We start from the raw sequence: 71,140 nt of genomic DNA, 5'->3' as shown, positions 1-71,140 counted from the left end.
TCTTATTTAGGTCTTCATCACATGTGTTTGAGTAAATTCAGAATGATAAAGGTGGATAAGAATTACAAGGAAACATTTGGTATATTCTGCCTCAAGATTTGTATTTAATTAGATATTCCTCAGCTGCCCATTACTTCTGGGCATGTTAAGAGTTTAAAGCACTCTTACTTATCTTTATGGTGCATACCAGGACTCATGGTGCCATTTCTGGACTTAAGCCAGGCTGAATTTTCAATCTTAAACCATAACTCTGTCTCAGGCCTGTCTCTCTCTAGTGGGAATTCTGTACCTGGCATCTGGAGGTTTACAGAGGTTTTTATTGCAACTTTAACATCTCTATCAACCATCCAACTTCTCAACTTTCAAAATTTATTTGAATCAAATCAAGGATTCTATAAAATCATGAATTCAGTGAACAGCCATATGTCTTCATGAAGATTTGTAGGGGAACTGCAAAAACCAGAGTGAGTAAAAGCCCAGGAAACAAGGAACAGTGAGGGCCTCTTTCACATCATGTCAGCTTTTTGAGAAGTACAGTAGTAATAACACACAAAGAAAGGATGTCACCAGTAGGAAGCAATTCTGGGCCACAGTCTCCGAGAAGTTCAGATTTACCTGTACTGCAACCCTGCAAAACTACTAGGTTGCCTTCCAAAAGCCCACAAGTCTACTGAAGCCCCTTTTTCTTTTTGTATTTTTAACTTTATTTTCTGTGCATCAGTGTGAAGGTGTCAGATCCCTTGGAACTGGAGTTACAGACAGCTGTGAGCTGCCATGTGGGTGCTGGGAATTGAACCCAGGTCCTTTGGAAAAGCAGACAGTGCTCTTAACCACTGAGCCGTCTCTCCAGCCCTGAAGCCCCTTTTTCTTATGGGCACTGAAATCAGGTGATGAGGCTTTGAGACCTCTGGCACCATTTTCAACCTTGTCTTTCTGATTACTTCAGCCTCCATAAACACCATTGTATATTTCAGCAACACAAAAACCTGGAGCTTGTCCCGAGGTACAGGGAAACACTGCTGTCAAGTGTGCTGATCACTGCTCAGGAGATGACACGTGCCCCGAGGAAATGAAGTGCTGCAGATTTGGGTGTGGTCATATCTGCATGTCTCCTGACTTGGAAGTGAGTACAGTCCTTTGTGTCTTCCTTCCTTTTCTATTGTTGGGATAAGACACCATGACCAGGGCAACTTATAGAAGTGCATTCATTGGGGTCTTACAGTTTCCCAGAGTGACTCCATGAGCATCACAACAGGGAGGATGGCAGCAGGCAGGTAGGCATGGCACTGCAGGAGTAAGTGAAAGATTGGATCTTCACAATCAATCATGGGACAGAGAGTCAGCTAAATGGGAAGAGTACTGGCCTTGGAAGCCTGCAAGCCACTCCTTAGAAATGGATGTCCACTAACCAAGCCCCCCTCCTAATCCTTTCCCACAAAGGTCCAACAACTGGGGACCAAATATTCAAATACATAAACCAATGAGGGTTATTGTCACCCAGACCACAGCATCCTGGAAAGGTATGTCCAAGAGAGTGAGTAAGTTTCCAGGGGCCTTTGTTAGAACAGTCTCATGTTGCTTTCTCCACTGAGCAACAAAAGAGTCTGGTTGTGTCCAAGAGAAAGGCTCTGGAAGGAAATGGCAGCAGGACACTGAGTGACACAATCTGGGGCCCTCTACTCTGCACAGCCAGTCCCACAGTGACTCAAGCCACCATGACTTAGATCCATATGGTCATACCTGGGGCCATCTGACTCTTCTCCCCAGCCAAAAAAGGTTTGCTTCTCTCAGGATAACACACGTTCCTGGGAGGGGGAAGACAATGAAGCTAATGGGAACATTCATTTGCTGAATACTTACATGTCAGGCAGGCATGCACTGGAATACAGATTAAAAGGTAAATTAAGTAGGCTGGAGAAACAGACCTGTGGACCATGTAACATGAGCTCTGTACCAGTTTTTGCTAAGTTCTACAAGTAGTGAAAGGCTTTGCCTAGGCAGAGGTAGGAAAGATGTCAGAGTGGAGAGTAACCAGCAGAAAGCTTAAGGTAGGATTAACAAAGCCCGCCAGACAGGAAAGGCAAAGTCACATGTGGGGGAAGTTTGGGCCTTCAGCTTCAGTGTCTAGGGGGGAGACACTCCAGCAAGCCCATGTCCCAACACCAATGAGCTGCCAAGCACAGACTGAGGGCTGAACAACTGAAGGTTCCAAAACACAGGAAGTCATTATCAAATTTGTATTGGCTACTCCCTGCTCTAGAACTGCATCCTTGGAAGATGAAGAGCTATCACGTGGCCACCACTTCCTCACATGCTTGTGTCCAAAATAAACTCTCCTTAGCATTCTTTTGGCTGTGAGTTCTTATTTGCTCATCCCATAGCCTATTCTGATTAGCAGAGCAATCCCTGGAGCCTCCAGAGAGTCCCATGAACACAGACAGAGTCCTCAGGATCCCAGCAGATGGGAGACAGGCTCCTCCTAAGTAATCCCTTTCTCCTGCCATGTGTTTATCTACACATAAGACCAAGGACTTGAGAGTATTTCCTGGGGGAGTTCTGTGACAATAAGCTTGGTCAAGCAAACAAAACCAACTGAGCATGTCCCACTGAGCAAGCCAGCTGGAGCTTTGTTCATTTACTGGTGATGGCACAGGAGGAGCTGGAAGAGCTCTGGAATTCCAGTTTTTAGGACAATACAACATCTTCCCGGACTGGACAGCTAGTTCAGGATCTCGAACATGACCTTCAGGGCATGAGTTCTTCTTAGCATGAGTTCAGAGGCTGGGGAGCTGGCTCCGTTGTTAATAGCACATGCTGCTCTTCCAGAGGACCTTCACCAGTTTCTAGCCTCTGTATCAGCTGGCTCAGACCTTCCTGTAACTCCATCTCCAGGAAGATCTGACTCCTCTATGTTCCCACGTCACCTGCTCTTAAGTGCTCCTATATCTCCTCAGTACAATACACATAATTTAAAGTAATTTTTGAGATCTTTAAAAGGCATGAATTAGAAGTACCAGTTTTAACAAACAAACAAAACAAATGAAGCAGCAGTTTCTCTCTCTATTTGCAGTTAGAACCTGACTGAGATACCACTAAGAATTTTGGGCCCACTCCTGCCCTTCAGAATCCCTAGCAAGAGCACCTTCACCAAGGGAGCCACTCTTCAAAATGTGTGGGAGGTAATTCTGCCCTCCCCTTGGCCTTAGCTAGATGAGGTACAAGCTATGTCCAGGTTTAATCACCTGGTTGTCTCTTCATTGTTTAGTGTTTATGAGGATCAGTGCAAAGGATCAGGGACAAAAACGTAAACCCTTCCTTTCCAGGGGAGAATCTACCCAGAAAGCATTCAGTGTCTGTTAACTTTCCTAGATCCATCAACTTTGTCTGCCGAAGTTTGGCCTCAGCTGTCTGACTCTGTCACCGTTCTCCTGTGCCTCACATGGCATCCCTTATAACTGATGACCTATGTCTCCTTCTGTGTAGTTCCCTCAGAAAGTTTGTTCTCTGTCCTTGTCCTCTATGATTCACTAGGCCCTCTAGAAGCCTTATTAAATGTATCTCTTATTTTATCTCAGTTCTGATTCGTAATTGTCTTGTTTTCCACCCTTCCCGAGTTCACAATTCCTCCTGAGAGCTCGCCTCCTGTGCCTCTTTGCATGCTAACCAGGTTCCTTGCTTGTGACTTCCTAGTGATTTTTTTTTCATGGGGTTGGATCAGACATCCCACCAAACAGAGCAGGGCACCCATCCCATCATAGGGATCTTCGTCAGTCAATCACAGTTAGTCCAGCTGGTGACTCTATCTCAGTTTGCCTCTCTTAACCTCTTGGGTCAGTTGGGGTTCAACCAGACAAACAAGTAAGATAAACACTAAGAAAGCTTGGAGTTGGCTCATGTGATTGGGGCTCACCTTACCAGCTGCACACCCAGGCAGACTGCCAGGAGGATGGTTCAGAATCCCTAGGGGAACACCTTCACCAGGGGAGCCTCAGCTCCACCCTTTAAGCATCTCCACTGACTCAGTCTCCCCACCTCAGCTTGCCTAAGCTGATTTCTCTTAAGGTTATTGATTTTGGACCTAAATGACAGTTACAAGATAGGGTCCCAGCAACATCTAGACAAGCATGTGAATGCTAGCCTGTAACATAACTGAGTTAGCATAACAAAATTGACCACAATAGTGAGTGCCCCTGACTGAGTGCTTCCCTTCTTCAATAGCTGTCTCGCTTGGATGCTGTATCAGCCAAACCTCAATGTTAGGGAGCAGGGAGGTGGGGAATGGACGAATAAACTCCTTAGAGATGGTAGCCCAGACTCCATCTACTGTATGTCTCTCTAGTTAGCTGTAGTCTTCCCTCATTCTGACACCAGACAGGACTGGCTTTGCTGGAGTCTTCCTTCCAGCAACAATCTTCCTGGGACAAGGGGAGGCAAGAGAAAGCAGAGCGTAACCCAAAAGCCTTCCTCTATTCTAGCTTCTCTCTGTGGTCCCCTTCTCCAACAAGTTGAACACATACCCTCTTGCCAGCACAATGCACTAGAGTTTCTCCTCAAGGGTCTCAGTGTCTTTCTGTTTGCTACAAAAGGTTCCAGGGATACCCAAAGAAGCTATGAGTCACCCCATGGAGGGGGAACAGTGTTTCTTTGCTGAGTCATGACTTTTCAAGAACTCACTTATTTGTTTGTGCTCGTGCCTGTGTAAGCGCGTGCCACAGTGTTCATGGGGCTTTCAGAAGACAACGCACAGGAATCGGCTCTCTCCTTCCACCATGTGGGTCCCAGGGATGGAACTCAGGTCATCAGGCTTGGCTTAAGGTGCCTTTTGTTGCTGAGCCGTCTCGCCAGCCCTGACTGCTGATTTTCTGAAACCCAAAAAAGTCTTCAAAGTGGTCTTTTATTACTATTACTATTACTATTACATTTATCCTGAAATTATATGTTACTTTGAGAGTCTTTATTGCTTTAAGAGATTATAAATGAGAAAGGTGTTTTGTTTGTTTGTTTGTTTGTTGTTGTTGTTGTTGTTTTCTGTATCCCAATTCTACTTGAAAATGGACCAGCTCTTTCCTCTGTCATCGCCTTCTGCCTGAGTCCTTTCAGACTTCTGTAGCGGACTCCTACAAACCGAGCAGCTTACAAGCAGTTTCCATCTACATGCCCATGACTGAGACTGTGCTGTGTGGTGCATTACTCCCAGGACCTGTTTAGGTTTGAGTGAGCTTTGGCTGTAACAAACTACCCCAAACCTGGAGGATTTAAAAACAAAACAACAAAACAGTCAACCATTTACTTATCTCAAAAGTCTGTAGGTAGGTGGGGCAGTCTGGTTTGTCCCAAGTCAGTGGTGCCAGCAGGCAGCATGTCTTTCTGATGGTAAGTAGAAGATCAAAGTGAACCTCATTTACATGTCTTGGGTCTGACAGGCTGGACTGACCGACCCTAAAGATGCCTGGGTCACGTGTTTTATCACTGAGTAAGCCACATCAGGCTCCTTTCATGTCAGGTGGCAGAATTCCGGGATCATTAAAAAAAAAAAAAATGCTGTAATGCTTCCTCACACCTCACTTGCTTTGACCGTCTCACGGCTCATTAACCAAACAAATCATTTTCAAACCATGCTTAAAATATTGGCTGGCTGTATAAATCAGTTCTCAGGTGATATCAACAGGAGATTAAGAGTCTGGTAAAGAAGTGAGTTTTATAGAGACACACAGTTCTCAGTGGTATTTGGTTTTCCCTATTAGGGCGGAAGGACCCTTGTCTATGTATGTGTGATGGATAACCGCAGTGTGGAAGCGTGATGGGGTTGAGACTGCTGGCATTTTAGAAGCGACTGCGTTTCATCTACTGTCTACACAGATTTCTTCATATTTAAAAAATTTAAAAATCAGGATAATTCTTGCAATAAATGGTAGCTTGATTGACAAGGTTTCGTTTCTCTTAATTGCATAGGAAATACTGGTGCTTCTTGAAAGTGGATTGTTTCTTAGACCCAGTGAAATCCAGTCACTGTGACTGGTTAGTTGACTGTAGGGTAGGCCATTACAGAGTTCCCACCTCAGCATCAGGCCAACTTTGGGTGAGCTCTCCGCTGGTTCCCAGGGAAGGGCTCTGGCATCCAAAATCTCTCAAAAGGCCTAAGACAAGGTCTCTCTATGTAGCCCTAGCTTTCCTGGAACTCAACATATAAACAAGGCGAGCCTCGAACTCACGGACAAATCCTGTCTCTACCTCCCAAATGCTGGGATTAAAGGTGTGCACCACTATGCCCGGGTCCTAAAACCTTTTATAAGCCATTTTTGGCATTTGTCTAAGGTTTTGAAGGTTGCAGAGAAAGACAAGGCCATCAATAGGGCTTTCAGGAAGACCCCAAAATGCTCAATATTAGCTCAAGAATGAAAAGAGCAGTTCCACGGTGGCCAGAGAGTTTGTTTCTGCTCTAGAACCCCTCCTATGGAGGTTGTGTTTATGGCTTTGCTTGTGTTTAGCAGGCTTGCCTCAGGCATTGATTGGACAACAAATGTTGCGTCCAAGAATGTTGCTTGATGGGCCCTGCAGTCCTAGTGTGTGGGAGGCTCAAGGACTGTAAGTCTGGGTACGTAGCAAAATCTCAACTCAAAAAATAAACAGTAGGCAGGTGTGGTGGTGCACACCTGTAATCCCAACACTCAGGGAGGCAGAAGCAGGCAGATCCCTGTGAATTTAAGATCAGCCTGGTCTACAGAGTAAGTTCTAGGACAGCCAAGGCCTCACAGAGAAACCCTGTCTCAGAAAACCTAAATAGATAGATAGATAGAGAGAAATGTAGTAAACAAATAATTAATTTGTAAGTGAAGTAAACAAATAGTGCTACTTGTTTTACTGCATTCTCTTTTCTTGCTATTTCCTTTTCCATTTCTAGTTCTCATGTATAGTTGTTAGGACTTTAATTTTCTCATGAAGACTCATATGCAAGTCTGTATAAACCCAATATCCTCTCGCCCAGTAGACTGAGGAAAGAGCAGGTGGCATTCTATTTGCTCATCCTTTCATTTTTCTGTTAGCAATTATCATCCCACACTGCTGAGTCCACCCCCGTCCTTATTCTTACATGCATGTTTTGAGCATCTCTAAGAATAAGGCCTCTCATGTCATTCCAGCATGGCCTCTCAGGGAGCGTCTGCTCACTGCCAAACCATTTGTGGCTTGAGCCTATTGCTTTCTTTCCAGATGGTCTCCAACATGCCAGACTCTCCCAAAGACCACAATGGCACTCATTTTACCAAGCCTCACTCTATTTGTCACCGTGTTCCGGGAAGAAAGGTCATGAGAGACAATACTACTATATCTCCAAGAGAGTTCCAAAACCCTGGGGTGTAATGGGCTAGAGAACTTAGTGAACTGCTTCCTCAATCTCTCTTTTGTCTGTCTCTAATCTGGACAGGTTGTACTTTTCCCTGACAGCCTCACTCTATTCATGCAAAGCTGGCGGCCAGGTGGCTCTGCCAGGTATTGTATGGACTTGAGTGAGTCCAGAGCAACAGAGGACAGACTCGCCACGAAAGGAAGAAGAAAGTCTTCAAGGTGAGAGGAGCCCAGCAATGACACCTTGCTGAAACGGGGGAGGGGACGAATCAGGCATTGAGTTTTCACCCTGGGTTGTCCTGGCCTCCATGGATTGATTAAGTCTGTAAGGCCATGGATTAAAACAACAACAAGAAAAACAAAACAAAACCTGAAAGTAACTTTTTAAATTTATTTTTATATCAATTACAGTTTATTCACTTTGTATCCCAGCTGTATCCCCTGAAGAGCTTAAGATAGCCTGAATATAACTCCATTTTGAAATAAAGATCTTGACTGGGAACTGAATTCAGGTACCAGGAAATATCACAGAATGTACACCTGGCAGAAAACAAAGTTAACTCTCCTAGCAACAGCCTCCAGGAAATATAACAGAATAAATGCTTCATAGAAAATAGAGACAAACTCCCTGGCAATAATCAATGGGGATCGGTTGAGAATTGGGTGGGAAAATTCTCCCCAATGTTTCAGATGTGGTTTAGAAAAATAGCCATTGTGAGTATATGCCTTAGCCATTGTGATTATGTGCCTCAGAAAAGGTCACCCGCCCTGCTAAACTTCCCCCAATTCTGTAATGCCAAGGCTTGTGCCCCCCTGCTTGCTGCCATGGAAACCCCTGGTTCACAGACTTTCCCTTTAAAAATCCTGTTCACTCAGAGCTCGGGGTCCCACTTCTCTACTGCTGCACCAGTGAGACTTGGGTCCTGAGTTCGATCGCTCTCGTAATAAAGCTCTCTTGCAATTGCATCGAGTCGTCTCCTGGTGGTCTCTGATGGTCCCGTGAACCTGGCATAACATTTGGGGGCTTGTCCATCCGGGATGCCTCAAGACCTCTAGGACTCCTGGCCCGGAGAGCTTAATCCCGCGGGTAAATGTCTTCTATGTTGTCCATCTTCTTTAAATGTTTGTTTGCCTTTATTCTTTGTTTCTTATCCTGAAAAGCCTTGAGGTGCTTACGGGAGCAGCCAGATTAGGTATGACAGACGTGTCGGAGCCTAGGCTGTGGGGGCTTCAAAAGATGTTTTGTTGCCCTGGAATTTCTGCCTCCTCGGGACCCCTGGGATAGGGGGACTGGAGTGAGGATCTGTTTCTGCCTCCGGAGTGATGATCGGTTTCCTGGGACTTCTGTGACAGAGAAGTCCAGGTTTTCAGTGTTACTTGGTTTCTGTGTGTTGTTTTTTTTTTTTTTTTTTTCCCTTGGTGTTGTGCCCGGAGTTACTGTTTAATTTTTGTGACTAATTGTTTGTGGTTTTGCGTCTACTTGAGAGTGCTTGATTTTACTTTTGTTTAAAACTGCGGCTGTTTTCGTTTCTATGATTTCAGTTTTGTCCTGTGATGTTAGCCCGGGTATAGGCTGTAAGTTGTTGCCTTTGGTTTCATTTTTGTCTGAGACAGCCGGTCCTTTTTGTGCATGAGTGATTTACTATTTGTTGAAATTGTTCTCTTTACTTGTTTTGCGTTCTCCTGAATTCTCTTGACGAATAGACTGACTGACAATATGGGACGGAATACCTCCAAACCTCTTGACTTGATTCTGACTCATTTTGGAGAAGTTAAAACTAGAGCTCATGGTGTTTCAGTTGATGTAAGAAAAGAAAAAAATGACTTTTTTTGCAGCTCAGAACGGCCCACCTTCAATGTGGGCTGGCCACCAGAAGGAACCTTCCACCTTCCCACCGTCTTAGCAGTAGAAGATAAAGTTTTTCAGAAAGCATGCAGGCACCCAGATCATGTGCCATATATTGTAGTTTGGAAGAACCTGGTGACTCATCCACCTCCATGGATTAAGCCCTTTCTGATTCCCACTAACAATTCTCCTTCCATAGAATCTCCGGAACCAGAGGCCACTGCCCTGGCTCCATAGACCCCCACCCCTTAATCTGTTTTACAGCATTGGACTCCCATGGAAATAATTTTTCTACCTCCTCCTCCTCCCACTCCTCAACCAACTCCTGCTCCTTTATCCAGGTTGGAACCACCATCTGGCCAAGCGCCAAGGACCCAGAGCCTCCATGCAGCTTCTCCCTCTGGGGAACCAGAGGCAGATTCTACAGTCCTTCCCTTACAGGCCACGGAGCCCTCCAGATGCTAATGGCAATCAGTCTCTTTACTGGCCTTTTGCTACATCACAGGTTTAACTGGAGAACTCAGAATGCCAAGTTCTCTGCTTTTTACCCACCAGCCCACCTGGGACGATTGCCAGCAGCTTTTACAGGTCTTGTTTACCAAGAGGAGTGGGGATGTATTATTTCAGAGGCGCACAAAAATGTCCCAGACACTACAGGAGTTCCAACTACAGATCCCACATTGATGATTACTTTCCCTATAAGAAGCCCAATTGGGATTACAACATGACTACAGGTAGGGAACGTCTCCTAGTCTACTACCAGGCTCTGTTGGCAGGTCTCAAGGCAGTCACAAGACGGCCCAGTAATTTGGCCAAGATGTACAGAAACAGGAAAGAATAGGCCAGCATTTGTGTCCAAGGTAAGTCAGAATGTAGCTAAGTTTATTGGAGCAGATTGGAGATTGCATTGTGCATATAGGCCCCAAAATTCAGGACAGGTAGAAAGGATGAACAGAACATTAAAAGAAACCTTAACAAAATTGACCTTGGAGACTGGCACTGACTGGGTGATGCTCCTCTCCATTTCCCTTTATAGGGTTAGGAATTCCCTTTACCAGCTAGGTTTAATTCCCTTTGAGATTATATATGGGATGCCAGCCCCTATAGTACCCAACCTTAAGATTGATCCTACTGCTGAAATCAATTAAAAGAGGTTTTGAGAAATGTTTAAGGCTTCTGTGCAAACAGGCAGCTCTTAAAGGGACAACAGCAGCTTCTCAGGTAAAAAAAAAAAAAAAAGCTGCAAGCCTCTATGGTCATAAAATTTGGATTTAATCAGTAACAAGATGTTCCTCCCTTGAAATTACAGCTAAAGGGAATAAAAATAAGTTTTGTAATTTTGCTTGTTTGTTTTGAATATATAAGTTAACTATGTTCTATATAGCTTGATATATGTTATTGATTATTAAATATGTTAATAATCAATAATACACATAATTTCTGTCCTGTTTTAAAAACCAGGATTATAAAAATAATAAAGTTTAAAACTATGTTTATATAAAACATTAAAAATGCACCTTCATGTGTTTATATATAGGAACTTCTTTTGCTGGCAGCCAACATCAAAATAATATACTTTGGGACTTCATTCCTAAAAAGGGTACCTTATTTTGATGCAAAATGTTTTCTTATGCTTTTTAGCCCAGATTTATATGGGGTTATATTCAACTCATTTTCAATTATTATAAAAATATATGCCTGGTTGCCAGTTCCTATGTAAATTATTTAATGCTGTCTCTAAATAAAATTTTTGTCCTTTATGCTTTTTTTGCTGTTCAGTTTTAATGCAATATGATAGGATGACAATATTTTCTGGCCCTTCTATGTATTGTATTTGATTGAAAGTTTTGCTTTAATTTTAGTTCAGAAAGATATTTGAAGTTTTGCTAATAAACATAAATAACTATATATTTATATAGTTATATAAATAACTGCTAATAAATGCAGTTAGTTATAAGAATGGATTTTATCTGGTATTTTGTTTATGGGTAATTATAAAGTTGGCCTACATAGATCTATTGAAGATGAATATGGGTTTAAAAATATTTATTTAAGAAATATGCCAGAATTGGAGATTATGGCTTTTAAAATATGTAATTAAAATAAATAATTTAAAGAGAGATAAAAAATAATTCAGATATGCTGGCCCTCAAGCTTGTCAGAGATCTGATGAATATGGCATTTTAACATGTGTGAGTTTATTATGACAGAGAGTCCCAAAATCCTGGCAGTAGCTCCCCCAAGGTCTCCGAGAAGATTTGGGCACAATGTGACTCTGGATTATGGTATGCTAGCCACTGGGCAAGACTGCCCCAACTGGCCCACTGCCTGGGCCCAGCCTAAACTGTGGACAAAACTGTGGACACCTGGAGAGTCAATGTTTCACGTTGTTAAGGGCGAGGCGAGGTCATTCTCTCGTTTCTTTCTCCACAGAAACAGTCTCTCATCTTCTGTGCATGGTTGCTGAACCACCCTGTTCATGATGCCATGAGACCACAAGAGCCAAGGACAGCTGCCTAGAGTGATGTACTGACTAGTTGTCACTGTCATTTTGATTGGTACATACTTATCCTTCTCAGGCCTCTGATTACATTGATGGCTAAGTTAAGATAATGGTAACCTTGCAGCTAAAGAGCAGATAGTTAGATCCATTGTTAGTGTATTGATTAATTTATTAGTTAGTTAAAATTACCAGGTACAAGGTTTTCTATTTAAGAAGGCAAGCAGGTTTGCCTAGCCTACAGGCTTCATGTTAATTAACTATGTCTTATGATGGATGGCTAGATAGAAAGATAATGGAGTTTATGTAGGGTCTGAGGATATAAGAGTTTACGTTTTGAGAATCTAGAAAATGTTGTTTGGTTTGGGAAAATGTTTTAGTGTTTATAAATGCAAGAAAGATTGGAGGATATAAGTAGATGTTTTAAAATATATGAATACAGATATATGATACATGATATATGATATATGATACAGAAAAATGATTTGAGGCATATTAAAAATGGGAGATATTTTAGACTTCTCTCCTCTCTCTGCTATTGTTGTGCTTGTGTTGTTATAAGATTTCAGGAGTCCAGAGTTATGACATTGACTAATAGAGTTCTGAGAAGCTGATTGCTTTATATCCAGTCACAAGTTTAAGATTTTAATTGCCTTTTGATGGTTTTCTGGAGATAAATATAAAAATGCATTTCATCATGCTAAACACATATACACAATGTATATATTTGACCCAAAAGCCAGAGCTTTTACTATGATATCTTTAATATTTGCCATTTTTGAGGTAGACTTTGATACAGAAGTTAGAAATATTTTAAATCTATTTTTTTCTAGTTGCTTTGTTAAGGGAAGTCCAAGCATCCACAGTTCAGCACTAAAGCCACTAATGTATTTCTGCCTAACTTTCCAGTGTAACATGGAGATGGGAACTAAAAATAAATGCTAAGAAGATCTGACAAAAAGTGGCCCAGCTCTATTGGTGGCTGATTACCAACAGCTGTATCCACAGTTAAAATGTTAGTTTCAGATCATGGATACACTTAAATTGTTGCTCATTCCATTGAATGCAGTTTTACCTGTTATTCACAAAATGTTTTTAAAAAAATCAAAAAAGTCATGAGATTAGACAAATTTTAATTTCTGTTTCTAGTTTAAACTTGTCTCAGCAGATTTTCATCTGGTTGAAACTGCAAGCTGAGATCTGAACTTCTTGGAAGCTGTCATGATTATTCACTGCCACCTTGGGTGGACCACCTAACCAGACGTTTCTGAGGACTGCCCCATTGCCCAGCCTTTGACTGGCATTTCAGCCTTCCTAGCCCCTGATGGCAACAGTCCTACTGTCAGCGTTGAAGTAATTTCAGAAGATGAGACCACCGGTCTAAAATCCCACCTACAGGTTGAAATGCTAAGTCAAAGGTGGCTCCCTGATATTAGCTATTATCTTGGGGATTACTTAGCTGGAGTAGAAACTAGTATTGCAATACAATACTGGATGTACAAAGCCAGAGTTATAGCAGCTCAAGGGCAGAATTTTTTGCTTTTGGCCATTTTTGGATCAGGCTTACTTAACAAGTTGTTAAAATATTAAAAAAAAAAAAGACTAGGAACTATACAGTTAATGGTAATAAAAACCCAATACAGTCAGCTTGGAGATGACCTTAAAGACCTTAAACTGTAAGAGCCCAAGATTGGCCTCTTCAGTTACATGGAAAGGGGGAAATGAAGAGCTTAAGATAGCCTGAATATAACTCCATTTTGAAATAAAGATCTTGACTGGGAACTGAATTCAGGTACCAGGAAATATCACAGAATGTGAAAACAAAGTTAACTCTCCTAGCAACAGCCTCCAGGAAATATAACAGAATAAATGCTTCATAGAAAATAGAGACAAACTCCCTGGCAATAATCAATGGGAATCAGTTGAGAATCAGGTGGGAAAATTCTCCCCAATGTTTCAGATATGGTTTAGAAAAATAGCCATTGTGGTTATATGCCTTAACCATTGTGATTATGTGCCTCAGAAAAGGTCACCCGCCCTGCTAAACTTCACCCAATTCTGTAATGCCAAGGCTTGTGCCCCCCTGCTTGCTGCCATGGAAACCCCTGGTTCACAGACTTTCCCTTTAAAAATCCTGTTCACTCAGAGCTCGGGGTCCCACTTCTCTACTGCTGCACCAGTGAGACTTGGGTCCCGAGTTCGATTGCTCTCGTAATAAAGCTCTCTTGCAATTGCATCGAGTCGTCTCCTGGTGGTCTCTGAGGGTCCTGTGAACCTGGCATAACACCCCCTCCCTCATTCCTTCCCAATCCCACTCTCCCTCCCTCATCTTCTCCCATGCCCCTCTCCAAGTCCATGGATAGGGGAGGTCCTCCCTCCCTTCCATCTGACCCTAGCTAATCAGGTATCATCAGGACTGGCTGCATTGTCCTCCTCTGTGGCCTGGCAAAGCTGCTTCCCCCTCAGGAGGAGGTGGTCAAAGAGCCAGCCACTGAGTTCATGTCAGAGACAGTCCCCGTTCCCATTATTAGGGAACTCATTTGGATGCAGAGCTGCCACAGGCTACATCTGAGCAGGGGTTCTAGGTAATATCCATGAATGGTCATTGGTTAGAGTATCAGTCTCAGAAAAGACCCCTGTGCCCGGATATTTTGGAACTGTTGGTCTCCTTGTGGAATTCCTGTCCTCTTCAGGTCTTACTATCTCCCCCTTCTTTCCTAAGATTCTCTGCATTCTGCCCAAAGTTTGGTTATGAGTCTCAGCATCTGCTTTGATAGATGAAAGTAACTTTTTTCTTCAACACTTTGAACTTTCTGGAAAGTTCGGGAACTCATGCTACCATTGAGTTCTCTGCCCACAACACTTGCAAGCTCCTGGCTTAATTAGAAACAATGGATGCGCCACTGGGAACTTTGATTTATTATAAATTATTCACAATCGAAATTACCTGAGCCACTCTGTAGAGACTTCCCTCTGTCAAAAATCTGTGAGTGGAGTTAGGGAAGAAAGATCATAAGAGACTTCTTTGTATTGTATTCAAGTATCTTTTCTGTAAATCTAAAAATTGTTACAAATAAAAACTTTCCCCAAACATAGCTAGGAGGTGTGGGTGTTTCCCAGGCGTGCTCCCCAGTGGCAAGAGAGCCAAGTCCCATCGATTAGGTAGCTACACAAGTAAGACCTGACTCTTCCTCTCCCATTTTGATCTTGGGTATCCCCATCAAGTTGAATGTATTACCCAAAGTTCAAACCTCATAACAGATAGGCATGTGGCTTGGTGCTAGAGTACTTATCTGCTATACATAAGGCCCTGGGCTCAACCCCAAGCATTGGGCGGGGAGTGGGGGTGGTGGTGAGGGACATTGTTTCTCCCTTAGGAGCTTGCTATCTGCTAAGTGGAAATACTAAGAATGCTCAATTAAATGGCCATGGATTACTGCCAGCCAGGGACGCTCACCCTAACAGACTCCATTCTAAGCAGGATGCCATCTCTACCTCTCCCTTAGAATCACCTGTAAGTTTTTAAGGTACACTAATGCCAGTGCCCTTGAGTCACATTCGTTACATCAGACTCTGTGGACATCTCCGGCTGTGTGATACGCTTAATGAAATACAGTTCAACGTAATTACAAAGTATACAGGTTAGTGTGTATTCACAGTTTGGGGCAGCCTCCAGCACTAATATGGAACAGTTCCTGAACTCCAAAAACCTCCTTAAGTATTTAGGGAGACAGGGGTACTCTGCTCTTTCCTTCCTTTGCCCCTGGCAAAGAACATGATTTCCATCCTGAAGCATTTTCCTACTCTGGAAGTTTCACATAAATGGAATCAAATAATTTCTGGTTGTTTTAAGTCTGGTGTTTCCCAGTATTTTCACAGCTCATCTGTGTCCACTACATCTACCAAAACTTAAGTCTTTGTAAGGGATGAACATCGTCCATTGTAAGCTATGGTGTCTGCACATCCTTTGGTCGGTGGGCACTTGGGCTGTTTCCACCTTGTAAGTTTCTCAAAATGCTCTCACCGACACTCATGCAGCAGATTTTGTCTGGATGTATTTTCACTTCAGTCGCTTCATTATGTGATAGCTCTGTCTGCCAGCCTGGTACCTGACCCCAGGGCCTAAAGCAAGCACTCCACTGCCGATCTGTAGCCCTGGCCTCTTGTTCGAAACAAAGTCTCACTAAATTGCTTAGGCTGGCCTTGAACTTGCACTCCTTCTGCCTCAGCCTCCAAGTGCTGGGCTCATAGACATGTTCCATATACCTGGCAAAGTCAGGCATCTATCTTTTCATATGAGTATGTGGTTATTAACTATTTAAATAGATATCTTCTTTGGGGAAATATCTTTCTCACCTCTTTGCTCTTTTAAAATTGGGTTTTCTTTTTGTTGTTGAGTCACAGGAATTCTTTACCTATTCTGGATTCTAGTTTTGTTTTTGTTGTTGTTGTTTTGTTTGTTTGTTTCAAAGTCACAAAGATCCACCTACCTCTGTCTCCTGAGTGCTGGGATTAAAGATGTACAACACCAAACTCAGCCTAGTCCATTTTTAAGTATATGGTTTGTAAAGATTTTCTCTCATTCTATGAACAACCTCTCATTTTCTTGGTAGTGTTCTTTGATGCATGAAAGTCTTTAATTTTTATGAAATCCAGTTTATTTTTTTTTTATTCTATCTACTCTTTACACCACATTTTGAAAACGATTATTTAATCCAAGGTCACAAAGATCTGTATCTATATGTTCTTTTAAAAGTCAATTTTGAGTGGTGTTTTTGTTTTGTTATTGCTTATGTAGTGTGTCTGTGCACGCACACACATGGGGGTCAGAGGATAACTTTCCAGAGCTGGTTCTTTCCTTCCACTTGGGGTGAACTCGGGTTGTCAGGGCTGCCCAGCCAGCACCTCACTCACTCAGCCAGCTCACTGGCTCACTGAGTGAAGTTTTCGTAGGATGAGAATAGAAGATCCAAGTTTACCCTTTCACATGTAGAAGTCCAAGGAATTTTCCAGCACCATTTATTTGAAAACCCATCGTTCCCCCTTGATTGATCCTGGTGTCCTTGTTGTGTATGCAGCTCATGTTTAAAAGCACCAAATCAAAATGTAGAGTGTGTCATTGTGCCAGATCATTTGTACAATCTGTATTTGCTGAAGCCGAGAGTTTAAACCGAATCTTTTTAATGATTTCTTCATCCCGGTGAAAAGATACACCTGATCTTGCTCAACCATTCAAAGCACGTACTCAAGAGTAATTGATGTTCCCATGGGAGACACAGGCCACCCAACGAAGGGCCTTTATTTACCACGCGTCTAGAGCAGGCGCCTGCCAGAAAGAACTTTCAAGGCAGGCTAGGGCTGATGAAGACAAAACCCACCCTAACACCATACCCAAGGCAGGCAGAGGGGCAGATATTTCTAAAATGTTTAGTTTAATTGCTTAAAACAACTTGGTTTATGTTGTGAAACAATGGGCCTCCCAAAGGTGAGGCTTCATGGGGATGTTCTGTTCAGGAGGACATGCTTGAGGGGTGGGGGCAGCTGGGGAGCGCTTGGGTGAAGCATAATAGCTGAAACTAGGACAAACTGGAGTCACTTTTGGGTTTCAGTAAGGAACTTTTGCTTTCTTTTCATTTTTCTAAGACACTGTCTTCCTGTGTAGACCAGGCTAGCTCTAAATTCTTAATCTTCCTGCTTTAGTCTCCTAAAAGTGCTCAGATTACAAATGGATGCCACCACACCACAGCTCAGTGATAAGCTCTTTTCTGTCCTTCTTTCTTTTTATTTTATTTTATTTTTTAATTAAGGACAGGATCACCCATGTAAGTTCATGCCGGCCTTAAACCTGTAGCGATCCTCCTGCCTAGGTCTCCCAAGTACTGAGGTCATGGGCTGGTGCCGCCTCACCCTGCTCTGTCATAAACAGTACTTTGAATCATAAAATTTAAATAATATGTGGTTGTTTTATCATTAAAATCCTTTCTCCTCCCTTGTCACTAGTCCTACTGCGTTTTGATCATTCTTGACTTTCTTCAGTGTGGGGACTTCTTTTTAAAAATATCAATCCCTGTTTTCACCTCCCCCAAATACATATTTACGGGTGAAAGCAAGACCATAACCCAAAACATCTACAACTGACTGCGTGAGTAGCCCCTGCTATCTCACCAGCTTCGTCACCCTGAGAAACAGCACTGCTCATCTTCCAGTGCATATTTTCCCAAACTTGTACGTTTGTTGGGTATGTAGCCCAGGTTGTCCTTGAACTCATGATCCTCTTGCCTCTGCCTCCTGAGAGCTGGGCTGTAGGTGTACGCCTTACCCACCAGTCTAGGAAAGTGCCCTAACATGAAACTGTTCTCATGTTTTCCCCTTCTCTCTCTCCCATTCCCTCTGCCTTGAAAAAAAAACAAAAACAAAAAAAAATCAGATTGCAGTGCAGAGAACCCAGGGGTGTAGGGGAAGAGTGAGGACCCATCAGGATGGACTGTGGCCAGCTCAGTTGCCCTGGTCAGCCTTCCTTAGCTGTGACTGTCTCCATAGTTCCATCCCTTCCCCAAAGGCCTTGCGTCATTGTTGTCTCCAGCGACATACCCTTAGACACTTAAACTTCTCTGATTCAGCCACAAAATGATTCTCACAAGCTACATGTTTCCATGCCCCCTTGATTGGTCCTTTGGGAATGTTGCTTGTAGTGTTTCTGGTTCAAACACTGTGCGAGTTTTTAAACCCAAAAAATAGATTACCAAATACCTTTATGAGGATGTATTTTTTTTATGTCAAAAGTTTTGATGAATCTCTAAATATGGGATATTGATTAATTTATCAATACGTGGCAATAATGGTAACTTCATATATATTACCTGTTTTAAGTGATTTGCTTTTTAAAACTTCAGCTGTGTTTATGAAATATGCACTTCTTTTTATGTTCTTCACAGCAGTGGACCATCCCCAGAATAGAAAGGTAAGGGGGAAAACATATTTGGCAGCCTCTTTGTGCTAGGTCTTTTCAAACACATTATTTTGTTTCATCTTGAAGACTTTTTATGATGCAGATATAACACCCCAGTTCACACGTGGGTAACCAGAAACAGACCAAATGATGTTTAGAGAACACTGTCAGTACAAAAACAATCTTAAACTATTTTGTTCAGAGTCTGAGCAATTATATACGAAACAAAACAAAGAAAAAAAAGAAAACAATTCACAAACCTCTTAACCAAAGCGGGCTCCGAGGACACCAGCCAATACAACATTAGGTGGCAGTATTTATAAGAAGCAGAAGGGCCTGAGAGAAACAATGCTACTGCTTACAGCTTAACTGGTTAATTGGTTACAGAGCCTCCTGCAGGTGCTAGAGTTAAACCACACATCAGTAGACTGCAGTTTCCAATAGGCTTAGCACAGAAGCTTGGGCCAAATTAACGGTTTCTTCCAAATTGCACTTAACCTTAAAGGTGACTGTGTCTCCCAATTTGCACTAAAGATTAGTGTTGTGGCCCTTAATCTGGAGGAAGCCAAGCCTGGCTTTTGGACCAAGAGCAAAGGCAGAAATGGCAGTGGTGGGACCCATTGCGCCATCTGCTGCTTGTTACTGAACAGTGCAGAACGAAGGAACACCTGTAAATCTCAACTTTCTTCCCTTAATCTTCACAGCACCTTTTCTAAAGAAACACTACCCTGATTTCAAATGCAAAGACTTTGGGTCTCAGATATACGACACATGTGTCTTAAATCAAAAAGTTTATGAATGGCCTAGCTGATTTCTTTGCTTTCAAAGCTGAAAACTCATTTCCTAGGCCACCTCCCCACATGCAGTAATCATGTCTACCTCTTTCTGGACTTTCCTCTAAGGCGCACAGGACAAAGGAAAATGAAAAGCACCCCGCATCTCTGAGCGGTGCCCGCAAATATGACTGGCAGTGGCTGCCCCTGCTGACTCACTCACAGCAAAACCCCCACACTCAGGACCGTCTCTATGGCTCACATTCACCTTCTGCTCTGTGCAAAGGCTGGCCAGGGCAGAGAAATTCTTCCAGTGTATCATCCTTCTGGATAGTTGGGCTTTCTCTGCAACCCCCCTCTACCCCTTAATCAGAGCCCCAAAGCTACGATATCCATGCACCTCCTGACGTGGCCAGCAGTGCAGCCGTTCCTGGGATAGCTGTTGTCATTATTCTGGTTTGTGGCAATCATGACTCACTAGCCTCACGGGCTAGGCAAGTATGAGGTTTCTTTTTGAATCTCCATTTGGAAGCCTTTATTCACAAGCTCTGCCCACTCTTTTATAGCTCTTTGCTTTCATGTATGTTGAACCTAGGTTTCCATACATGTGAGTCAAGAATAACTCTCGGGGCTGGAGAGAGGAGGCCTCTCCTCAGAGCAGGAACGGAGTGGTTAGGGAACCCGAGTTCTGTTCCCAGCACCCACCTAAGGCAGTTAGTTCATATTCACCTGTATCCAGCTACAGGGGATCTGATGCTCTCTACTGGCCTCTCTGAGTGTCAACACTCATATTGCATATACACGCACACAGACACATGCACAATTGCATTTTTTTTAAACAAGGATACTCATTTCATAGGGATCTCATGACAAATGGATGAACCTTGATGTGAACCATTTATCTGGAAATGGCAAGTAATGTCTTGGAAAATGGCAGGGAGAACCCATGGGAAAATGAAAGTGAGCATTGCCTGTCTCTGCAGACATCCTACATCAAGAGAGACACTCATTTATGAAGGAAACTCACCATGGTAAGTGTGCTGTAAATATCAGATGAAAGCCCACAGCCCTCTAGTCTTTTTCCTTGGGCTTCTTGCTACAGGTTGGAGAGCATCTGTCCCCCCATAGATTCATGTGCTTCTAGCTTGGTCCCCAGTGTGATGACGGTATTGGCATGGAAAAGGCAATCAGTGGACTTCAGCTAGGTCATTGGAGAACCACCTGTATTATGGCTGTCTCATGGATGGGTTGAATCTCACAGGAGTGGTTAGAATCATCTGCAGAACGGGTTTTTAGAAATGTGTGTTCCTGGGTTTTCCTGACCTCTCCCTTCCTGAATTACCATGTTATCCCTCTCTCTTCCACATGTGCTCCCCACCAGGTACCATCTACTCTGTTTTGATGTAATGAGAAAGTGCTCGCCAGGAGATAATTAGACAAGGACATACCCAAGCTTAGACCTTCTGCTTCTAAAAATATAAGCCAAGTAAACCTTTTTAAAAATATCATCCTGAGTGAGGTATCCCAGAAGCAGAAAGACACACATGGTATACACACTTATAAGTGGATATTAGACATATAATATAGGATAAACATACTAAAATCTGTACACCTAAAAAAGCTAAGCAAGAAGGAGGACCCTGGATAAGATGTTCAATCCTCATTCAGAAAAGCAAACAAGATAGACATTGGAAGAGGGAGAAGACAGGGAACAGGACAGGAGCATACCACAGAGGGCCTCTGAAAGACTCTACCCAGCAGTGTATCAAAGCAGATGCTGAGACTCATAGCCAAACTTTGGACAGAATGCAGGGAATCTTATGAAAGAAGAGGGAGACAGAAAGACCTGGGAGGGGACAGGCGCTCCAAAAGGAGACCAACAGAGCCAAAAAATCTGAGCCCAGGAATCTTTTCTGAGACTGATGCTCCAACCAAGGACCATGCATGGAGATCACCTAGACCCTTTGTACAGATGTAGCCCATGGCAGCTCAGTATCCAAATGGGTACCCTAGTAAGGGGAACAGGGACTGTCTCTGACATAAACTCAGTGGCTGGCTCTTTGATCACCTCCCCCTGAGAGGGGAACAGCCTTACCGGGCCATAGAGGAAGACAATACAGCCAGTCCTGATGAGACCTGATAGGCAAGGGTCAGATGGAAGGGGAGGAGGACCTCCCTTATCAGTGGACTAGGGGAGGGGCATGGCAGGAGAAGAGGGAGCGAGGGGATGCGGGAGGGGGCTACAGCTGGGATACAAAGTGAATAAACTGTAATAAATAAAAAAAATAAATTAAAAAAGAGACTCTCTCAGCTTCAGGTGTTTTGATGTAGCAATAGAAAACAGACTAATACAAGGCTTATTGACAATCCATGCCACTGTGACTCTGCTCACATTTGAGAGTTTTAATACCTTTAAAAACTGCCTCGCAGGACCTTTTTTTTAAAAAAAAAAAAAAATAAGGTAAGAAACGTTAGAAAACACACAGTACTCTATCACAATGACCCAGTGATACTATTAAAAGGAAAATAATTTTACTAGCGACAAGAGAAACAGACGTGTGAAGTTGCTCTGCACTATTTGGTGTTTTTAAGGGATGCACAACCTCAAGCAATAAACTGCTTACCCCAAAAGACACTTGGTCATCGTGAGAAGAAGACTCAGCAAGATTGCTTATTTATTGAGACGGGGTCTCATTTTGTAGCTCAGGCTGGCCCAGAACTCACTAAGCAGCCCAGGCTGGCCTAAGAGTCACAACAATCCTCCTTCCTCCAGCTCCCACGTGCTGGGATTACTGGCTTGAGCCACCACATGAGGCTGACCACCAAGTTCTAAGATTATACTTCTGCTAGGCATTTTCTGATTATTACTTTTAAATCTCAGTTTCCCTGCAGTGTTGCTGATGCCATTATTTTACAGGTGAAGGGAGGGACTGAGGCAGTAGACAATGAATAGAAAAGGCAAGATTTGCCCGTGAGGCTTAAAGAAATCAACACCAGCCCTCCATCATTGTCCCCACCCGCATAAATTAATGTGTACTCTGTAATATGATATAGTCTATTATGTGTAACATTTTATATTGCCGCTATTGAGCATTGGTGATAAGCATATTTTGTGCCAACTCTAAATAAATCTTTTTTGTTGTTTCTGTTTTTTTTTTTTGTTTTGTTTTGTTTTGTTTTGTTAAACAGGGGTCTCCCTGTGGACTCCTGGCTGTCCTGGAACTCACTTTGTAGACCAGACTGGCCTTTAACTCATAGAAATCCACTCGCCTCTGCTTCCTGAGTCTTAAAGGAATGCACCACTGTGCTCAGCCTATGAGGAAACCTTATTTTTGGAGGCTATGTGGGTTTAGTGAATGGATTTACTGTATTCACTTAACCAATAGGCTTCTATGACCGTGGCATTTGCTCGGCATTGTGCTATTGTGTTAATTGCTGTCGTGAATGTGATGTGACACTAATATTTTGAATATCTGGGGAGATGATTTGTGCAAACTCCTAGGAATGAAATTGTAAGGCTAACCATTGTAAATATTCATTTGATCAATATGATCAGAGTAGGAAGCAAATGTTAGGTCACAGGTGGTTTCCTGCCCTTGTATTTAGGAGTAAAAACTTTATCGGGTGTACTTTTACAAAGGAGACACTTCCTCCCAGGTTCTAGTCTAAGCGTTTTTGCAAGAGTTGTTTCCTTGCTCTTTAATACAGAAAACAAAACAAAACAAAAAACAACATGTGTGTCTATCAGTGTTGATAATACTCTGACACATAAAGAGTAGAGCTTTCCCATAGTGCTTTGGGGGTGAGAATATACACTTCCTAGTGGGGAATTAGAAGGTGTGGGTCTGGGGCAGGTGGGGAACAGTGGTGCTCTTTAGAGGCATGCTCCACAATGCCTGTAACCCTCACAGGTAAACATTTCTTTGGGGGAGGGGGATGTCAAATTAAGCCTTTCAACAGAGAATAAGTCATTAGCTGAAGTCGTGGTTGCAGGCCATTCATTTTTCCCCCATGGTGCCCACAAAATAACTTATTAAGGATATCTTCTTCTATTTCTTTGGGGGGGGAGTGTGAAGCAGTTTCACGCAGTCCAGGCCCACCTCAAACTTATTTCTTTATTATATAGCTGAGGATGACTTTGAATTCTTGATCCTCTTGCTTCCACCTCCCAAGCCTGGTCTTATGCCTCACCCACCTGCATCACTCATTTAAAACAATGTATCTAAATTCAGGCCTTAAGGAAGGATTCTGATTACTCCTTAGACATCTGCTCCTTCTTATACTTTTTATTTTTCCCACAAGAATAATCTGACCATAATACAGTAACCACATACTATAGTATAATGTATACTTATGTTATAACATGTGTAAGTTTTATCCAAATCAAAGACATTGTAATGTAAGGTACACTTCTGTTAAGGTAAATACATTGGATATAGTAAAATGAACTACAACCTATTTAAACATTACAGAACTACCACCTGGGGATTGGCCAAAACTGGTGTTTCCCAATCATGTGGTTAATAAAAAAGGCATCAGAAATCTAACCGAATCCTTGTGACTTCCCCTCCCCTTCTCAAAGCAAAGATCTGCCTCAGAGCCATCATTTTCAAGTATGAGAACATTTGGAGGTGGTTAACATTTGAATTTCTCAGTGAATAGATGTCTGTCCATACTTATTACAAAAAAAGTCAGAATCTGCAGAAAAACAAGATCTTAAAAAAAAACTATAATGCCACCATCAAAAGAGATCCATCCTTATTATGTTGGGCCATGTGCTTCTTACGTTCTTTCCTGTTGCACAGAATGATCACGTGTGGTTTGTGATTTTCCTGGATTTTTTTTTCACTAGTGTATGTTGAACCATCTCTTCAGACCTGCAACATGCATTAATAGTACTTTCAAACAAAATATTTGTAAGTGTACACACACACACACAACCATAGAAATGTTTAATATTTTCTATTACTCACACCCGAACCAGTGAATGTCAGAGAGTTAAAATGTTAAGTTGTGTAAACCACAGGTTTCTTTTGCAACCGCTCAGCCCTGCCACTGCAGGGAGATGTCAGAGGATTTATAAATGAACCACTAGGGTGACTTTGCTCCAGTAACTCCGCCCTCTTCCTCACTAGCGGGAAGCTTTTCCCCATTCCCTGGGATGAAGGCTTGCTCACATCCTGCATCCTTCCTGTGCCTTCACTCAGCTAAGTCTTGTGCTTCCCAAGTTTAAAAAAAAAAAAAAAAAACTTTCTTTCTCAATAAGTCCTACTGATCAATAAGTCCTACTGATGTCTAACCCAACCAAGTGTAATCTGGAATTCCCTGCCGATCCCTGGCCCCTTTATTCCAGGCTATGGCACCCTTTAGTTACTGCCACTGGACAGGGGATGCATAAGACAGCTAAAGTGTGGAAGGATAAGAACAAAAAGCCTACTGGACTTAAACGTCAGAATAGTCTCCCCAGTGAGTCATGTGCCCTGTGAATGTGTTACCAAACTGGGCTCACTTTGCCCCAATACACAAGCCATTGAAATGAAGGGAAAAAAGAGAAATAAGGGATTTACAAAAGAGATGGCCAAGGATGGAGGCAGGAGAGCAAATCTCTTCTCCTCAATGATTAGAGTTTAGGAATGGCTGGTGGGTGGGAAAAGCTGCTTAGTGGTTAGGACGTCATCGGAACGTTTATCATCAAACTCCATCATGACCTATGTCAGGTGTCCTCTATCCCTGTAAAATAGCAACTGTCCTCATGGGAGCTGGGATGTAAGGAAAGCCATGGTATATCCTTCCCACCTCCACCTCTGTTTGGTTTTGGTTTGGGTTGGGTTGGGTTGAGTTTCTTTTTCGAGACAGGGTTTCTCTGTGTAGCTCTGGCTGTCCTGAACTTAAGTAGCAGACCAGACTGGCCTTGAACTCACAGAGACCTAGCTGCCTCTGCCTCCCGGAGTGCTGGGATTGAAGGAGTGCGCCACCACGCCCAGCCCCCTCTCTTCTCTTTAGTTGTATTCTTTCTTTTTTCTTTTTTAATTTTTTTATTGATTTATTATTTATTACAATGTATTCACTTTGTATCCCAGCTGTAGCCCCCTCACTGATCTCCTCCCAGTCCCACTTCCCTCCCCTTCTCTCCTCATGCCCCTCTCCTAGTCCACTGATAGGGGAGCAGGACCTCCCCTTCTATCTGACCCTAGCCTATGAGGTCTCATCAGGACTGGCTGCATCCTTTAGTTGTATTCTTGTCACCTAAAGGAGGAGCTGAATCTGAAATTGGAAAGCCAATCAAACTGCGCACCTACTGTGGTCTGGCTTCTACTCCCAGGTCTCTTTAGCTGTGTAAAGAACTTCATATTTCCAACATGGGAACTGGAACAATCGCAGACACCCTGCGAAGGCCGCACCTGAGCACTACACGCTCGCAAGCACAGCAGAGCAGTCGCAGCCGAAAGCGCCTCTCTTCGGACTCACATTTTCTCTTCCTCCGTGGTCAGGAAAGCTCCAGAATTGTAGACGACAAGTCCATTCCCCAAGCGTCTTGTCAGTCTAAAGTAGCAGGGTGAAGCCATCATTAAGTCATAAGCGTAAATTCAGAAAACCTGGGCCTCACCCCAATAGATATGGGAGCCTCATGGCCACGCCATGGTGGGTGGGTGTGGCGGGGACACACGTGTGCCCTCTGTCCTGGTTTCCCAATACCATGGGGACGCCAGTGTCTCTGCTGATAGACGAAGTGTTTACCTCCGCAGACCACCGGGGTAATACTTCCTGGGCTTGCCTTATGATCCTGGGGTGTGAAAAGGTTTTCTTACTGTGCGCCCCCGAAGGACTGGTTGGCACATCCTCTTAAATTTGGCTCTCTCTCTCCTGCACCCATCTCCCTAGCAACTTTTCTCCTCCATTCTCTGAACACCAGAATCTTAACAATATCTGGGACATCTATGTAAGCTACAACCCAAACTGTCACTCTCCAGTGCCTTGGGTTTTCTTTCCTGCCCCACATAGTTTCTTCATATCAAAATCGATGGCGAAATCTTTATCTTTATCTTTTTTTTTTTTTGGTAGGGCTTCCGCTAACTATCTGAGTGGGTGATGAGAGGCTCATTCCTGATATTTGACTCTCCAAGTGTAAGTGACAGATGCAGCCAAATACTAAAGCAAGGGAAACCTTGAAGAGGGCAGAGGTGTGGCCAAAGGGCCACTCCTTGCTCCCCTACCCCTGTTTCTCAGTACAGCCCTGAGTACTTGCTGTCAAGAAGAGACTCAGGTGCTTCTACCGTTTTGATGACATAGGGACAGAGGCCTTACCACCGAAACTTAAGTGTCTTCACTTGCCTCGGGTTTATAGCTGTGTTGACACAAAGCAGTTTTTGCCTTTAGTCAGCCCTTTGTGACAAACTGACAGACACAAGAAAAATCCGTGCTCGGTGCCAGTCAACATGGTCATGCAAATCAAAACCCTGAGAGACATCATCTCACCCCAGTTAGAATGACTTCTATAGAAAGCCCCAAAATAGCAAGGACTCGTGAGGCTGTGGAGAAAGGGGAACTCCCGTCGGGGAACTCTCGGTAGGAATGTAAATTAGTACAGCTATTACAAAAAAACAGCACAAGAGTTCCTCAAAAACATGAAACAAGACCGCCGTCTGATTCAGCAATCTCACTGTTGGGTATATACTCAAAGGAAATGAAATCACTATATCAAAATAGCGTTGTAGCACTACTCACAATGACCAGGATGTGGAATCAACCAAGGTGTCCACTAATAGATGAACAGATAAATAAAATAACATACATATTTGGTGGTAGCATTGTATCTAGTCATGAGAAGAATGAAGTACTATTATTTGCGACCACATGGATGAAGATAAAAGACATTGTGTTAAGTGAAGTAAGCCAGGCTTAGAAAGACAAATATGGTGTATTCTTACTTATTTATATGTATATATAAAAGTTGTTATCACAGAAATAGAGAATAGAACAGCGGTTATCAGAGACTATCTAGAAAACTGCAGAGGAGAAGGAATTTGGATAATTAGTAGCAAATGGACAATGGAAGAATGAGTCCTTGGTTCCATCGCACCCTAGCTCACTCTGCAGTCTACATCTTATCTTTTTCAAACAACTAGAAAAGACTGAAGGCTCCCAAAACATAGATCAGTTTTTGAGGTGACACAAATGGTGATCATCCTGATTTGATATCTACACACTGTATATGTGAACCAAACTATTGCGCAGCACCTATAAACATGTACACATGATAAGTGTTAATCTATAACTTTAAATTTAATGCAGAAGTTAAAGTGTTACAGAAATATAAATCAAAATATAAGCTGTGTCCATACATTTATCTTTTTGAAATAATCACCAATAATAATTTGGTAGACACTGTTCCTGTTTCTTCTATGGTATGCCACTAATCATGTACCTTTATATTACATCCAATTTCAGGTTCCATTGCAACACATAAAACACACTGTCTAGGAGTAGGCCGTTCCTAATTGCCTCCATGTTTCCACAGACATGTCTCTGAAGCTTGTGTGCATGGAGTATTGCAGGCTGCTGCCGAGGGAGCCAGGACTGTGGATTCCAAGAAGGGGCATGGTTCTGTCTGCTCTCCAGCTGGAAACCAGGCAGAAGCACCAACCCCCACCCCAGGGTCCCCATCCCACCTAACCCAGTCAGACTGTGCCTGGCTCTGCCCAGCCTTCCTTACTTCCATGGTTAATACCCGGATGCTCTGCTCTCAAGCCTGTCCACCTAGGGCGAGGAGCAGATCACAGGATCTTCTCACAGACTTCTCTGAGCACTGAAGGTGTAACCCAAGCACAGCCTGCAAACACACGTTCTTCATCTCGGGCTCATGGTCCAAGCTCAGATATGTGGGTGAGAGTATGCGAGTGGGAGAGAGAGAGCATGCAAGAGAATCCTGCTGATGAGGGAGGTGTCCTGAAACAAAAAACAAGATCCACCCAACATATTCACTCAAAGTGTGAGTGTAACATCCAGTATTCATCTTCCCTCAGCCCCAGCGTTTCTGCTTCAGTAGGCCTGGTGTGGAAACCCAGAACTTCATTTCTTCTAAGGGACCTGTCTGTGCAATGGACAGAGGTTGGTGGTCCATGAGTGTACACTTATTTCAGGCTAATAACAAGATGTTTGTCAGTCCTACCCTTCTCTTTGAACTTCATGGTCTCATTCTTGTGCTGAAATCCTGGAGGGCCACAAAAATTCCCTCTTTTGTGTGACAAAATATATATAACGACACAGCCCCCATCCCACTCCATTCCCCTCCACCATACCTCACTAAAATTACTATGGATTTTGACAAATGTCCACTCAAAGACCCATGTGATAAAGGCATGGCCTTTGACCTCTGGCACCGTTCAAAGATGGTGGAGCATTTTGGCGGTAGGTTATAATTGAAGGAAGGTCATTGGAGGCATGAACTTGAAGCAGATATGGGGACCACTCGGTGCTCCTCCCTCTTTTCCTCCCTGCTGCCTGCCCTGAGGTAGGCAGTTTTCTCTGCCACAGGGTCTAATCATGAGGCACAGTTTTACTACAGGCCCCCAAAACAATGGAGCTGACCAACTGTAAGATGGATACCTGTGAAACTATGACCCAGAGTAAACCTTCCTCTTTGTAATTTGTTTACCTCAGATAAGTGCCATCAAAATCACAGAAAAGTATCTAACGGGCAGGCAGGAGTTGACAGAATTACAGAAAAGATGTGGAGAGATGTCTCAGAGGTTAAGAGCACTAGCTACTCTTCCGGAGGACCCAGGTTCAATTCCCAGCAGCCACACAGCGGCTCATGACTGTCTATAACTCCAGTTCCAGGGGATTTGGCACCCAAACACAGACAGACATGCAGATAAAACACCAGTGAACATAAAAATAAGTGAATAAATAAAGAGTTTTTGAAGAGAATTACAGAATAATTTGTGCTATTTAAATGTGGTGCTCCTCCACGGCTGTCCCGCCTCTATCTTTCAGCAATGAACTCTCCAAGACACAGTGTAGGGCAAAGTTAGCCCTACAAGTGAGGAATTCTAGACAACTTGGACATTGAAACAAAGAGGATGCCACTTCCTGTCCCCAGGCTAAGCTCCGAGGTTTGGATGCCCAGTGAAATCAAAAGGGAGCTATGGCAGGTACACAGAGGTGAGCCATGGGTATACCAGTTCACAGAAGGAAAGTGTGGAGGAGAGAGCTTGGAGACAGAAAGACAGGTGATTAAGCTGAATCTTGACTAGGGAAACGACTCAGTGGGCAAAAGCTCCTGCTGTACAACTATGATGGTGTGAGTTCGAATCCCCCCATCCACACTAAAAGGCAGGTCTGGCCATCCTTGTGCTTATAAATTTAGGGTACTATGTATGGTATGGAGACAGGAAGATCATGGGGGTTTGTTGGCTGGCAGCATAGCTCCAATTCAGTGAGAGACCCTGTCTCAAGGGAATAAGGTAGAGAGTGATGGAGTGGGACACCTGATGTCCTTTTTTAGCTTGTTTACATGAGCACATAGGTATGTTTACTGCATATAGACATATGTATACAGCAATACACACATAGCCCGGGAACGTGAAGAAGAGGAGAAGGAGGCAGAAAAGAAGGATGAAACATTAGTATAAAATTGGGCTAGGTATGGCCATGTGTGAAATAAAGTTAGCCCTTGAGAATTTTTGTAACAACATGGATAGAACTTGGAGAAATATACATGCATGGGGTGTGTGTGTGTGTGTGTGTGTGTGTGTGTATGTGTGTAATGCAGCACGTACAAGTGCCCAGTGTGTGCCAATTCCCTTTCTCCCCACCCCATTTCTGTCACTCAAAGTGGCCTCCATTCTTTAGTAGGTCCCAATTATAAGGCAGAAGGGCTATTTTCTTCCACTTGGCACAATGGTATGAAAGCATGCCATTACTTAACACTCAGAAAAGATCTCTCATTTAGAAACATCAGATACCTATCAGGGCTAGGCTTCCAAATGCCAGTCTTGACCAAGGTTGCATATGCCATCTTGGCTCAGTGGGAGGGAGTGTGTCATCTTCTCTCTGTCTTGGCCCATCCATGCTGTACCAAAGGAGACCACTCAGTGACACGATGCTGGAGTTAAAGGACGCATCCTCAACTGCACAGATGTCTGCTAGGCTGGGGTCAAGGGTAGATGGTCCGGCTCTGGTGCTCATCAGATTCTTACCATCTAGATCTGGTTCAGATGAAAGACACAGGTGGGAGGAGACGTACTTCTCATTTTTCTGGGGTGCGGACCTTACCCTGTGGTCCCCGCCAAGTCTCACGTTCTAGTTTCAGAGCCTAAGAGGCAGGACGACTGGTATTTGGAACAATTCAGTTCCCGTTAATCAATGTTGGCAACAACCCCTTTGCCTTGCAAATGTTCTTATCAAGATCGGGAGCCTTTTGGGTGGTGACATTCCCCACCCCCAGACAGCACTGTGTTCTTTATTGCCTATAACTTTTTTTTTTTTTTGTCTTGCCCCAACTAATGGCTCTTTATCAGAAACTGTTCACATGCTATGCTTCTTGACCTCTGTATGGGACCCATGAACCCATGTCTGATCACTGAGCTAATAGCTATGCTGCTAGATTAAGTTCTGGAGTTTCTTCATGGCTCAGTTATAATGTCTGGTGGAATAAAACGTGCACGGGTCCTGACTCCTTCTAATTTATTTACTTTGTGGTGTTGCTTTGGTATCCCACACACCTTTGCACAAGTTGTCCAAAAGTGGCCTGTTCCAGAACAGAAATACAAAATAGCAATCCCTTTGGTAAACACTCATAGTACTGAAAGCTGACAGCTTAAAGGATGTTGTGCCAAGAATATGAATACATACTACTATATTTTTTTTCTCATCTCATATACCCAGGAAAGCATGACCTCTGCAGCAGAGAAAGCAGCCCAGAAATGCCATCAGCAACCTGAGGAGTTGCCTTTCCACTGAGCGGAAAGGTAAAGCCAGATCTTTGACTATACCACAGAAAACTTCAGGGTGACCCAGAAGAGAGCAAGGTTATGAGTGAAAGTATTAGACAGGGAGATAAACAGGAAAAGGATAGTACAGGTTAAAGACATGACAGCATGACGGTAGACTTCTCTCTCTCTCTCTTTTCTTGTTTTTTCTTTGTTTGCTTGTTTTTCAAGACAAGGTTTTTCTCCAGCTTCCTGGAACTCACCCTGTAGACCAGGCTGGCCTCAAACTCAGAGTTCTGCCTGCTTCTGCCTCCTCAGTGCTGGGATTAAAGGCACGCCAACACTGCCTTGATAAGTTGAGTGTGGACTTATCAAGGTGAGAGTCACACATAGGTGCCCTTGCAAAACACACACACACACACACACACGTATATACACTGTATATGTATCTACACTTAGGTGCCCCACGATGAGGTTCTCCTTTCCATTCCCAGGACCTTCTCCTCTCTCTCCTCTTTCTATCCTGTTTCATCCCCACTTCACAGATGGGACCATTGAGGCCCCGGGACCTCATCTGTACTATTACTTGGACAGATGCCTGTCTGAAACTATGCTGATCAAATTCTCGCCTTCAGTCTCTTGGTGATCACTCTTCCCTACATGGTTTGAGACAGAGGAAGGGATTAGTGGAGAGTGAAAGGCAGAGCTGAAGTGACAGCGGAGCCACTTCCTCACATAAATTCTTCTTTGGGGCAATCAGCGCTGTAACTGACAAGCCACCTTACTGCCTGTCAGAGCACTAAACACAGGAATGTCTGCAAGGAAGTTGGTGGAGAGCTTAGCCTGGGAGAATGCAGACGCCCAGTGAAGGCGGTGAAGAGTCACTCCCTCGGCTCACGTCTGGATCAGCCTGGCTGATTTCTCGGCCTACATGAGAGAGAATGAAATTTCTTGAAGTATTACACACTCTCAAAGTTTAACTATCTGTTTAGGTGGCAGCATAAAATGATCCAGCACAAACTAAATATGGCGAGGGCATGTGTGCACCGAGAGCTGAGAGCTGATGGAGAACCCTGTCAGCCATGCAAAATGCAAATGAAGTCATTCTTGGTAGCCCTGGGCAAGCAAGATGACTTTTGGTTTCCACTTTTTATTTCTGTAAATAAAACAGTATCTGTCTTAGTTGGGTTTTCTGTCGCTGTGATGAAACACCATGACCATAAATAACTTGGGGAAGAAAGGGGCTTATTTCAGCTTACAGCTCTCAGGTCATGCTTCATGGCTGTCAGGGCAGGGACCTGGAGGCGGAGCTGATGCAGAGGCCCTGGAGGGGTGCTGCTTACTGGCTGGATCCTCATGGCTTACTCAGCCTGCTTCCTTACAGCACCTGGGACCACCAGCCCAGGGATGGCATCCCCTACAATGGGTTGGACCCTTCCCCATGAATCACTAGTTTTAAAAATGTCCTACAGACTTTTTTTTTTTTAAAGGCCAATCTGGTGGGGGGTGTTTTTCTCAGTTGCAGTTTCTCAATTGGGGTCGACTCTTCCAAAACGACTCAAGCCTGACACTGTCAGGCTGACCCTGTCTTTGTTCTCAGCCAGCAGGGTTTCTATGAGCTGTTCGTTTGTCTCTAGCTCCCTCCTTTAAAGTGGAAGCTCCTAAAGAATAATCCCCATTCCTGTTGCTTCATAACCCCTGCACTGAACACCAGCTGTGCCACACAGCAGGATCGTAAGCAGTGTTCAAAACAAACGTAGCTACAATGAACTCTTCTCTACACTCACGCTTTTAGGGTCAACAGGGTGGGACCCCAACGGGGAGTTACTGAGTTCCAGTGCTGTCATCTTAGAGTGTGTATCTTTACACAACATCCAGTCTGGCCGCTTCAAGACCCCAGGATGGGTTCTAGGTAGGCCCACCTTCAACTTCTTGTCCTCCCCTCAACCCCTCCCATTCTCATTCTTCTCTCTACCTTCATCATTTGGTCAGAAAAATAAGATAAAATCTGCACCACCCCACAATAGTCACTGAGGACAATGAGCACCATCGTGGAACACTGAAGACAAACCCTTTCCTAACTGTCAGGATCCTCCCAGGAGAGAAATGCAAGGCAGAGACAGCAGTAACTAAGTATTTAGTGCCATCAGAGCTCAATAGGATCTGCTATAGTGCAAAATTCAAGGGCCTGGGGATGTTCTAGAGCTGATGTCTGAGCTAGGATGACTGAGAGATAAGAAGTTGACTTTTGACAACAGGAATGCCCACATTCATAGAAGGGAAAGGAATTCCATATTCCAGGCACAGCCTGAGCTGGGCAAGTTAAAGGCTCCTATACTCAGCAATGTGCAAGGAGCAGAGTGGCCAGGAAGTGCCTGGATGGTGGAGACAAGTGGGGCCCAGGAGAAGAGATGAGGGGCAAGATGGAATATATCACTCAAAGTCAGTCCCCACTCAGCTCTGAGTATTCCTCGGGACCCAGTAAGCACGTACTTAGGGCACCAAAAATAAGATCTGAAATGAGGCTACCTGGAAAGAAATGAGGGTAGTTTCAATATGCTTTTGACTTTTGTGCAATTTCAGAAAATAGTTTTATTTCAGGTCAGCATTGGGAAAACATGGAACTGCATGGAAACATACTCTGTAGCCCCTCCAGTGTTTACCATCTCTAAAATATTTTCTGGGTGCTATGGATCAAGCACAAAATGTCTCCGCCATGGGCTTAGGTGTTTGAACACTTGGACTCTAGCTGGTGATGCCCTCTGGAGGGTGTCAGAAACTTGAGGAGCTAGAGCTTGGTTTGGGGAAGCAGGGTACTGGGGATGGGACATAGGGATTTTGACCTAGTGTGTGTGTGTGTGTGTGTGTGTGTGTGTGTGTGAAAGAGAGAGAGAGATTCTGTTTCTCTCTGACTCTGTTTTTTTCTTTGCCTGTTTTTCTCTGTTCCTGTCTGTCTCTGTGTGTCTCTGTGTGTCTATCTCTCAGTCTGTTTCTGTCCCTTTATCTGTCTGTATATCTGTCTCTCTCTCATCTATAAATCTGTAAGAAGTCCTAGCTGCGCACTCTGCCTTCCCCATCATGATAGCAATACCCTCAAACAATGAACCATGAGACAGAATAAATCCTTCCTTCCTCCAGTTGCATTAGCCAGGTATTTCATCACAGTGACTAAAGGGTAGTGATAGGCCAGGCTTTAGAGTATTGCAGAAATTGTATACCAGTGGATCTCCCTTTGGGCTAGGCAGAGTTAAAGCAGCTAGCAAAAATATTTTCTGCATGGCCCATAACTCTACCTTTCAACCCCCTTGGAAGAGCTGGCAGTGTGTATGGAGTCATTTGTTTGTTAGGACTTCCAACTTGTGGCTTTTAAGAGCTGTGACAAATGACTAATGCTGTACCTTCAGAATTAGGAACCAGCATCCTTGTGAACATCAAGTTTTCTTTCCTTTCCTCTCCTGAGCGCTCAACTCTCTAAAATGAAATTAACCATCTTCCCAGGGATCTACAAAGAGACAGCTAGTTCTACTACCCCTCACTCCCCCTCCTACCTCCTGCTTCCACCTTAATTCACGTTCTGGTATTTTATGAGACACGGTGTTTGTCTTAGTTAGGGTTTCTATTGCTGCAATAAACTACCATGACCAAAAATCAAGTTGGGGAGGAAAGGGTTTACTTGGCTTATGCTTTCAAATCATAGTCCATCATTGGAAGAAGTCGGGACAGAAACTCTCAGTGCTGGAACCTTGAGACAGGAGCTGGTACAAGCCATGGGGGAGAGCTGCTTACACTTGCTCAGTCTGCTTTCTTATAGAACCCAAAACCACCAGCCCAGGGTTGGTACCACTCACATTGGGCTAGCTTCACCTATTGATCACCAATTGGGAAAATGCTTTATAGCTAGAACCATAGGGACACTGCCTTAACTGAGGCTCCTTTCTCTCTGATAACTCTAGCTTGTGTCAAATTGACACACAAAACCAGACACTATAGTGTATTCATGGCCAAATATTATGTGTGCCCCTCCCCTGCCACCAGGGAAAGAAAAGGTTATATGCCCTGGCACCAAACCGAAGGTAGTCTGAGGGAGTTGATCTGGTCCTCTGTGTATTCAAATGAATTCTGGGCCCTAAGATCTGATTGCAGTCCAGAAGAGAACATTATCACGTACATTGATGAATGTTGTGTAAACATTGATCCCTGATTGGTTAATAAAGAAGCTAAACAGTCTGTAGCTAGGCAGAAGAGAGGTAGGTGGAGCTTTCATTCCTGGTCCTGGGGTCTCAGGTAGAGGCCATGAGAGAGAAGAAGAAAGAAGAGGGAGAAAAAGGATGTGACAATTAACTGACCTGATGAAACAGAAACAGCCAAGACAGGACCAATATGGCAAGTAACTCAAGGTGTGTGGCTGGGAAGCAGCTAGACTAGCTTAGAGGATTAAGATGGATCATATCTGCCCAGTCATTGAGCCTAAAGCTTATTAATAAATCTTATAAGTCTCTGTCACATTTATTTGGGAGCTAAAGTGGGTGATTAGAAAAGCCCCCCCCCATAACATATCTTTTAGTACACAACCACTCATCTAGATAGTAGATATTATAACATGTCTTGTTCACAATCACTCATCTAGATTAGTGGGCATATCTACAAGAAGAAGGAAATGAAAGGTCACAGCTAGGCTGCTTGTCACTATCACCCCATTCCAAGTTCCACAGTACAGTGGTGCAGTCTGAGAGGCATCCTGGGACACTTTAACATAGATGCCACAGAGGGTTTCCCAAACTAAAGGTTCCCAGCAGCAAAGAGAATCATATCAAGGCAGAGGAAAACTAGTGTCACATCAACTGGTGCCTACACCCAACTAGCTCTCCCATTACCTCTCCCTGTCCTCAGTTACAAGAACAATTGTCCTAGAGCAGGGAGAGGGTGAAAAGGCAGACGGCGACCTTCTTGCTGACACGCAGCTCCTGGACTGTAATTCCCTGAGTATATGTTCCTTATCCTGGCCCAGAGTAGATCTTTCATACTTTGATGAAAATGAATGAGAACCCCTCGCCCACCCAGCTTTCCACCTTTAAGAAGACTATTTGTGGGAAAGTGGAGGGTGTTCTTTGGCTGGCTTAGCTAGTTTCCGGGTGGGGCTTTGGCTTCTGTGTGTGACCCGCCCTTAGCCTTGCGTAGTAGCTCGGTGGGTGGAATCATTTAAATTCTAGGCAGCTCTCAGCCCCTGCTGCCTGTTGGCTAAAATCCTCCAGCAGCAGCATGAAGCTCGGAGCCTTGTTTCTCTTGGTGTCCCTTATTGCCCTCAGCCTAGAGGTACAGGAGCTACAGGCTGCAGTGAGACCACTGCAACTTTTAGGTAAGTCTGGACAAATGGTTGCATTTTTTTTCCTTGAGTGAAGGTGCCTCTGGAGTAGGATCTCCAGAACCAGTGCAAGCAGGAATTGGGGGGAAGGGGAGGGGAGAAAAACAAAAAGAAAGTTCTCTTTAGGATCCTCCTTTGTGATCACCTCTTTGTTCCCCAGAACAGAATCCCTCTTCAGCTTTCTCTCTCTCCATATGTTGGGTCACCTAACTGGACACTCCTTGCTCATCACAGCCATCTTCCATCTTCCTGGCATCTCCCAGTCTACCAGCTTCTTCCTTGGAACTATCTACAGAAAATGTTTTTTTTAAATTATGTTAAACTAAACGCAGGACAATCTCAATCTCCTTTGCCAACAATATTCTCAAAAAGGGTTTTGCTTCCATAGGGTTTTTATTGTTGCTGGGTTTTGTTTTGTTTTTGTCTGAGACAGTCTCATACTGTAGCCCAAGCTGGCCAGGAACTTGCTGTGTAGCCTAGGCTGACCTCAAATTCATGGCAATCTTCCTGCTTCATCCTGCTGTGTTGGGATTACAAACGCAATCCAACTCACCTCATTTGGCCTCAAAGAAGTATTCTTAAATCTCTGCTCATTCTTCCCTTAAATCTTTGGTGTCCACAGCTTCGTTAGACTCCTGACACATTCCTCTCAGGTCCCCTGGATGAGTCTCCTGACTCTTCTCAGTAGTGCAGTCTCACCTTTGCAGCACTGATACTGTCTGCCCTCCCCCCACCCCTCCCCCATCCTGCTTCTTTCCTGGTTTATCTTTTACTAAATAGTACCACTCCTGAATGTCTTTAGATGGAGCTTAGGCCTCTCCTCTTCACTCTCTCCTGCTCTAGCAACTGCCTGTTTTTGAAACATTGTTTGCATCTCTTCTGTCCTGTTGCCTCAGTGTGTCCAGCCCTGATTGCTCCACCACCCTGCCATTGCAACTGCTTCCCAAAAGCTCTCCCCACCCCTCTCTTCTTTCTTCTTCCATGTGATTACTAGTTGACTCCTGGTTCTGTCTATGCTTTTGCAGCAGATAATCCTCCCGGGTGACCTTCTTCTCTCAGCCTGTTAAGTGGAATCCCAAATCCACAGGTCCTGGTGACTTTGCCCTTGGCAGCATTTACTTCTCCAGCTCCCAAACTTTGCCAGAACCAACTCTGCTTGCCATTCTTCCTGGCTCCTCTGTCCTGTCTCCTACGTAACACAGGGGCTTCCCCGAGCCCTGCCCTACTACGTTTTCCCCCTGTGAATATCTGCATCTTTCCTCACAGCACTCCACCTGCTTCCCCCACTACTCTTCCTTGAGAATATTCCTGCTGCACTTCCAGGCTTACTTTTTCTGATGAACAAGAAATACTTTCTTCCCTCCTTTGAACCCTTTGAGTCCTCTGGATGCACCTTGCAGGACACTTGTGAAACACTACTTGGTTTCCAACGCCTTAAATATAAGTCTCACTTGCATTGGAAGGCTCCTCTAATGTCATCGCTCTTCCCAAGTGCTTTATAAATAGCAAAGGCTATTTATATAAGTTTTTATATAGCAGAAATACTTAATGATTGACCAAACTATTGTGAATAGGGACAAAGGGTCTTCAACTTCCTCACCTCAAAGCAACAACAGCACCAAAACCACTTAGGGATCATGCTATAAAGCAAAGAGCTAGGGAGACTAACCTCACAGTGAGACTGCAAGACAACCAACAAGTCTGGATAGCCCCTTCTCTGCTCCATGTCCTGTGGTGGAGGGAAGTGTCTTCATTTATGCAACCTTCTTCCTTCCTTTCCACAAATGCAATCTGTCTCTAAAGTAGGCTTGCTTTAATAAGATTGTGTGTGGGCCTTGTTTTTAACAGAAACAAACAGTTACAAATGGCACTGTGTATTGAGCTAAAAGAAGCCGGTGAAATTCACTGCTGGATCGAGGACTGTCATGCCCAGCACTTGAACCTCTAGCACAGCGGCTTTCACCGGTCTATTTGTCTGTCTGTGGGAGGGTAGACTCATTGTGCAGTCCAGGTTGGCCTTTTGCTGATGATCTGCCTGCCTCCGCCTACCAGTGCTAGGATTGTAGGTTCATCCCACCATGCCTGCTTTCAGCTGATCTTTTCTGACGTAGGCACCTGCGCTGAGCTCTGCAGAGGTGACTGGGACTGTGGACCTGGGGAGCAATGTGTCAGCACTGGGTGCAGTCATGTGTGTACTACAAACTAAGAACAGGTAAAATAAATAAATAAATAAATAAATAAATAAATAAATACATCTAGCCCTTGCTGTGACCCCCAAATCTTGTCCAGAGCAGGCAGGCTGTACATTTGGACCTCTATGGGACTTTCCAGAAATTGGTAGGATGGAATCCTATGTGTTTCCCTATAGCTCCTCCCTTTTTTCTCCATGAAGAAGCATCTACCACAAGATGGTGCTTTCCAAACCTTTAGAATAATTTCCCAACCCAGTCTACCCAGGAGAAAAATCAGACCATATTTGAGCAAGAAGATAAAAATGACCCGTTATTCATCATGCCAAAATGATGTCTGTATGCTACTGTGACTATGCACAAATATATATTTTAAAATAAAACCCTGTACCTATTTTATTTCTTAGCTATTTCATTTAAAAAATAGTTAAGTAACAACTGTAGTCTCAGTACTTATACTCAGTTCCGTCCAGCCATCTTTGCTTTCTCTATGGTCCATCGTATATGCTCTCCTACCAAACATCCCTGCAAATGTACATTTAAGGCATTTATTCTATAATACTAACATGGCTGTAATGAATATCAAAATGTGCACACCATTACTAATTCCATTGGGATATAACCCAGCATAATAAATGACCAAAGAATACTGATAGTCTTTTGATGCGCATTGCCATATGCGCATAAGCACATTTGTTTTCTGTAAAAATATTTAATGAGATTCATATTGTTGTTTTAATTTTCAGTACCCATTAATTTTAAAAAAGAATAAAAGCTACCATCGTTAAGTTGTGTTAATATGGTTAAATTGTATTAGCAGATTTAGCATGTTCTCTAAACACCAAACTGTTCAGGCCAAAAAGATTAATGTATGGGTAAAGGCTCCTGTTGCCAAGCCTGGTGACCTGAGTTTGATCACTAGAATCCACAAAGTGGAAGGAAAGAACTAGCTCTCAAAAGCTGTCCTCTGCATTCTACATGTGTGCCATGGCATGCACATGACTTCACATACACAAATAATACTAACATACTAAATTAAAGCAAACTCACACAGTCATGTTCAGAACATTTTATTTACCCAGTGCACCTTTAATGCTATGAATTTCCAGAATCAAGAACTATTGTTTCTCATTGCATTCTGGATAGCCAGATACCCCAAATAGCAGGCCTCATGTATAAATTTTACATCTATTTCTCCAACAAAGAATTGTCTCAAAGGCCATCTTCTCTAATAACTGCTCATCTCTTTCTACAGCTTCTACCTGGAAAAAAATAAGTGCCTGTTTGGAGCTCTGTGACCAAGAAAGCAGTTGAAAATGGAAGCCATAAATGGGGATTACAAGAAGCACGGTGGGGAGGGACAAGGAGGTGTTTCTTTTAATAAATCATCATCATAAAAGTCTCTACACTATTTACATTATTTGGTTGGAGGTTGCTATGGTTTGAATATGACATGTCTCCACAGACTCATATGTGGAGGGCAATTGGTCCATAACTGATGGCACTGTTTAGGAAGCAGGGGCCTTGATGGAGGAGGGGTATTTCTTGCTGCTTCCTGGTTGTTTTAGGTGAACGGCTGCAATCAAACACTCCTGTTATCATGAAAATTCTGCTTTACTACAGAGCAAAGCCACCCAGGCATAGCCTTAAACCTCTAAAATAGTGCACCAAAAAATAAACCCTCCTTCCTTTAAACTATTTCTCTAGTTAGCTAATTCTAATAGTGGAAGGCAATGTGGGTCCACAAAAAAACAAAACATTTATTCTGTGGTCATCACCAACTGAAGGGAAAAAAATATACAGAGTTCCCAGTGAGACCTTTAAGGACTTCCTGCATTAGCTTGAGTTACAGCTTAGCAGCCCCTACACACCCACCTCCAACCTTGAGACCTGAAGGTCACAATTTAGCATCCGTATACTCCAAAATACCAAAGCCATGCAGTCTTGAATAATACTTTATGTGGGTCATCATGTTATTAAACCCAGACTGTTGACACAGTCTCTTCATACCTCTGTTGTGGTAAGTACCAGGCCCTACAACCTTCTAGCTCAGCGTAATATTTGAACACATCTTAAGTACAGCTTCAGTTACTCTTGGTGATAAGCAAGAAGAACCATTCCTATAGCAACCAGTTTAATCTCTGTAGGGGTTAGTACTTTTGTGGCTGGGGATAAGGAGGAAATCAAGGACTGGTAAGAAAGAACAGTAGAAGGGTGGGTGTCACAGCTAGCATTTCTGTCACTGCCATCTGCAAAAGTGTTCTCCAACTCCAGCCAGAATCTTAGACTCTGGCAAATGCCAGCCCTGCAAACTTTCTCAGAGTGAAGGGGTGGGGGAGGGGGGAGGGCGAGGCTACCATGCCTTATTTCTGCCACCTTTTACAAGATACCAGGCTGAAGGGTAACTACTCACACCACCGCTTACAACCTGTAGCGCTAATAAAGGCTTTCCGGAACTAGAGCACACAGCAAGGCCCTGCCCCAAGCGGTGCCCCGGAAGTATTTCCGAGCTATCTCACGTAGGAAAAATGGCGGCCGTGCAGGTCGCCGCCTCGCTTTCTTGTGGGCAGCCTCGAGAGGCCCCGCGGGAGCTATCTCCGGAGCAGGACGATGGGTTCCGCCGCTTGTCTGCCAGGCTCCGCGCGCTGCAGCCCGAGGACAGCGCCGTGTCCCGCATGGAGATCCACCTGCTCTTCGACCAGCTCATCTCCGAGAACTACAGCGAGGATGGCGGCGTGGCTCCGGAGGTAGGCGGCGCGGCGGGTCCTTCCTCCGGCCCCTCCGGGTCTCACCGTGCCCCGGATGCCTTAGTTCCAGGCTGGCTTTCTCCCTCCTTCCGTGCCGTATTCTCTGCCTTCCATCTGAAAGCTTGAAAGCTAGCGTCTTTCAAAGGCTTCTGCTCCAACGCCCTCGGCTGCCATCCCTGGAAAACGATTCCAGGAATGTCGGGACGAGGATAGTTTTAGCTGATGAAAACGCTGAAGCTCGCAAAGATCCAGCGTCACGGGGTTGGCAAAGCTAGAATTGGAGCCCGAGTTTGCTGTGGGGCCTGTATTTTATGTTTTGTTTCCGTACTAGCTCCCGTTTGCCTCCACTCTACTGTCAGAGTAATCTCACTCATACACATCAGACCTTGTATGTCAATAATTCCCAGAATCCTTGAGTCAGTCCTACTGACAAGCACCTCAAACTTGATGGCTCTCAAAGAGGAATTCATTGTTTCCCACACTCCCACCCCCCCAGTTCACTCTACCCTGCCCCACCTTAAATACACGCAAGGCGCGCACACTGCTTCTTTCCTTTCTGCTGGAGCCTGTCGGATTAAAATTCTTCAGAGTCTGTCCCAAACGGGTTGTTCGGTTCGCTCTCCTCTATTCCCATTGTCAGTGTTTGAGGCAAAGTAATTCTTGCCTGGACAATTCCCCAGGTCTCTCACTGGTCTTCCTCCAGTCTAGCTCCTTTCCAGACTATTTTGCTGTGTTGCCAGAATCTACTATTTGGTTAAAAAACAAACAAACAAACAAACAAAAACCATAAAAGTGTAAACCTAATCAGAGATTTTTTTTTTTAATGTATATTGGGAAATGGCAGAAGCAAGCTGCCTAATGAAATAAACCACACAGTAAGAGACAAATACGGGGCTCAAGGAGGGAGGAGACTTTAAAAATAAATGTATATTTATATGCTAAGAGGAAAAAAATCCAGAAGAGCTCACCACAGATAAGGGAGGGAAGTGGAATTCAAACAAACAAAAAAACAAAAAAAGCGTGCCTTTCTGGTTTTCTCTCCTGTTTCTCCTCTGTACCTTGGGTGTAGTCATTTGGAACTTGTTGTTGTTCAGGCACCAGAAGACTTTTCACATCCCCAAGACTCCCCACTCTCATGTCGCTTGTTTTTGATTACTTGTCTGACTGGCAAAGTTCTATTCATTCTTCAAATCTTCAGAAAGATCTGTGTATCTTTCTGTCTCCCTCATTAGGTTGTAAATTTTTTTGTGATTCAGGGAAAATTTGTTTGTTTCACCTGTGGAGTCAAAAGACCTAGCCTACTCCCTGGCACATACTAGGTGCTCAGAGCCCTTTATTCAGTAGGCATCAGTAGATAGTGTGATCTGTGGACAGCATGGTCCTTTCTAAGTTTATGTAAGAGTCCTGTGAGTGTTGTTTCTGATTTGCTCAATAGCACAGAAAGTCTGGCTCTCTTGGAATTTTTAGCTGTAGCGTGTGCTTTTCTATGCTAGAAGCCGTTCTTTTGTTACTTAATAGTACTATGTGGTAAAAGTTCTTTTTCTTCTTTTTAATAATTCTTTTTATTTCATTTCCCCCAACCCCTATTTTCTGCCTCAGCTTCTGCTCAGATATTTTTTTCTCATTGAGTGTGGAACATTTGATATACTTTTCCTGTTTGACTGTGTTTGGGGGTGTTCACTTGGCTAACAGGTGCATTTATCGTTGCTTTGTCTTTTTTTTTTTTTAATAGGATGTCAGTGCTCTTCTTGTGCGAGCTTGTCAGCTGGTGCCTCTTAACCAGAATCACCTTGTGAGCAAAGTGTCTCAGTTGATCCATCATTTACTTAACAGATTACAGGTAATCATGTATATAACTTTAGGCTCAGATTGTAAACGCAGAGAATACATAAATGCCTTTGAAACACCACACCTGTTGTAGATATGGTAGGCTTATCTTTTTGTTTGTTTTGATATAGGATCTTAGGTCATGTTGGCCTGAGAAAGACCTTGACCTTCTGATCTTTTTGTTCACCTTTAAAGTATTGGGATTACAGGTGTTTGCTACCAGATCCCAGGTTGGTAGTCTAATCTTTTGAAAAGCTTGGAAAATCAAAATGTCTTGCACTGGGAATATAACTCAGTGAATGGTGGAGCCCTGGCCCCCTGGCACACATGAGGCCATGGGTTCAATCACATCATCAGTACCACCAAAAAAAAAAAAAAAAAAAGCAATGCTTAATAAGAGTACATCATTAAATCCAAATATATATTCTGGGAACTTCTAGGCTTTTGCTCATGAAAAATATTCTTTTGTGTTTGGCTCAGTAAACCAACATCATTCATGACATCTTAGTTGTTGTTGTTGTTCATGGAAAATAGAATTGACCAAGATATATTCCAGAACAAAATTGCATATTGCATGATTCCCTATTTCCTTCCTACACACACACACACATATATAACTTCCTGAAACTATTATTTTTATAGTCTACATAAAACCCCCAAAGTAGCTAGGGAACAGAGAGCCCCAGGATAAAAACTCCACAGTTATTTCTATCAAGGGCTGTTCTGCAGTTCTCCATCTGTAAAACTTCTAAGTGAATCCCTGAGTAGATGGATATCAGTTAGCACTGTGCCAGCCAGAATCCTTTGGCCTGTAAGAGAGAAGAACATCCAATAAAAGAGACCCCTGCCATGGGCTAGGAGGGCGTCCAATAAAACTGGAACCCTGCCATTGGGGAAGGAGATGGATGCTAATGTGTATTTAACCAGCTGTGTTAGGTGAGCTGAGGCTGTTTCCAGGTTTAGAATGTCACACACAGATGTGTGGTAGCTTCTGAATTTTTACTACTGTCACATGCTTCATTTTTGGGTCATTGGCAGTTGGAAAACTTCCCATCACCTGTGGCACCTACTGCCCATAGCCAGCTTTCTAGAATTTGATGATACTGTGTATGGACTTGAATGTCCATAACTTGATTTTTGGTTAGCCCATTCTTTCTCAAGAGGACTATAAACTCTGTGGGGACAGGAATGTGTCATATCTTCTTGGTGTGTTCCTCACATCGTGATAGATACATAGTAGGTATTTAGCGGATATGTTTCTTTGCTGTGTCTTAGTTGAGTAATTACTATGTATTAAGTCAGTTTAATCGAAGTAAGACATTTTAGTGTGCTGAATCTTGTGTCTGCATTTATAGCTGTCAGTTTCTGATTAGTTACAGGGACTACCAGGTTCTACTTTGGAGAAATCAAAGGGGCAGAAGAGACCAAGATCCTGGGGCAAGGAGAAGGACTCCCCTGTCTTGATCAAACCTGCAAACCTTCAGAGCCAGTGCTTTGGTACAAAAAAGATGAACATGCCCTCTCTTAAGTCAGATCATCTCTTTTTTTTTCCCGTCTTGGCAGGTCGTTGTGGACGAGCAGAACTTGGATTTCCTGTTGACCTATACAATCTCAGCTATTCAGCAGTGTAGTTCCTGGACGCACATGGAAATTCTTCAAGCCCTGGCAGCTCTGGTTTACTGCAATGGCTCCAAATGTCAAAAGGTAGTGTCTCAGGTTGTGTTCTGTGATATACACCATGACCAAAAGCAACTTGGGGAAGAAAAGGTCTATATCATTTTACAGCTTATAACCCACCATCAAGAGAAGCCAGGAACTGTAGCAAAAGCCACGGAGAAATGCTGCTTACTAGCTTGCTTTCCCTGGCTTGCTCAGCTACTTTTTTATACAGTGCAGGCCCAACCGCCTAGGACTCCCACAGTGGGCTGGGACTCCTACGTTAGTCAGCAATTAAGAAAATGCCCCACAGACATATTTCCCCAGGCCAGTCTGATGGAGAAAATTCCTCAGCTGAGGTCCCCTCTTCCCATGTGACTCTAGGTTTGTGTCAGGTTGACTACTGAAGCTAACTATGACAGGTAGTTTAAACTAGTATGTCTGTCCTCTGAAAGCCTAGTAGCACAGACTTGAGGACCAAGATACCTGTTTTCAAGTGTCCATCGTGTCACTAACTGTATGGATAGGCTAGAAAAGTTCTTACTGAATCCCTCAGAGTCTTGTTCAGTCACGTGTAGCATAGTTGTTCTGAGATGAACAACTCAGAAATGAGACAGCGCTTAGCACTCTATTAACCGTTGATCCTTATCATCATCACTACCCTTTGTCCAGGTAGCCAAGACCAAAGACTCCCAGCAGTTACCTAGTAATGATTCCTCCTACTGATTTCTGGCACGTTTGGGTAGCCATTGAAGGATTTAACTTTGACATTCAACTGCCTCTTAAGTATTTTAGTTAAGGAAATACTGTGGAACAAGCACAATCTTCCAAAAAGCTGTTCTTAGACCCTCACCGTTGATATTTTGTTTCAGTATCTCCCAGACTTGCTAGGCAAGAGTGGCCTCTTGACGAAGCTGAGTGACTTGGGTCACCCTGACCCTGAAGTCAGGAGAGCCGCAGTGCATTGTATGGCAAACTTATGTCTCAGGTACGTGGGTCCAGCCAGGGTTCTCAGTCGTAGAAGATGGGACCTCTCTTGGCCCTTGTAGGTTGTTCTGTCTGCCTGAAGCCAGAGCCAGTGTAGACAACTAACCTAGCTTGAGCTACACTGGTGGTGCATGCCTGTGATCCCAGCACTCAGGATGCTGAGGCAGGAGGATCCTTAGCTTGAGGCTGTCCTACAGAGCAAGTTCCAGACCAGCTTGGGCTACAGTAAACAAAAAGAGAAAGAAGGTAGTTTACATTTCCCATGCCATTTAACAAGGTTGTCTTGTGCTGTTTTTAATTAAAGAAAGCCTATCAAGAAATAAAGGGAGGAATGCATGCTAGAAGTGATAGGCAATATGAGTGACTGGCAATATGTCAGGTTTATTTTCTGTTGGTGTAAATTTTAACCCGTCTTCTTTTAGAGGAGATATTCGTGTGAATTTACGCTCTAGTCAGAGTTTCTGTTAAGTCCAGTTTCTTCTTTAAGAAGATGGAGCTGGTCTGTAGGATGCGATTGCAAACAGGCAGCACAGACTTGACCTTTTCTCTGGGTAGCACTGTGCTGTATGGTGCCTGGGAAAGCAGACTCAGTCACCTTCTCACTCTGAAGGACCCATCTGCATTATTTCCCTCCTCTGACTGAAGGACAGAACCCGGAAAGCTTGTTTCTTCTCCCCACTTCTTGCACTCCACTCCTGTGATGTTTTTGTATAGAAACTTCTCTCCCTTCATGTGTGTTCAAGCCTGTGCCAGTCCTGCAGTAACTAATCAGCCAAAGAGCTGTCTCCAGAGCACAGTCGTATTGAGGGTGTGCTCCAGACTTAGCAGTCTGCATTGCTGTTGCTGATGCTCGTCTGTCTAGAAGCACCATTTCAAAGGAGACAGCTTGAATTGTTCTCTCTTCTTGTGTTTTAGTGTGCCAGGACAGCCGTACTTGGAGGAGTCCTACCAACATGTCTGCTTCCAAGCTTTCTTGACCATTTTACAATCTCCAAGATCATCTGATATGGATGATATAACGTTTTGCATGGTAGGTGGGACTGTTGCGTAACAGCCCAACATTGCAAGGCTCCAGAATTTGACTGCTGTATCAGTTTGCTCTAGAAGAGAGAGAGAGAGATCTGTAACGGTGTCCATACGTCAGCAGCCCTGAAACCACACCTTTGCATTCCAATGATGCGGAGTGGTTATGCTCGCTTTGGTGTACTCTGAGTTCTGTTTTGACAACTTAAAAGCCTGTATTCTTTCTCCTCCTGAGTCTTAAAAAACAAGACAATGATTTGGCTGATCTTAGGATAAAAAGAAAGAAAATCTGCTCAATAATATTTTTAATGACAAATGTGATATCTGAGCTGGAAATAACTCGTTCTTTGGGTCCTCAGCTTTCTGACTGAGCAGCACATTTATCATTTGATGTACTGTTTTACAACCCTCTCATTTTCTAAGTTTTAATAACCCTTAGACACCTTTCCAGTGCATATTTATATACATCATGGTTTCTGGTGGCTACAGATGGAATAATTTGGGCAGATAATAAAACCATATTGTGAGGCTCTTACTCGGTCCACAAGATAAAGCATTTAACGTGCCTGACAGTCATGACGTTGACTTTCACATTTAGCAAGCATTAGCTTCTTGTGTAATCGTTGTAGATCACAAAAATCTGCTTTTCCCACTATTTCAACAAGCCTACAGTTCACACCCTCCCCTGTGCCGAATATTTCTGAAGGACAGAGCCCTGGAAATGGGGTTACTGAGCTAAGAAACTGGCTGGAATCACAACTGCCCTCCCACCTGGGCCTTGCCTTTACCAGCCTCTAGGATGTTTTCTTACAGAGCTCTTCACTTTGCCTCTCTGACCTTTTAAAACTTCTTAAATGATACTTTTTATGTGTGTGAGTTTATGGGAATTCCATAGCACTTGTGTGGAGGTCAGAGGACACGTTGGAGAAGTTGGTTGGCTCTTTCCTTCCACTGTGTCCGGGGAACTGGAATCAGGTGGTCAGGCTTGGCGGCAGGTGCTGTCCCTGCCGAGCTATCTCACAGGCCCTCTGCACCATTGTCTCATCTGTTCCCTTTCTGGTTCATTTATACTTGCTGGTTTATGTTTGCAGTAAGAGTACTGAGTAAGAGAACTCTTCAGAAAGCTGGCCAGGTCTGTTCTCTGGGTCCTCATCTCTGCTGTGTGCTCCAAAAATTTTTCCACCATCTAGAAGACTTTTAGACCATTCTAACTGCTATGGAGTTGGTCCCTGAGGAGCCAGGTTTTCTTCTGCCTTCTAACTTGCATCTCTGCCTCCCCACCCTCAGCTGTTACAGAACGCACTGAAAGGCATACAGTCCCTTCTCAATGGTGGGAAGATGAGACTGACGCAGACCGAGCACCTGGGGGCGCTTCTTGCTGTGCTGAAGGTGAGGCAAGTTTCACCTCGGGTCCTCAAGTGTGGGGGGCCCCACCCCAAGTGTGGGACCTGTCCTATATCCTCTCACCTCTCTTCAGCTAACTGACATATAAGAATGTCTCATGGATTTTAAGAGCAGAATAAAATGTTTGTATTCAAGCATACTCAGATTAAATGCATAGGACAACCACAATGGAGCAAATATATCAAAGTTTGAGAATTACTTTTGAATCTCAGAAAGGAATCAATGGTGAGACATGATCTGTGGATAATTTTATTATAGATTATCTTGAACCCCCCTCACCTGCTTGTGCTGAAGGAGCGGTAGCTGCTCTTATTAGCATCTGAGCCTGTACAGGTGGGAAGTCGTGTAACCCTGAGACCCAGCACCGTGCAGTTCAGCCAGAAGAGTTAGGGGCTCAGTGCTCACCTCAGGTCAAAGCCATCTGTGACAGTCTAGCTTTGTGACCGATACTTTCTTTATTTTCTCTTAATCCCCAAATAGAGATAGACAGATACGGAAATAGATGAATAAATAAAAATGATAAATTAGGGGCCGGAAAGATGGCCCAGTGGTTAAGAGTCCACTTTCACAAAAGACCCAACCCATACATGGTGGCTTACAACCATTCACGACTCCAGGTCCAGGGAATCCAGCCCCCGCTTCTGACTTCCACAGGCACCAGGTACCCACATTCAGGTCCACACTCATCCAGGCAGAATACCCATGCACATAAATAAATCTAAAAAGTAATAAAGGATTGGATTAAGAAAAAGAATACATTAGTTTAAACAATTTGTGACTAATATAAACAGCTGGATAAAAGCTATGAAAATCATAGCTGCACCAAAGCCAGGCCTAATCTGGTGTGGCCAGTGCAGACACGGTGCATCTAGATAGGATTAAGCTCTTCCCCATCCCAGTCCTTGCCACACACAACCCTAATAGCCTCAGAAATCAGCTGAGGTCAGGAATATGGGGTGGGGGGTGGGCATAGATGAGAGTAAACGCACCTTTGCGCGCTCACCTTTAGGTCTCTGCGCTGTCTCGTTATTCTGTGGTTTTCAAACATCAGTCTGCTTGTGTTCTAATGGGAACAGGCTGGTTGACTTACAATGCATGTGGTGTTTGGTTTTCCTTACTTTTCACTGTTAGAAAGCCATGTTTCACGGACTGCCTGGATTGAACATAGAGATGCCCGCTGTGCTCTACCCAGCTCCACTTCCTCAGTACGATGGGCGATCACCTGCCAAACCCCAGCAGCCAGAACCCAGCGCTGCTCGACTGTCTGCGGTACGTGTCCTTCCACTGAGGTTCCGGCTGCGGAGCACTTGAGTGCTTGCTGTGTGCTGTGTCTGCTGTCTAGGATTTGCTTCTCAGCTGCCGCCAGAGGCCACTAAGAATTTGTTCTCAAATTCCTGTAGTTAATGTAGAAATTTTAAACTGATCAGTGTGCAGAGAGTACCACTTAGAGCGCCTTGGGCTTCTGGGAGGTCTGGGCTGTTACTGTACAGCCCGTAACTGTTGTTACAGCCGTTGTTGTAACTGTTACACAAGCGTTTGCTTTGCATCCAGCCCCAAGATGCCTCGTACCTAGGCCTGTCAAAACTCAGAAGAATCAGTATGCCTCTTTTCATAAAGGGCCGATGTCACAGGTACGCTAGTGCAAAAGCAGGCAGGGATTCGCTGTGGAAGCAGATTGGTATGGCTGCATTCCGGCAAAGCTTAATAATAGAAGCAGGCTACACCTAGCCTCTGGGTCAAATGGCGGCAGTTCTTTTCTAGAGCCGTTGAAGCCCACCTGTCTATCAGGTCACCGTCTCCATGATGCTCTAGTCACATTTCCCTGCCTTTCTAGATAGCTGTCTTCTCCTTCAGTTCCCTTGGAGACTCTGAAGCATGTGTGTGTATGTCCAGCAGTGTGCATCACGCACCATGCCTGGCACATCCGACCACACTTTGCGCCTTTCTGTCCTCTTACTGCATGCTGTGAGCATCTCCAGTCACTTTCAAATGAAAAAGTGCCAGTGAGTTCAACTGAAAGTACTTTGGGAATGACTAGCATAATGTATGTGCGTGTGTAAATATATGTGTTCATATGTGTATATGTAGGTGTACATGTATATATTATGTCTTTGTTTGCTCCTAAAAATCAGAATAAAAAGAAAAAACACAAAGTAAAACCAAAGAAAAGCCAACAAGGAGAGAAGGAGGAGGAGGAAGAATCCAGGGGTGAAATGGAAGCTGCCCCCGGCCTCAGCGCGGGCATGTGTGGCGAGAACACGTGGTGCTCCTCTCCTCCGGGCCAGAGCCTGCCTGCAGGTGCAGGCAGAGAGGCGTCCTCACCCTTCGCCTCCTCCAGCTGGAAAGGAGTGAGCAGCAGTGAGTCAGACTACTCTGACGCGGAAGGAGGCATGCAGGGTAAAGTGAGGTAGTAGTATTTTGTTATAACCCTCTGCCTGATATTTGTAGGTGCATGAGACTCTTAGAACATCTCTGCTGTGTGGCATTGACCTTGAAGGTCTTGCATGTGGGGCCATGCTTCTCTTTGATTCATGGCCACTTACTGGATCTGCTGAGTGCTTCTTTCTGGCCTTTTCATCTTCTTAACCGCTTCTTCAAAATGAGGTCACAAGTCATATTTTCTGAAAAGCTTTTCCAACGTGTCCGTTCTGACTTAGGCTCTCGGTTCCATGACCCTGAAATTTACCTTTGTCCTAGTGTTGTATAAAGCGTGCTGTAGTTCTTTCTTGAACCATCTGTCCCAGCCAGTAAAGAGCCTGTCAAGGGCAGGGCCTCTGTGTGTGTGACCACCTCAAGCACTGTGGCCCACGTTAGGTCTTTCAGGGGCTATCCATTGAACAGATGCATGGGTTCTCTGCACTGTTTCTTGTAACTCTGGTTTCCTCATCAAAATGTTACACTCTCATTCTCTTCTGCCTGTTTTTTAATCAGACTAAATAGCTTGTAGCAAAATTACCTAGCATGCTTTGATCATACTTCGAAAGGGATGGTAGCACCTTAAGGATAGTCAGGATGCCTAATTCCTCAAATCATTTAAAGTGGCTGCAATAAATAGCCTTTCGATTTGCATGTTTAAAAACTTCTAAAACTTCCTTTTTTCTCACTATGAAAGGTGGTACCAAGCCAAGGTTCGCCAAGGGGCGTTAGCTTGTTTTCTTTCTACTATCAAATCAATAGAAAAAAAAGTTTTGTATGGCTACTGGTCGGCCTTTGTCCCTGACACGCCCGAGCTTGGAAGCCCACAGTCTGTGTCCTTAATGACACTCACGTTGAAGGACCCATCTCCAAAGGTAAGAGTGCTGAACTGAAGCTCTGTGGGAAGAAGACACGTTTTTCTGTCCCTTCCCCCCTTTGCCCTATCTGAGCTTTCCTGAATTCTGCTCTCACTAATACCGTCCCAGGTCCTGACTTGAGGACCTTAACAGGCAGGAAATGAGGAGGGCACAGGCTTCTGTGGACCACACATTAAGATTACATCTTAAGCCCAGGCCTGAAGTCGGAACACACTGGGCTGTAACTTCTGTGTGTCCTGTGAGGGCCACTGAGCTGTGGTTTATAGCAGGAACAACTCAGGAGCGGCTTAGCTCAGTGCAGTGTAGCAGATAAAGGCTGTAAAGGCTCCCTGAAGCTAGAGAGTAATTAATTAAAGTAATTACTTAATTACAGTAAGCTACCTGTAATGCTTCATGGAAGCACAAGATAGTGCTGTGTGTAAAAGAAGGTCCTAAGAAATTTTCCCATGTCTTAAAAAGTCATGAATGGTTTACATACTTTAATAAGAAAAGGTAATTTCAGGAAAGAAAATGCAGTGGTTTGGCAGTCTTGATAGCATCAGCAACCACCCCATGCAGATGGAGTGTCTGCCTCTGTGTAGATCTGTTCATTTTTCCCTGGAAATTAGCTCTTAGCCAAGGAAGGAAAGGAGCCGTTCTAGCCTTACAGCAGTGAATATTAAAAAGTCACACTGGGCAGCTCCTAGCTTTCTTAGGAAGCCCAGCTACCCACTGAAAGTGGGATTTTAATAAGGCCACCACATGTTTTCCCTATTTCTAAGGTTTCTTTCTAAAAGGGGAGTGTAACCCACAGTAGATCGGGATACCCCAAAATCCTCTGAGTAGCTAATTACAGTCTTTGTCATTGGAGTGATGGCTTCGTGGTTAAGAGTACTCACTGCTCTTCCCGAGGTCCCAGGTTTAATTCTCAGCATCCACATGGCAGCTCACAACCTTCCTTAATAAACAGCAGTCCATGCCAAAGATGTATATTTTTTCCCTTTCCATTCATAAGATTAGGGTCTGTAGGATGGCTCCGCATTCAAAGTGTTTGGTGTGCACTGAGGAAATGAGTTCAGATCCCTAGCCCATAAGAAGGCTGGGAAGGTGGAGACAGGTAGGTCCCCACTGGCTGGCCAGCCTAGCCAGATCAGGGAGCTCCAGACTCAGTGAGAGGCCTCTTTTCCAAAAATGAAGTGGAGAACAACAGAGGCAGACACCTGGCATCAACCTGTAGCCACCACACACATGTGCACACATGTGCATACACATGAGCATACGCACATACAACTTACATTCTTTATTTCCTACACACACTCTCACACTCAGATGCTTTCCAGTAGAATGGATATTTCAAGAGCATTTGTCTTTCTACGCCAGGTGCTGTTGGTTCTCCTTCCATTGGCCTCATGCTTGGCTGTGTAGGTCTGCAGTCTCTAATCATTCCCACACCTAGTATCTCAGATCTGTGTGCTGTGGTAGGACACTGAGTTCTGCCTCCCTGTTGTCCCGTGGCAGTGTGGTCGAGGATTTCCTTGTGTGTGGTACAAGTGGCCTTCCTCGTAGCTGCCCTCAGTACCTCATACATCCTCCCATTGCCTTCATTCTTCTAATAAGGCTCTGACTACCTGGAGAACTGAGTATGTATAAGAAGGGAGCCTGGACCCCGACTTCTTACTGATGAGTATGAATCGTCTTGAAATTCTAGACTCGTGCCTGTGCTCTTCAAGTTCTGTCTGCCATCTTGGAAGGCTCCAAGCAGTTTCTTTCTGTTGCTGAAGACACCAGTGACCACAAAAGGGCTTTCACTCCCTTCTCTGTCACGATTGCATCCAGCATTAGAGAGCTGCACAGATGTCTTTTGTTAGCGTTGGTGGCAGAGTCATCATCCCAGACCCTTACTCAGATAATTAAGGTAAGTCCCAAGTTACCCGCGGGCTTCAGTTTGTATGTTTTACATTGCCTAAAAGTAATTTGAGCTAAGGGTGTAAGTAATAATTGTATTAAAGGGACGTTTTGAAAGTCTATACCTATTTATCTAATTAAACTATAGACTTTAAAAAGACTGGTTTTCAGTTAGCATAAAGACCTTTAAAAGTTGGGGGAAGGAGAGCTGGCGGGATGGCTCAGTGGGTAAAGGAGCTTGCCGCTAAGCCAAGTTTGGTCTCCAGAATCCATGTGGTGGAAGGAAGGAACAAATTCCCACAGTTGCCCACTGACCTCCACCTCCACATACATACCCACAAAAATAAATGGGAAAGGAAAATACTGTTCAAAATTTAAAAATCCCTTTAAATTAAATATTGTAAATGTGTGTTTCTGTCACAGTGCCTTGCAAATCTGGTATCAAATGCCCCCTACAACCGTCTGAAACTCAGCTTGCTGACCAAGGTCTGGAACCACATAAAGCCTTACATCCGCCACAAAGGTTGGTAGTGCTGACTGCTACTTTATATCCACCAAATGTTGAGTGTCAATGTTTTTTTAAAAAAACAAAAAAACAAAAAAACAGAAGAAAGTATCCAGAGCATTTCCTGGTCTCTAAGATCTCTGCTTAGTCTCAGCTTTTCCAGGATATCATCTATTGCTAGAAAGGCCATCTGGGAGAAGGAAGTGGGCCAGAAAATGGACTGTAAGTTTGAGTACCTCTTTGACTGTTCACACTGATAAACTGCATCTTAGATTAAGAGGGGGCCAAGTACAGCTGGCTGTGTCAACTGCATAAGAATCAGTATCTCTAGGCAGAGGATGGATGGATGGATGGATGGATGGATGGATGGATGGATGGAAGATAGATAGGTAGGTATTATATATTAGGAAGAAAAACTAATATAAAAGCCTGACTTCTGTAGCATGACCTGTGAGGTTCACGTAAAGTCCTCTGAAGTTAGTTCACATCTCCTCTAACTACAGACTTATTGCTTGTGTATCTTGGCTCTTCCCTCCATAAGGTGTATGGGCTGTAAGCATCTGCCTTTGGAATGCTCCTCTTTGTCTGTAAGAGTGCAGATCAGACTTGCTCTTAGTCTGAGTTTCAGTCAGAATAAGAAATCAGTGTGGATGTTTTCTGGAATGCCAGAATGCCATGGAGTCGGGCTGAGGGCCTGCAATCCACTCCCACTCTATCCTCACAGCCATGGCCCGTCCAGAACCCATTTTCCTCACAGCAGGAGGACTTGTACCTATTCTGTAAGATTCTCATGAAGCTCAAGTGAGAGGATGAGTTCAACCCACTCCTTACAGCAGTCTGTAAGTCGGGACACAGAGAGAGAAGTCCTGTCTTGAATTCTGTCATCACATTTAAGAACCCGGGTCTCCGCTGGGTGCTGGTGCCACACACCTTTACCTTTAGTCGCAGTGCTTGACAGCCAGAAGCAGGAGCATCACCGTAAGCTCCTACACAGAGATGTCTTGGGAAAAGACAAGCAAACAACAACAACCCTAGTCTCCTGATGCAGGCAGCTGCTAATTTAACTGTACCAGTTTCTCTTTATTTCCATCTTTGCCCACAGGCAATGGACACATCTCTACAGTGTCCTTTCAACAACACCAAGACTTCATACCTGAATGTTTTCATTGTTAAAATGTTCAAACTCTAAAATACTTAGGGGTAGATCTAACAAAATGATAGAAGGTTCATAAGAAACTTAGAAAGTGATGGATGAAATGGAAGTCCTTGTTCATGGACAGGACTCAGTGTTATTTCTTCCAACTTGATCTAAAGTTCGGTGTAATCCCAATAAAAATCCCAGCGGGTTATTTTGTATCATATCAACAGTTGGTTCTCACATTCATCAGGCAAAAGACCTGGAGTAGGAAACAGTATTGGCAGAGCAGTTAGCTGGAGGTTGAGCTCAGTGGAGGAGCATTTGCCTAGAATGTGCAGGGCCCTGGGTTCAGTCACTAGGGTTTGCAGGGAGGGAAAAAATAAAGATCTGAGAGTGTTAGTACCTGAAAACTTACTGTAGTAAAGACTGTAGAACATAGAGCAGCAGAAGGGAGTCAAGAGCCCAGAAGTATACCTACATTCATCCTCGTCAGCTGGTCACAGCGAACGAGCCAAGATAACTCTTCAACATAGTGCTGGGGCAGCCGGACAGCCACATGAAAAACTCAACCCAAATGTGGGCGCTTCAGCTTCATCTGTTTCTTGTTTATTATGTGTGTGTGGTGTGAGTACATGTGTATATGGGCTTTTGCATGTGTGTGGATGTGTACACACATGTGAAGACCCAAGGTGGGCATCAGGCATGTTCTTAAATCTCTCCACTTCATTCATTGAATCAGTGTCCCTCATTTGCACCCAGAGCTCTGGCTGGACACTTTCCTCCCAGGCTCCCATCTCTTGTCTTCTGAGCACTGGAATTATGAGCGGGCCGCCATACCCACCCAGCATTTATGAGGGTTCTGGGGATCTGAACCCTAGTCCTCTTTCTTATGGCCAGTAGCTTCAATCACTGAGCTATCCCTCTAGCCCTGGTTGGTTGGTTGGTTGGTTGGTTGGTTGGTTGGTTGGTTGGTAATAGTTTTTTCTTTTAAATCTTGGGGTCATTCAGGTTCATGGGTTAATAGCACTTTATTACTGTGTGTACCACTTTAATGTTTCCGTTTGGTTTGGTTTGGTTTGGTTTGGTTTGGTTTGGTTTGGTTTGGTTTGGTTTGGTTTTGAAAGGAGGTCTCCCTATACAGCCCAGATTAGCCTCAACATCCTCCTACCTCAGCTTTCCCAGTGCTATGGTTGTAAAGCTTCATTGTTTTTATTTTTGTGAGTGTGGGTAGATGCATGGATGTGTATGTGGGCACAGGTCAGAGGAGGAATCCCCCAGAACTGGAGTTACAGGCAGCTGTGAGCTGCCCAGTGTTTGTACAGGGATCCAAATTCTAGTCCTCTGCAAGAGCAAGTGATAGAATTTCATGGATGCAGCTCCATGCCTGGGTTCGTTTTAAATGAAGAAACCCCACTACCTATTTTGATTTTTCTGTCTAGTACTCACATTTGGATACTCCTAGTCAGTTGTCTTGTAAAAGGTCTAATGTTCTTGATTTTCAGGTTGTTTTTTCATGATATTGTCACACATTTTCTATGAACTGAAATTAGAAGCTTAATTAGCCCTAATTAAAGAAGACTCTAGCAGTTCTTAATTGCCGTCAGGGATAACAACAGCCCTTATAACAGTGGTTCCATGATGATAGGCTCTGCCTTTCTTTGGACAGATGTTAATGTTCGCGTGTCGAGTCTCACACTCTTGGGAGCTATCGTGTCCACTCATGCGCCTTTGCCGGAAGTCCAGCTGCTTCTGCAACAGCCCTGTTCCTCTGGGCTCAGCAGCAGCAGCTCAGCAACTCCGCACCTCAGCACCCCTGACAGTTGGAAGAAAGTCCCCCCAGGACCCTTTCTGGAGGACGCCTCAGTCGGCACACCGAAAGGGTCTTCGGAGCCCTGCTGGCTCATCCGACTTTGCATTTCCACGGTGGTGCTGCCCAGGGAGGATTCCTGCTCAGGAAGCGATGGTGGCTCTGCCCTGGGAAGCACCTATGAGCCATCCCCCATGCGGCTAGAGGCTCTACAGGTAGGAAGCATCCCGTCCTCCTGTCTGAAAAGAAGGGATGTTCCTCCTCTGGAGGGTGACTGAGGAACAGATGCCTGATATAGCCTTGCTGTTTCATGTGGCCTTCGCTTTGTTGTTTTGTTTGGGTAGTCCTTGTAAATTGTTGAGTGTATTCCTTTTTGTTCTTTTGTTACATTCTTTTGTTCTTTTGTGGTCATGTCAAGTATTGTATGACAGGTGGATATAATGACTAAGTTTGACTTGTCCAACCTAATTCTTTAGAAAGTCTTGGTTGTCGTCTTGTGTCTATTTATTGAACCAAACTGTCTGCTCCTTGGAAGGAAGAAAACACCCCTTGCAGGACATGTTGGTCCGCATTTTTAATCCCAGCACTTGGGAGGCAGAGGTAGGCAGATCTTCTGAGTTCAAGGCCAGCCTGGTTACATAGCAAGTTCCAGGCCACCTAGGGCTATATAGTAAAAACTCACCTGAAAATAAATAAATAAATAAAAATTTTGAAAAAGGAAAGAAAACCTCTATATACTCAAATGTAGTCTAAGACATAGGTTTCTATATGTCAGGGTTCTTTAAAGGAACAGAATGGATATGTAAAGGGGATTTATTAGAATGTCTTATGGGCTGTGGTCCAGCTAGGCCAATAGTGGCTCTCTACCAACTGAAGGTCCAAGAATCCACTAGTTGTCAGTCCATGATTTTGAAAGTCCGGGCTGGTCTTCAGTATATGCCAGAATCCCAAGGATGTAAGCTCTCATGCCAGAGAAGGAATGGACTTGCCAGTGAGAGGCAGAGCAGGCAGGCAAAGAGAGCAAGCCTCCCTCTCCCATGTCCTCTCTATAGGCTGCCAGCAGACGGGGTGGCTCCGATTAAAAGTAGATTTTCCCACCTCCGAAGATCCAGATTAAGAGTGGTTCTTCCCACTTCAAATGATTTAATTAAGAAAACAAAAAATCCCTCAAAGGTGTACTCAGGAGCTTGGGTTTTAGTTACCTCCAGATGTAATAAGGTTGACGCCAAGAGTAGCCATCACAGCTCTGTCCCACAGGCTGTTGATCATCCGAGGACACTGAACACACTCTTCTTTCAGCCTTGGTTCTTTCAGCAATAAATTCCATAAAACTCACACCAAAGAATTATTTTTGAGTGAGCGATCACAAATCAATAAAGTGCCATGGAACTGATGCCAGCACAGCTAGATAATGGCCAATTCTTACTTCATCAATGGCAAACTTTAGGTCTGTGCTGGGTATGAGGGTTGCTGAAATGTTGAGACATTCTGGATTGTTCAGCCTCACTCTTTCTGATGAGATAATCGCCTGCCCTCTGTGTAGGTTTTGGCTAACCTGGCAAGGGGCTATTTTTCAATGGCTCAGCAGTACTTGATGGAGCTCGGCGAGGTGATCTGTAAGTGCATGGCCGAAGCAAACTCATCCATTCAGCTCCACGGCATGAAGGTAATTTCATTACAAGTGACGTGTTTTCTTCTGTGGTTTCCCAGATTTCAGGTGAAGAGGGGACACATTCCTCTCCTGGTTCTTACTTGCAGGGTTAGCTAACAGCATAGGTGTCGGTTTTACTCCTTGAAAGAATACCTCCCTCATAGTTGCTGAGAAGAAAGCAACCAGTTAGGAATTATGCTTCCTAAATTGTGTGCACTCCTTTAATCCCAGCATGAGGGAGGAGAGGCAGGTGGATCTCCAAGTTTGCGGCCAGCCAGGGCTGCCTGATGAGACCCTGTCTCTAAAGAAAAAAAAAAAAAAAAGGAAAGGAAAGAAAGAGAAACTACTTTTCCTTTTGGTCTATGATGATCTTCAAACTGAAGGCATGGTATTTGTGGTCTCCGTAGAGCTAGCTCTCTGCTCTGACAGCTCATCTCGTGTCTCTTGGCAGCTCCTGGAAGAACTGGGTACAGGCCTGATACAGCAGTACAAACCCGACTCCAACACGGCGCCCGACCAGAGAGTGCCAGTCTGCCTGGTGAGCACCTCCTCCCGGTGTTGTCTCCTCTGTGCTCTAGCGTGCTTTTTATTTAGAGGTTCAGTAACAAAGTGGAAAAGGTGATACCATTTCTTCCAGTGTTGAAAACATGGTGAGCCAACAAAATGGCTCTGTGGGTAAAGGAGCTTGCCGCCCAAGGATATAAGCCTTACAACATGACTGTGATCCCTGGAACCCACATAAAGAACCAACTCCATAGTTTCCTCTGATGTCCCCATGTGCACCATGACAGGTGTATGCATATGCCAGACATGTGCACACTAATAAAAATAATAAAATTCAGAAGAAATCTGTGATACTTTGAATGGGAATGACTCCCATAGACTCATGGAGTGGCACTATTAGGGTGTTTGGCCTTATTGGGGGAAGTGTGTCAGGGAGGAGATGCTTTAAGATCTCCTAAGCTCAAGCCCTGCCCAGTGTGGCACACAGTCCCTTCTGCTGCCTGTGGATCAAGATACACACTCTCAGCTCCTTCTCCAGCACCATGTCTGCCTGCATGCCACCATGCTTCCCGCCCTGATGGATATGGACGAGACCTCTGAAACTCTAAGCCAGCCCCAATTATAATTTATAAGAGTTGCCTTGGTCATGGTGTCTCTTCACAGCAATAAAACTAACACAAAATCTGTGAAGGAATAACATGTGGAATAGCACACCAAAACTTGTTAAATTTTCATTTTTGTAGTAAATTGTCTATTTGTTCTTACTGCGGTATGACGTGTGTGCTAATGCCCACATGTGGAGGTCAGACGATAATTTGTGGACTTGGCTCTCTCTGTCCACTTTTATGTGATTTCCAGAGATTGAACTCAGGTCACGAGCTTGTTCAACAACTCCCTTTCCAAGGCTGTAACTCAGGCTTCCATGGAACCACTTGTAAGGAGATGGCCTGAGTTTGGGCATCAGGTAGAACTTGGGTAGGAATCCAGATTCTCCCTTTGCTGGACAAGTGGTTGTGGGCAAGCCTCCTAACTACTCATGATCCCAGTACTGCTTCACCCGGAGAGAAGACAGACCTTATTACCTGTCATCAGTCAAGCAACACAGTGATCCTATACACATAGCATCTTCAGACCATTTGTCCTCTGTGTAGGCTCTGCTGGTCAGGCATTGGAGGGGCTGGGTCATGCTTCTGGTCTCTCACGAGTCAAGATGCGGCCAGGACTGCAGTAATTGTGGCCTGGCCTGAGACTAGGAGGGCTTCAGGTGGCTCACTCAGGTACCTAGCAACTTATGCTGGATGTTGGGAAAAGGCTCACTCACTTTGTCCTGGAGAGCTTCTTGATAGGGTCTCCCGTCACTTTCACAGTATCCTGTTGGTTACAGAGATCCTATTCACTGTGGGCTGGGGTTCCACGAGTGTGAATATTTGAAGGTGAGATTCACTGGACCACCCAGGAGCTTGCAGCCATCCAGTTCACACATTCTAGGGAAAGAAGGGTTCAGACTGGGTTTCCAGGAGCATGGACAAAGACAGAGCACAAGTACATAGCAAAACCCAGGACCAAGTCTACAGGAAGAAAACTAGAAAAAAACAAAAAAACAGACAAATTCTGAAATGAATTAGAAATCCCATATCATACGTGGGAAGGAGACCTGAGAAGCCCACCTGAGGGGCTTTGGTGGATGAGATGAGTCATCAGAGTGCCGACGGCAGAGCCTGCCTCTCCAGTAGAGAATGGCTACCATGTCCTAGTGCTGGGCACGTAGCACTCAGTATCGCATCTCACTGTGGACTTCAGGGGAGATGTCTTTCCCCGTGTGGTTGAAGAGGAGCCAAAGCCTACACAGGTTAAATCACCCAGGCCAGGTCACAGACGGGAGGGGACAGGAAACGGCTCCAGCTCCCCCTGTCATCCTCTTTACTGGTGTGCACAGCCTCCTGTGCCTCAGTGGGGTCATGTTGAGAACGAACGCCCAGCGGGATGCTGGCTCATTGCGCCTCTCTGTGACCCCTGCTGCCGACAAGCATGTTAGAATGCGTTTAAGGCCTCTGTTTTCTTGGTAGAAGTGGGGGTGGTGGTGCAGACTTCATTTAGCTGTGCTGGGGATTTAAAAGGATTGATGTGTGACAGTTGCATAGAACAATGCCTGCACAGTGATAAAGCCTCTGAGATACAGCTGCTTCTATTGTTTCTTCCATCACCACCACCACTATCATCGTCATCATCACTATTGCTTTTAACTCAGTTACACTGTAGTGCCCTACTGGATCTTGCTGGTTATTTCAGAAATTGTTTCCATTACTGTGGAAGACAACCAGTGAAAGCGCTTATAAAAAGCTACTACTTCAGCAAAACTTGTTTCATCTCCAAGGCTGCATCTAGCGCGCATGGCTTCAGCGGGTTCCAGTGTGGCTGTTGTGCCGTGGTTCTAACTGTGCCTCCCTTCCAGGTGGTGATGTTCTGGACTGCGATGCTGAACGGTCCTTTGCCCCGAGCCCTGCAGAGCTCAGAGCACCCAACTCTCCAGGCAAGCGCCTGTGATGCCTTGTCCTCCATCCTGCCAGAGGCCTTCAGCAGTCTGCCGGTAACCTAGCCATATGTCCCCACTCTTGGACCGTGTCCTGGGTAGCAGGGCTCCAGTGTGATTCTTGGCTCTGAAATCTTTTCCATCTCTTTAAAAAGAAACAGTTTCTGTTGGATTTGTGGCCTTACCCCAGGAAAACCTTGCTTTCTGGGCAAAGGTGGGTGTGGGTACAGGAGTGGGTCTGGTGGCACAGCTGTGAAGACATTTCAGAGACACTTCGTGTCCTGAGTTGAAAGTCTTGGGTCCACATCCTAGCCATTCCACTCCAGCTCTTTGACTCCAATGATTTCTTTAAAGCTTTGTATTATTCGCTTACCAGAGGAGTCACATGAGAAGAAACAGTAGTAAAAATACTTGTTATCAGGCCTCGACATCGCTGTGGGTGAGGATGTCAATCTCTGATTTGGACCACATAAATGTGTGCACACGGCTCCTGTTCTCTATGTCAGTGGCTTTCGATCAGTTCTTAGCTACGTAAATTAGCTTTAGTAAAGGAATGGACTGTAATGAAGGAGGATGAAATGACCTTGTTTACAAAGTTGGAAGGTACAATGTGATGAGATAATGTGTGTCTTGCCCTAATTTGCTCGTCAGATACCCGCCCCAGGTGTCCAGGCACCCGTTCTTTACCAGAGCCAGCTGAAGGTCACAGTATGATTGAACGCAGGCATCGCACACAGTTGCTTGTGGAAGACTGGCTCACAGTTGTTCTTTCTCACTTTTCCTTCTGTGAACCTTCTCGTTGCAGAATGACAAGCAGATTTTGTGCATAACAATGTTGCTCGGCCTGAATGACAGCAAGAACCATTTAGTGAAAGCTGCAACCTCCAGGGCCCTTGGAGTCTACGTGCTTTTCCCCTGTCTCAGGCAGGTGAGAGTAAGCCCGGCTTGCCCTCCTCCGTTTCCTTAGCGCCTGTACCACTAGTGGATTTGTGGACGCAAAGCTTCACTGAGTCGAACAGTGAAGGAAGTTAACCTACTATGTAATCTGATTTCCTTAATTGCTGTCACAGCGTGCAGCTCCTGTGCTTCGATTGTTACTTACGTGACACACTGTTTAATTAATGAATGATTGACTAAAGGTAAAGAGGGCTTTTCCACATGGACGATTAAGAAGGCTCATGCCCGTTCGTCCTTCATCCTTACGTGTGACATTCATCTCTTAAGAAGGGCTGGCACACGCAGTGTTTGGGAAGTGCTTTCACTGTCAGGTCAGCGGAGCACAGAAGGCACAGGCAATGTCACAGGCTCACATTGACTCCATAGATGAATTTTGGCTTCTGAATTACTAAAAGCTTATAGCTCTCTGTGAAAACGAATTATGAAGCTCAGAGGCAGCAGTGTGAACCCTGTAAGTAACGTAGCCCGGTTTGTTGCACAGGACGTCATATTTGTTGCAGACACAGCAAACGCCATACTGATGTCACTTCAAGATAAGTCCCTAAATGTGCGCGCCAAGGCAGCCTGGTCCCTGGGCAACCTGACAGACACGCTGATTGCCAACATGTAAGTGACTCAGATTGCTCTCTCTGCATGGCGTCTGTTTCAGGATTCCTAAAATATGTCTTTCATCCCTGTATGGAAGGAGAATCACGCCATATCATGCAGAGTTTTACCACTTTGCTTCAATTGTCCGTTAAGCAGTAAGCCTGGTAGGTTCTTACTATGTGTTAAGAATACATGTATATGTATATACATGTATATATATTCAAAAATATATATATTCAAAGTATATATATTCAAAAATTTCACAGTACAAATACGAAACCTCATAATTGCTCTGCTCTTAGGATGCAGAGGTTTGGGGGATTTTGTTTTATTAAAATATTTTTACATACAGTATATTTTAATCATGTTTTTCCCTAACCAGCTCCTCCCAGATATCCCTGCCTCCCTACCCATCCAACTTCGTATTTGTGGTGTGTGTGTTTGTGTGTGTGTGTGTGTGTGTTTCTGTCTCTTTTTTTTTTTCCTCTCTCTCTAAGTAAAACCAAACAAGGACCTGCCCCGGAGTATAGTTGATATACCCAGTGACACTCCCATTGCAGAAAGCAGTTTGCATTTTTTTTTTTTTTTTTTTAAGAACTATGTTCACAGGTCAAAAGAATTGGAACAGTACTAACGGGTGCGTAGTAAAAAGCCTGCCTCCTTCCCGTAACAGCCCATCCACATCTCTAGAGGTGGCTGCTGGTCTGCTTTTTGTCACCTAGTTCTGCATGAGAGGCAGGAGAGACATAGCATGCAGAGCCGTTCTCTGCACTGAAGTTTAGTGAACACTTGTTACACAGAGCCCACCAAGGGTTGCATCCTTACCATGCCCTTCCTGAACGGTTGTCTGAGGCCTTGGGGGTGTCTCTATGCAGTGAACATAGAGGCCTGAAATGTCCATTTAGAAATATCCCTTGTGGTTACATTCTTAAGTGTGGAAGCGCCAGGTTGAAATCTCGGTGTGGAGGCACAGACCTGTGATCCCAGCACTCAGGAGGCTGAAGAAGGAGGATCACGAATTTGAAGTCAGCATGGGTTCCATACCAAGTTCCAGGCCAGTCTAAGGTCTGTAAGAGGCCCTGGCTCAGAAACAAAAATGAAACAAAGTCAAAAAAGATGTGTGAGTTCTTGGTGTGATCTGGGAAGATCACACCAGGCTGTTTTCCTGAAGTTTTTACCCTCGTATACTCGTTGACTGTATCTTTGCACACATTTAAATGATGTTTTCTTTTTACTGCACCTTGTGCCTTGGGTGGAACAGGGACATGCCAGATCCAAGTTTTCAGGATGAGTTCTCTGGACTCCTGCTCTTGAAAATGTTGCAGTCTGCGATACAAGCCTCCACAGACAAAGACAAGGTACACACGGGATGGCGAGGTGCACGCTGGGGCACAGCTGCTCCGGCAGGGCGGTCTGTCTGTCATCCACCGTCCTGTGTTGACAGTTCCCAGGGTGGAGTACCACCCCCTCCACGCTCGGACAGTCTGTTCCTCTGTGTCCTCCCCTCCTTGTCATACTGCATGGTAGAGTCATGCTGATCTGCTATTTAAAAAGAAAGAAAAGAGAAATGCAGCCTTCGGTGGAACTGACAAGTAGAAAGATCAAGAGCCTGCTTGCAGCTGTTACACAGTGCACTTAAAAAGCGTGGGCGCGGGCGTTAGGTCAGGCGAGCTCCACAGTTCTCGGACTCAGCACCCTCACGGGGTTCATGCCTCCTTTGTTGTCTTGCTTTATGGAATGGGGGTGGGGAGTCTTTTAAAGTGGAATTTACGCTTTCTGTAACATCTCTGGCAAAATAACTGCGGCCTTTTACGTTTTTTCCTAGGTCAAAAGCAATGCGGTCCGGGCCCTCGGGAATTTGCTTCATTTTCTTCAACCCTCCCACATAGAAAGACCCAGGTTTGCCGAGACCATCGAGGAGGCCATCCAGGCGCTGATCTCCACCGTTGTGAACGAGGCTGCCATGAAGGTCCGATGGAATGCTTGCTACGCGATGGGAAATGTCTTTAAAAACCCCGCTCTTCCTCTTGGTAAGACAGTTTCCTCTCCTTGCCTGTCAAGGGCCTCCTGGGAAGGAATATGCCCGTCTGTGCCATTGTTAAAGACGTTTGTCACAGTGGCTGTTGTCACAGGACTAGAAAAGAGCAAGAACCACGTGTAGTGGAATGATGAAATAAGTCTGTGTGTATGTGTTTGGTGGGGTGTTTTATTGCCATTTAAAAAGTATATTTACAAAGATCCTTTTTATAACTTGAGAAAATACTTCTTACGTCAATCAAACTAAAATGGGATTTTAACTCATTTCTACAGTATCATCTCATTAAATACTTAGGAGAAAAGATAGAAAGGAAATTGGCCAATTCCACAGAGTCGCCTCTGGTATAGAGGGTACAGGTTCAAATCCCACAGGTTCTGGGTTGAGAAATGGATGTTCAGGGCTTCTGGCTCCATCATACTGTCCTGAATACCATGAGTCTTGCTTGACATGTCATCTTGGGCCTGTACCTTCTTCTGTGTACAGACGCTAGCCACTGGGAATGCCGGCCCTGGCCCTGACAGGACTGGAGAGCTAAGGGTGTATCCCCCAGAGGGGTGTGACAGGGGACACAGGGACAGGGACGGAATGGACCATGTGAGGGGCAGCTGGCCCAGTGTCCATCCCTCCCAGGATGTCCAGGCAGAGCAGCCCCGGGGAGAGAGTAGAGAAGTTGTCTGAGGATACAGAGCTATAAGGAAGCTTATAAGAATGAAGCAGGAACGGACTGTGGACAGTGAGAGCTGAGGCCCTTGTAAATGGCACTAGCGTTCCCAGACTGGGAAGATTCAGTTTTTCTGAGGACAGCAAAGAAAGGGACAGACTGAGAGAACGGCTGTTACCCCTGTCATCCCAGACTGGCCAGCGGCATGCTGAGGAGGCGGAAAACATGCTGGTTTGGGGGTGGGCACAGAAATGGGGAAAAGACAGATGCAGCACCTTATTCTTGCACCTAGAAGTGTTTTTAACCTCTTAACGATAAATAAAATGCACGAGGTACAGTGGCGAGTCGGTGCCTGGTGCTAGCAGGAATGGGCCGCTGCCTTCCTTACACAGCCGTGCACTGCCAGGAGCAGGTGGGGTGCGGTTCCCTCCGGGCTTCCCTACCGAGCTCTGCCCCCTTAGGCAGATAAAATCCTATTCTGGGTAGCAGAGGCTCTGCTCAAGCTTCAGGTTTGTCTAGGGAAATAGGGAAGCCAGGGGTCAGTCCCTGCCCTGGGATCAGTCCCTGCCCTGGGATCCCACGTGCTGGCTTTTGCTGCCCTGATCTTATGAGGAGTCTTAGTCACTGTTCTGTTGCTATGAAGAGACTCCATGACCAAGGCAACACTTACAAAGAAAAGCATTTAATTGTGGGCTTCCTTTCAGAGGTTTCGTCCATTATCATGGGGGGGATCATGGTTTCACACATGGCGCTGATCCACACACACAGGGAGAGAGTCTGGGCCTCACATGGGCATTTGAAACCACAGAGCCCATCCTGAGTGACACACTTCTTCCAACCAGGCCCCACCTCCTAATCCTCAAATAGTGCCAATTCCCTGATGGCTGAGCATTTAAATATATGAGCCTGTGGGGCCGTTGTCACTGGGACCACACAGGGGGTTCTCATGAGGGTAGAGTAAACATACAATGCATGTCCTTCTTTCTGCCCCTGCTTCTCTCGAAGAGTTCACTTTTCAGTCTCTGAATTCTTCTAGGGACAGCCCCATGGACCTCCCAGGCCTACAAGGCCCTCACCTCGGTCGTGATGTCCTGCAAGAACTTCAAAGTGCGCATCAGATCAGCCGCAGCCCTTTCCGTTCCCGGCAGGAGAGCGCAGTACGGGTCTCTAGAGCAGTTCGCCCAGATCTGGAATGCGTTGGTCACCGCCCTGCAGAAGAGTGAAGACACTGCAGACTTTCTGGAATTCAAGTACTGCGCCAGCCTACAGACTCACATCTGCCAGGCGCTGCTTCACCTCCTGAGCCTGGCCAGCACCTCAGACCTCCCCTGCATCCAGGAAACCCTTAAGCTGAATGGAGATATGATCCGGTCCTATATCCTACAGTTCTTAAAATCGGGAGCAGAGGGAGATGGTCCCGGAGCAGCCCACACCCCCCAGGAAAGAGCCCAGACGGTCAGAGCGGCCCTGCAGCACGTGTGCGGCGTGCAGGCGCCGGCCGGGGACACAGCCAAAGGGGTCGTCGTGGCCTTCTTAGATGCTGTCATGACCGCTCACTGCGATTTCTCGGGAGGGCCAGAGGCACTCCTCGGGCCAGCAGATCAGTGACTTCTCCACCCTCCCTTCAAAGGTCATAAATGGGACTCAGAGACCGGGCCTGTGCATTTGATACTTGGGAGTGTTACTGTGGGGCACAGGAGCGTCCTGTGAGCCTTTATTTGGAATGGGCTAGTGGCTATGGAGCTCTTCCTCAAAGGGCTCAGCTGCTCCGGAGAGTGGTTTCTGTTACTGGCCACTCTAACCCAGACGACCACTCTCAGACAACTGGAGGTCATGAACTGTTTAGTCTCAGAAAGGAAGAAAATAGGTTTATAAACAGGACCTTATTAGAACTGTGTTTTCAGGAGTGTCACGAACTGTCCGCTGCCTTGGCTGCCACAGCTGGGGACGCCTGTGAGAGCACCCTGGGTGAGTGTGCACCTGCTCCCCAGCATCTGCAAGCACCTCTCCCCCGCCCCAGGCTCTCCCCCTCCCACGGTCCAAGCCTGGGCCATAGCAGCACCAACTTTTGACTGAATTTGCAAATGACCTTCAGGATAATAATGGTCCCACATACTTTAAATATGCTGTTTGACCAACCACCTTTTAATTTGTATCTTCAAAAAGGGTTATGTGTACAATTTAGAGGATTTCAAAGAGAGATTTTTAAATTCTATTTATTAATGTCAACCATTTGTTAAAGTAGTTTCTGAATGGACAATTGTTTACATTTAGATTTTGGACCCTTTTTTTTTTGTTTTTTTGAGATGGGGTTTCTTTGTATAGCCTTGGCTGTCCTGGACTCACTTTGTAGACCAGGCTGGCCTCCAACGCACAGAGATCTGCCTGCCCCTGCCTTCCAGAGTGCTGGGATTGCAGGCGTGCACCATAGCACCCAGCTTAGATTTTGTGCTTTTGACCATGAACAATTTAGTAAAATTATTGCCATCAAAAAATGTAGGGTTATGTCTGCAGACATAGCACCCTGAAAGAGCCCAATCTTGTCTGATCTTGGAAGCTTAGCAGGGTCAGTCCTGGTTAGTACTTGGATGGGAGACCGGCTGGGAGAAATGTAGGGTAATAGGAAAAACAATTAAACCATTTCACACTTACATTTGGTGTGAAATAAATTAAAACATGCAGAGGTTTGGTTCTAGTGATATTTGTTTAATTATGAGACTTAAACTAGGCGTGGTTGCACATTTCTGTAGTCCCAGCACTCTGGAGGCCTAGGGAGAAGAATGGCAAGCCTGAGGCAGCCTGGGCTACATAGCAAGACCCTGTCTCAGAAAACTATACCTTCAGTCCTGGCACTGAGGAGTCGAAGGCGTGGGGGGGGGGGCGGGGAGGACCAGGAGTTTGTAAGCCCATCCTTTGCTGCGTAGCTCCAGGCAAACCTGGGCTACATGTGAGAGGCTGTCTCGAACAAATAAACAGAAAGGCCCAACAGGGTCTGAGATGATGACCGAGTACTAAAAGTGCTTGTGCAAGCGTGAGAACTGGAATTTGAGTCCCCAGAAACCCAGGTAGGCACCACATTAGCAGAGACAGGATCCCCATAGCAAGCTCTGGGTTTAATTGACAGATCCTAGCTCAGTGAATCTAAAGTGGAGCTCAACAGAGGAAGAAGCCTGACACCCACCTCACGCCTACACACACACACACACACACACACACACACACACACGAGAAATACAACAGAAAGCAAAGTTGTTATTTAGCTTAAAATACAGACTAAAGGGTATATATACATCTTCAGTTTTTCTCCTTTGCCCATTTTTATTTTTTGTCTCTTCTGTCATGTGGTTCAGAAACGGCTGTGCGCGCAGTGACTGGGGAACAGCACTCACACGGACCGAAGTCTGCATGTTCGTTTGGTAGGGGGCTAGTATCTCCAAGGGGCCACCTGCACAGCGGAGTGCCACGCAGAACACTGTGAACTTGCATTCCTTCAGGGGTGATTCTGAAGTGGATTGCTCCAGGGGGCTCAGGGGTCTAGCTGAGCCTTCCCTGACCTGCACGACTCTTCCACACCCTCGGGACTTCTCAGTACACCCTCAGCAGTGGTTTCTTGAACACACTTGAATAAGAGTGAGGATGTGACGTTTTCTGATTCTTTAGAGCTTTCACCTGTTTATCTCTTGGTGAAAAGATCTGTGCAACGGGATCTCACAGGTTTACTTGATGATCCGTTCCTATCCTTTGCTTATCTTGAATAAAATTTCACATTCCTTCGTAACCCTTTGGTTTCTGAGTCTCTGGGATGGATGTCAATGTTCACCTAAGGGGAAATGTAGACACCTCTAGATAGCCCAGGTGCCTGGGTCCCCACTTCTGTCTTCAGGGAACAGATGCTCACTGAGGCATCCCGGGCTGGTAGCACAAGGAAATGCTTTTCTCGGGCTGCCTGGTACAGGAGCAGCCAGCACGGCACACACAGACTACATCAGCAGATGCAGAGAGGTGATGGATTCAGAATCCTAATCCATGGCACCGAAGTCCAGACTCCACCATAGCTCAGCGCTTCCCTACCCGACATGAGGCCCTGGACTCAATCCCAGATACCACGACTGTCAACTAACATTGTACGGGAATTCACAGCCAATGTGATTAAAACTAAAATAACATTTTAAAACATTTTTTAAAAAGATTCTAAATGATCATTTCTTGTGTAAAGCCAGCCAGATACAAGACGTGCAGAAAGCCCAGAAAATGAACTCAGAAGAATAGCAATATACAAAGAGACTGTAAGGCAGCTGGCTAAAAAGTAAATATGCCACAATCAGTAACCTTCCAGTGTATCAGCAATAATCAATTTGGTTTTTTAGGTTGCCATTCAGAGTGGCAACATGAGTACTGGAATACCCAGGAATAAGTACAGTGAAAGTCCCTGCACATATTTTATGATAGAAATGAAATGTTGCTGAAGGTCGTAAAAGAAGACACAAAAAGAGAAAATCATGTTCCTAGGCTGAATAACTCGATAGTGTAAAAATCTATCAATTTGTATTTTCATCAAAATCAAAGTTAGAATTTGTGTATACGTGTGTATGTGTGTGCTAGTTGATTGTGTGTCTGTGGGTGTGTGCCTTTAGAGTTTGTTAAGAGAAAAGCATCTGGTGTTCTCTTACTTGCTACATTATTCCTTTGAGACTGAGTCTCTTGCTGAACCAGAGCTCGGCTGGCTGCCAGCAAGCCCCAATAATCTGTCCTCCTGTCTCCACCCCTCACAGTGCTGGGCTTCATGCATAGCTTTCTATGTGGGTGCTGGGGATCCGAACTCATGGCCTCAAGATTGCATAGCAAGTGTTCTTACTCACTGAGCCACCTCCCCAACCGCATGAATCAGATTTTTTTTTCCACTTTACCTTTTATGTGTGTGGGTGTTTTGACTGTGGGTATGCCTCGCCCAATATGTGCAGTACCTGCAGAGGCCAGAAGAGGGCATTAGATTTCCCCCTGAAACGAAGGTTACAAGAGGCTGTAAGCTGCCATGTAGGAGCTA

At 44.7% G+C, this 71,140-nt stretch overlaps 2 protein-coding genes across 3 annotated transcripts; both read left to right on the top strand.

Annotated features, from left to right (window-relative positions):
* Positions 1–36,523: 36,523 nt before the first annotated feature.
* Positions 36,524–40,304, top strand: LOC110551113 (protein Wfdc21). The gene is made up of 3 exons (XM_021641463.2): positions 36,524–36,701; positions 38,819–38,919; positions 40,152–40,304. The coding sequence occupies exons 1-2, from the start codon at positions 36,605–36,607 to the stop codon at positions 38,911–38,913; spliced, it is 192 nt and encodes a 63-aa protein (XP_021497138.1). The 5' UTR covers positions 36,524–36,604; the 3' UTR covers positions 38,914–38,919; positions 40,152–40,304.
* Positions 40,305–41,404: 1,100 nt separating this feature from the next.
* Heatr6 (HEAT repeat containing 6) lies at positions 41,405–69,874 on the top strand. Of its 2 annotated transcripts, XR_009592867.1 has the most exons (21): positions 41,411–41,643; positions 43,376–43,483; positions 45,034–45,174; positions 45,999–46,114; positions 47,029–47,143; positions 48,424–48,525; positions 49,672–49,809; positions 50,673–50,947; positions 51,653–51,830; positions 53,521–53,727; positions 54,141–54,240; positions 57,027–57,382; positions 58,711–58,833; positions 59,270–59,356; positions 61,775–61,909; positions 62,658–62,780; positions 63,291–63,415; positions 64,659–64,755; positions 65,223–65,427; positions 67,133–68,064; positions 69,447–69,874. XR_009592867.1 is itself a non-coding variant. In XM_021641479.2 (20 exons), the coding sequence occupies exons 1-20, from the start codon at positions 41,425–41,427 to the stop codon at positions 67,702–67,704; spliced, it is 3,522 nt and encodes a 1,173-aa protein (XP_021497154.2). In that variant the 5' UTR covers positions 41,405–41,424; the 3' UTR covers positions 67,705–69,874. The 2 variants fall into 2 exon arrangements, 1 of the variants encoding a protein (XP_021497154.2); XM_021641479.2 differs by having other exon boundaries at positions 41,405–41,643; positions 67,133–69,874.
* Positions 69,875–71,140: the final 1,266 nt, after the last annotated feature.

Source organism: Meriones unguiculatus, chromosome 7 (genome assembly GCF_030254825.1).
Source record: "Meriones unguiculatus strain TT.TT164.6M chromosome 7, Bangor_MerUng_6.1, whole genome shotgun sequence".
NCBI lineage: Eukaryota > Metazoa > Chordata > Mammalia > Rodentia > Muridae > Meriones > Meriones unguiculatus.
Note: the sequence above shows the minus strand (reverse complement) of the source record. Positions and strands in the feature narration are given on the sequence as shown.

What these genes read in the sequence shown, in the direction of transcription:
- LOC110551113 (XM_021641463.2), top strand. Translation starts at nt 36,605, where the DNA reads ATGAAGCTCGGAGCCTTGTTTCTCTTGGTGTCCCTTATTGCCCTCAGC. An exon ending in GAGACCACTGCAACTTTTAG is followed by an intron (nt 36,702 to 38,818) that starts GTAAGTCTGGAC and finishes TTTCTGACGTAG; the next exon opens with GCACCTGCGCTGAGCTCTGC.
- Heatr6 (XM_021641479.2), top strand. Translation starts at nt 41,425, where the DNA reads ATGGCGGCCGTGCAGGTCGCCGCCTCGCTTTCTTGTGGGCAGCCTCGA. An exon ending in TGAAGGACCCATCTCCAAAG is followed by an intron (nt 51,831 to 53,520) that starts GTAAGAGTGCTG and finishes TTGAAATTCTAG; the next exon opens with ACTCGTGCCTGTGCTCTTCA. An exon ending in AGAGAGTGCCAGTCTGCCTG is followed by an intron (nt 59,357 to 61,774) that starts GTGAGCACCTCC and finishes CCTCCCTTCCAG; the next exon opens with GTGGTGATGTTCTGGACTGC.